This window comes from Oncorhynchus masou, unplaced genomic scaffold (assembly GCF_036934945.1).
Source record: "Oncorhynchus masou masou isolate Uvic2021 unplaced genomic scaffold, UVic_Omas_1.1 unplaced_scaffold_2013, whole genome shotgun sequence".
Classification (NCBI taxonomy): domain Eukaryota; kingdom Metazoa; phylum Chordata; class Actinopteri; order Salmoniformes; family Salmonidae; genus Oncorhynchus; species Oncorhynchus masou.
Window position 1 is genome coordinate 20,578 of NW_027008502.1, and position 65,915 is coordinate 86,492.

The window sequence follows — 65,915 nt, forward strand, 5'->3', positions numbered from 1 at the left end:
AAAGAGGAAGTTACAGGTCTGTGAGAGCCAGAAATCTTGCTTGTTTGTAGGTGACCAAATACTTATTTTCCACCCTAATTTGCAAATAAATTAATTAAAAATCCTACAATGTGATTTTCTGGATTTTTTTTCTCATTTTGTCTGTCATAGTTGAAGTGTACCTATGATGACAATTACATGCCTCTCTCATCTTTTTAAGTGGGAGAACTTGCACAGTTGGTTGCTGACTAAATACTTTTTTGCCCCACTGTATATGTTAATTATGTGTTGCTAGCACCCTGTTTATGTTCATTGTGTTGTTAGTGCCCTGTTTATGTTAGGCCTGGATTCAATCTGAGCGCTCTATATGACAATGTGGCCTTTAAATGTAATGATACTGCATCCATATAGATCACATTCAGAGTAAACGATGCAGATGACAGCTCAATTGGAAATTACCTATAAATGCCAAGCACACTATAGTGCTGTTTCGGTTGAACCCTGGCTTGAATGTGTTATGTGTACCCTGTTTATGGGTTGTTGCCTGTCGTGTTTGTGTGATGTTGTCTGTAGTGTTTATGTGATGTTGTCTGTAGTGTTTATGTGATGTTGTCTGTAGTGTTTATGTGATGTTGTCTGTAGTGTTTATGTGATGTTGTCTGTAGTGTTTATGTGATGTTGTATGTAGTGTTTATGTGATGTCTGTAGTGTTTATGTGTTGTTGTCTGTAGTGTTTATGTGATGTTGTATGTAGTGTTTATGTGATGTCTGTAGTGTTTATGTGTTGTTGTCTGTAGTGTTTATGTGATGTAAGTCGCTCTGGATAAGAGCGTCTGCTAAATGACTTAAATGTAAATGTAAATGTTGTCTGTAGTGTTTATGGGTTGTTGTCTGTAGTGTTTATGTGATGTTGTCTGTAGTGTTTATGTGATGTTGTCTGTAGTGTTTATGTGATGTTGTCTGTAGTGTTTATGTGATGTTGTCTGTAGTGTTTATGTGATGTTGTCTGTAGTGTTTATGTGATGTTGTCTGTAGTGTTTATGTAGTGTTTATGTGATGTTTCCGGTTCCGGTTGGAGCGAGCGGTCGCATCTACACTTCGGTCCGAAGGTAGTATAACTTTTCATTACATTTCGTTATAGTACAACGGTTTGATTTGTCTAATCTTAGCAATTTCTTCTTAGCCAGCTACATAGCCGTCTTTGTATCAACGACAATTGCATAATTATCGTATTTCGTCGTCCTAACGTATCTGCCCAGCAGCTAGCTAAGCAGCTAGCTAACATCCACTGTCCACTAGCACTGTAGAAACTATTACACTCAACTGAACGACTCGATTAGCGTAGTGTCAGCTAGCTACATAGTTGTCTTCGTATCCAAGATAATTGTGCAGTTTAGAGTGTGTAGACTTAGAGTGATTATCTTAATTTACCGAGGTTAGCTAGCCAGCTATTTGTCGTCCTTAACGTAGGAAATGCTGCTAGCTAGCTAGCCAACAGCTAGCCAACCTCTACCGAATTGAACTCCAACTACCCGGTCAACATTCCGCGTCGCTCCACAGGTAGTATCACATTTTCATTTCACTTCATTACAGTACAACGGTTTGATTTGTTTGATCGTAGCTAGCCAGCTACATAGCCGTCTTTGTATCTAAAACAATTGTGTAGTCTAGAGCGATTTTCTAGGTTAGCTGGCCAGCTATTGTCGTTCTTCTAACGTAGCTAGCCAGCTAGCCCCCGAATAGCAGCACTGTAGTAACTATTACAGTACAACGGTTTGTTTTGTTTGATCGTAGCTAGCTAGCTACATAGCCGTCTTTGTATCTAAGACAATTGTGTAGCCTAGAGCGATTTTCTAGGTTAGCCAGCCAGCTATTGTCGTTCTTTTAAAGTAACGGAACGGAATCAACCTTGCTAGCTAGCCAGCTAGCCCCCGAATAGCAGCACTGTAGAAACTATTACACTCGACGGAACGACTTGATTAGTGTAGTGTCAACATCGCAGCCACTACCAGCTAGCCTACTCCAGCAGTACTGTATCATTTCAATCATTTTAGTCAATAAGATTCTTGCTACGTAAGCTTAACTTTGTGAACATTCGAGACGTGTAGTCCACTTGTCATTCCAATCTCCTTTGCATTAGCGTAGCCTCTTCTGTACCCTGTTAACTATGTGTCTATCTATCCCTGTTCTCTCCTCTCTGCACAGACCATACAAACGCTCCACACCGCGTGGCCGCGGCCACCCTAATCTGGTGGTCCCAGCGCGCACGACCCACGTGGAGTTCCTGGTCTCCGGTAGCCTCTGGAACTGCCGATCTGCGGCCAACAAGGCAGAGTTCATCTCAGCCTATGCCTCCCTCCAGTCCCTCGACTTCCTGGCACTGACGGAAACATGGATCACCACAGATAACACTGCTACTCCTACTGCTCTCTCTTCGTCCGCCCCACGTGTTCTCGCACACCCCGAGAGCTTCTGGTCAGCGGGGTGGTGGCACCGGGATCCTCATCTCTCCCAAGTGGTCATTCTCTCTCTCTCCCCTTACCCATCTATCTATCGCCTCCTTTGAATTCCATGCTGTCACAGTTACCAGCCCTTTCAAGCTTAACATTCTTATCATTTATCGCCCTCCAGGTTCCTCGGAGAGTTCATCAATGAGCTTGATGCCTTGATAAGCTCCTTTCCTGAGGACGGCTCACCTCTCACAGTCCTGGGCGACTTTAACCTCCCCACGTCTACCTTTGACTCATTCCTCTCTGCCTCCTTCTTTCCACTCCTCTCCTCTTTTGACCTCACCCTCTCACCTTCCCCCTACTCACAAGGCAGGCAATACGCTCGACCTCATCTTTACTAGATGCTGTTCTTCCACTAACCTCACTGCAACTCCCCTCCAAGTCTCCGACCACTACCTTGTATCCTTTTCCCTCTCGCTCTCATCCAACACTTCCCACACTGCCCCTACTCGGATGGTATCGCGCCGTCCCAACCTTCGCTCTCTCTCCCCCGCTACTCTTTCCTCTTCCATCCTATCATCTCTTCCCTCTGCTCATACCTTCTCCAACCTTTCTCCTGACTCTGCCTCCTCAACCCTCCTCTCTTCCCTTTCTGCATCCTTTGACTCTCTATGTCCCCTATCCTCCAGGCCGGCTCGGTCCTCCCCTCCCGCTCCATGGCTCGATGACTCATTGCGAGCTCACAGAACAGAGCTCCGGGCAGCCGAGCGGAAATGGAGGAAAACTCGCCTCCCTGCGGACCTGGCATCCTTTCACTCCCTCCTCTCTACATTTTCCTCCTCTGTCTCTGCTGCTAAAGCCACTTTCTACCACTCTAAATTCCAAGCATCTGCCTCTAACCCTAGGAAGCTCTTTGCCACCTTCTCCTCCCTCCTGAATCCTCCTCCCCCTCCCCCTCCTCCCTCTCTGCAGATGACTTCGTCAACCATTTTGAAAAGAAGGTCGACGACATCCGATCCTCGTTTGCTAAGTCAAACGACACCGCTGGTTCTGCTCACACTGCCCTACCCTGTGCTCTGACCTCTTTCTCCCCTCTCTCTCCAGATGAAATCTCGCTTCTTGTGACGGCCGGCCGCCCAACAACCTGCCCGCTCGACCCTATCCCCTCCTCTCTCCTCCAGACCATTTCCGGGGACCTTCTCCTTACCTCACCTCGCTCATCAACTCATCCCTGACCGCTGGCTACGTCCCTTCCGTCTTCAAGAGAGCGAGAGTTGCACCCCTTCTGAAAAAACCTACACTCGATCCCTCCGATGTCAACAACTACAGACCAGTATCCCTTCTTTCTTTTCTCTCCAAAACTCTTGAACGTGCCGTCCTTGGCCAGCTCTCCCGATATCTCTCTCAGAATGACCTTCTTGATCCAAATCAGTCAGGTTTCAAGACTAGTCATTCAACTGAGACTGCTCTTCTCTGCATCACGGAGGCGCTCCACACTGCTAAAGCTAACTCTCTCTCCTCTGCTCTCATCCTTCTAGACCTATCGGCTGCCTTCGATACTGTGAACCATCAGATCCTCCTCTCCACCCTCTCCGAGTTGGGCATCTCCGGCGCGGCCCACGCTTGGATTGCGTCCTACCTGACAGGTCGCTCCTACCAGGTGGCGTGGCGAGAATCTGTCTCCTCGCCACGCGCTCTCACCACTGGTGTCCCCCAGGGCTCTGTTCTAGGCCCTCTCCTATTCTCGCTATACACCAAGTCACTTGGCTCTGTCATAACTTCACATGGTCTCTCCTATCATTGCTATGCAGACGACACACAATTAATCTTCTCCTTTCCCCCTTCTGATGACCAGGTGGCGAATCGCATCTCTGCATGTCTGGCAGACATATCAGTGTGGATGACGGATCACCACCTCAAGCTGAACCTCGGCAAGACGGAGCTGCTCTTCCTCCCGGGGAAGGACTGCCCGTTCCATGATCTCGCCATCACGGTTGACAACTCCATTGTGTCCTCCTCCCAGAGCGCTAAGAACCTTGGCGTGATCCTGGACAACACCCTGTCGTTCTCAACCAACATCATGGCGGTGGCCCGTTCCTGTAGGCTCATGCTCTACAACATCCGCAGAGTACGACCCTGCCTCACACAGGAAGCGGCGCAGGTCCTAATCCAGGCACTTGTCATCTCCCGTCTGGATTACTGCAACTCGCTGTTGGCTGGGCTCCCTGCCTGTGCCATTAAACCCCTACAACTCATCCAGAACGCCGCAGCCCGTCTGGTGTTCAACCTTCCCAAGTTCTCTCACGTCACCCCGCTCCTCCGCTCTCTCCACTGGCTTCCAGTTGAAGCTCGCATCCGCTACAAGACCATGGTGCTTGCCTACGGAGCTGTGAGGGAACGGCACCGCAGTACCTCCAGGCTCTGATCAGGCCCTACACCCAAGCAAGGGCACTGCGTTCATCCACCTCTGGCCTGCTCGCCTCCCTACCATTGAGGAAGTACAGTTCCCGCTCAGCCCAGTCAAAACTGTTCGCTGCTCTGGCCCCCAATGGTGGAACAAACTCCCTCACGACGCCAGGACAGCGGAGTCAATCACCACCTTTCTGTAGTGTTTATGTGTTGTTGTCTGTAGTGGTGACTGAGAGGAGAATGACCTCTGAGCCTCCCCCCAAGACATTTTTGGGGCTGACTCTCAGGCTTCCAACCGCGTCGCCGTGCTGCCTCTTCATACCATCGCCTCTCCATTTTCTTCGCCTCCAGTTCTTTCTTGGGACGCCGATATTCTCCAGGCTGAACCCAGGGTCCTTTACCATCCAGTTCGTCCTCCCATGTCCATACCTTCTCTCGCTGCACCTTGGGGCGGCTACACTCCCCTGGTTTAGCCCAGGGTCCTCTCCCGTCCAGTTCGTCCTCCCATGTCCATACCTTCTCTCGCTGCACCTTGGGGCGGCTACACTCCCCTGGTTTAGCCCAGGGTCCTCTCCCATCCAGGATTTCCTCCCATGTCCATACCTTCTCTCGCTGCACCTTGGGGCGGCTACACTCCCCTGGTTTAGCCCAGGGTCCTCTCCCGTCGAGGATTTCCTCCCATGTCCATACCTTCTCTCGCTGCACCTTGGGGCGGCTACACTCCCCTGGTTTAGCCCAGGGTCCTCTCCCGTCCAGTTCGTCCTCCCATGTCCATACCTTCTCTCGCTGCACCTTGGGGCGGCTACACTCCCCTGGTTTAGCCCAGGGTCCTCTCCCGTCCAGTTCGTCCTCCCATGTCCATACCTTCTCTCGCTGCACCTTGGGGCGGCTACACTCCCCTGGTTTAGCCCAGGGTCCTCTCCCGTCCAGTTCATCCTCCCATGTCCATACCTTCTCTCGCTGCACCTTGGGGCGGCTACACTCCCCTGGTTTAGCCCAGGGTCCTCTCCCGTCCAGGATTTCCTCCCATGTCCATACCTTCTCTCGCTGCACCTTGGGGCGGCTACACTCCCCTGGTTTAGCCCAGGGTCCTCTCCCGTCCAGGATTTCCTCCCATGTCCATACCTTCTCTCGCTGCACCTTGGGGCGGCTACACTCCCTGGTTTAGCCCAGGGTCCTCTCCCGTCCAGGATTTCCTCCCATGTCCATACCTTCTCTCGCTGCACCTTGGGGCGGCTACACTCCCCTGGTTTAGCCCAGGGTCCTCTCCCGTCCAGGATTTCCTCCCATGTCCATACCTTCTCTCGCTGCACCTTGGGGCGGCTACACTCCCCTGGTTTAGCCCAGGGTCCTCTCCCGTCCAGTTCATCCTCCCATGTCCATACCTTCTCTCGCTGCACCTTGGGGCGGCTACACTCCCCTGGTTTAGCCCAGGGTCCTCTCCCCGTCCAGTTCGTCCTCCCATGTCCATACCTTCTCTTGCTGCACCTTGGGGCGGCTACACTCCCCTGGTTTAGCCCAGGGTCCTCTCCCGTCCAGTTCGTCCTCCCATGTCCATACCTTCTCTCGCTGCACCTTGGGGCGGCTACACTCCCCTGGTTTAGCCCAGGGTCCTCTCCCGTCCAGTTCGTCCTCCCATGTCCATACCTTCTCTCGCTGCACCTTGGGGCGGCTACACTCCCCTGGTTTAGCCCAGGGTCCTCTCCCGTCCAGGATTTCCTCCCATGTCCATACCTTCTCTCGCTGCACCTTGGGGCGGCTACACTCCCCTGGTTTAGCCCAGGGTCCTCTCCCGTCCAGGATTTCCTCCCATGTCCATACCTTCTCTCGCTGCACCTTGGGGTGGTACACTCCCCTGGTTTAGCCCAGGGTCCTCTCCCGTCCAGTTCATCCTCCCATGTCCATACCTTCTCTCGCTGCACCTTGGGGCGGCTACACTCCCCTGGTTTAGCCCAGGGTCCTCTCCCGTCCAGTTCATCCTCCCATGTCCATACCTTCTCTCGCTGCACCTTGGGGCGGCTACACTCCCCTGGTTTAGCCCAGGGTCCTCTCCCGTCCAGTTCATCCTCCCATGTCCATTCCTTCTCTCGCTGCACCTTGGGGCGGCTACACTCCCCTGGTTTAGCCCAGGGTCCTCTCCCGTCGAGGATTTCCTCCCATGTCCATACCTTCTCTCGCTGCACCTTGGGGCGGCTACACTCCCCTGGTTTAGCCCAGGTTCCTCTCCCGTCCAGTTCATCCTCCCATGTCCATACCTTCTCTCGCTGCACCTTGGGGCGGCTACACTCCCCTGGTTTAGCCCAGGGTCCTCTCCCGTCCAGGATTTCCTCCCAAGTCCAGAAGGTTTTGTCAACCTGCTCCTGCTGTGGCTGTTGCCTGTTACCAAGCCGCTTGGTCCTGTTCTGTTGGGTGATTCTGTAACGGCTTTCCTCTGTTGAAGGAGGAGTGGACCAAAATGCAGCGTGGTGGTTACTCATATTTATTAATGGAAAATGACTCGACATGAAAATACTGAAATGTACAAAAAACAACAGACGGAAACGTGAAAAAACTATACAGTCTGCCTGTTGAAAATAAACACAGAGACAGGAACAATCACCCACGAAACACTCAAAGGATATGGCTGCCTAAATATGGTTCCCAGTCAGAGACAACGATAATCACCTGACTCTGATTGAGAACCGCCTCAGGCAGCCATAGACTACGCGAGACATCCCACAAAACCCCAAGACAAAAACACACCACAATAACCCATGTCACACCCTGGCCTGACCGAATAAATGAAGAATAAACATAATATATTTCGACCAGGGCGTGACAGTAAAACAGAGGATGACATTCTTCAGCATTGTTATTGCTCATTCAACGTATCAAGCGGGTTAAGAGTAGCCTCCTCATACCCCCACCCAGGCCTGGTCCGCTCTTCTATATCTCATCTCATCACTGTGACCGTACTGGGTTAGTGTGCATGTGTACGGTGTGTTAGTGTGTGTTCAAGGGCCTGGCACAGTGCTGAGACTCAGATCTTAAGCCCAGAGCAGGAAGGGCCCTGATGTTCATCTCCACGGCAACAAACCACTCTGGAAACTTTCCCACATGACCACACACACACACATACCCTCTGCTCTGCAACAGATCTCCTCTCAGATGTTAATCACCAATCCTGCACTGCTATGACCAAAAGGGAATCGAACCAAGGACATCTGCAAACCTCAAGACCATGTAAGCCCACTAAGCTAAAGCCTAGGCATGCAACAGCACAACTTTGCTTTGGAAATCAACATTGTTGTTGGCAAGACAACAACACTATTGGCAAGGCAACAATGACTTATTGGCAACCCTAAGCAGAAACAGCCTGGCCTGCAACACCAGATCTTAACAAATCTCCATCCACATTTTTAATTTCTATTTCTGAAACAATGCTGTCTTACATGTTTAACTGTAGATATGTAGCTCACTCAGTGCCAGAGGAAAACAGGACATTGTTTGGCAGAGGTGTAAATAGTGCTTGATGTTAGCTAGTGGTTTGTGATGTTAGCAGGGGTGTATGGAGGCAAATAGCCTGTTCTTCTGCTGTGGGATATGTTGAAGAAGGAACACTAGTATAAATATAGGCATTAGTGTCCCAGTTAAGATTTCACTCATGAAATTCTAATTAAATAAAAGCTTTGCTAAATCAATACAGTTGAACATGAACAGTATGTTGATGTCTGACTCCTCTAGTGAGTTCAGTGATCGCTGCATCTTGTACTCACTAACTGGATTAGAGAGTCACTGGTCTAATCCGCTGTCTTCTGAGAATCATGAAAAACAAGGGTCTCTCTCAGAATCAGAATTCTGTGCAGTAATATTTTATTTCAACTATACATGCCGTGTTAAAAAAATTCAACAAGAAGTCCTGAAACAAAAGACGATCATTTTGTACACATTCACAGTTCCAACTTTACAACATATCTACAAACACTCTGAACAAACATCAGGAGGGCTTACTGTCCAATCAGAACAGTATTAGAAAGGTAATGTCAACGAGGCTGGTTCATCTGCACACACAGAGCATAGATAGACAGGAGGGTAGGAAGGCTTTAGACTGACACTGCAACACAAAGACCCAGGTCAATATGGCAATGCACAAGACAGCTGAGCACAGCCTGTCTGGACGAATGGAACAGGGGTGTGTGTGTGTGTGTGTGTGTGTGTGTGTGTGTGTGTGTGTGTGTGTGTGTGTGTGTGTGTGTGTGTGTGTGTGTCTGAGCCCAAACGCTGGTTAGCAGAGGACGACTGATAGACAACAGACTTTAATTAATACCATTATCTTTTGGAACCCGAAGCCACATTTTGTTTCAAAACAGGCAGACAAATTAATTCCCCAAATAAAGTGAATGTACCCAAATCAAGAACCTCATTGTCAATGTGAGATCTGACCCACATCCTGTTGTTATACATGTCCCGGTCACATGACCACTGCTCACTCGAATGGAACAGTTCATTAAGACATTAGATACACATCTTTGATCTATAATAATTACCCGGAGGTGTTTACCTTAATACTGGGTTGGATGGTATATTGAGTACTGTATTGACTGTTTACTGTATATTGGCTGTATAGTGCCATGTTGAGCTGAGTGTTTTGAAGCAAAGCGTTTAGAGAAAAGACAAGAGTCAGTCTACATCCCCATGCCATAATAGTACATTCACTGCATGGAACCTCAGCTTGGTCTATCAGCAGCCTTCTTCTTCATGAGGTCATATACGGATACTGTAATCCCAGCATGCTTTGCTTCAGCCGGCATTCTGTAATGGAATGTTGGTGACTAAACCGACTCTTAGTTCTAAAATCAAAATAACTGCAGTTTGGTAGATAAATACAAATTGAAATGCAGAACACAAATTTCACTCTGAATTCAAATAATCAGAGTTGCTTAGGTTATATTGTAACAATAATGACATTCAGGACCAAATCACATTTTTCCCTCAATATTTCTGTATATCGATCATTCGTTGAATAAGGCACACGATGCACAGATTGGGGTTAACTGGCCTAAAAATATGTATACTCATATATTTAGAATATGTACAGTATCTTGTCATTACCAGCATGACTCGGTAGGACACATTGGTAGATGTTGGTGTGATTGTACACTTGTCACTCACTGGGAAACTGCAAACACAACACTGCCTCTGGAACCAAAATGGCAACCAGAGAACCGAAGATCTAAGATCAGTTACCCTGGAAATGGTTAAGATTAGGTTTGAGAGAGGGTAAGCTGATCCTGCATCTGTACCTTGGGGCAACTACCACACAGAGAGCAGTGTGTGAACTCCCAACGGAGCACAGAGACGAACACTAGTGATGGACATGCAGTTGGCAGGTGAGACAGACAGACATGTTACAGGACGCCATTTCAACCTGACAGAACTAAACCCATTGGTGTTGCATAAAATGTTTACGTCTTTCATTTCTGAATAAAATAAAGAAAACCAAAACAACACCAGCCTGTTGAAGTGGGTTGGATGAAATGTTTCTAAATACCACTCTGCTACATTGAAAGACTGGAGGAAAGGTCTCTGCATCGCCCGTTTGTATCTGTGTGTCTGTGTGAGACATGAGAAGAGTGGTATGTGTTGATAGAGGACTCTGATGTCACTGAAGCCTGCATTGAATTGCATGGTCTGTACGCACACACACACACACACACACACACACACACACACACACACACACACACACACACACACACACACACACACACACACACACACGTCACATGACAACGGCAGCTGTAGGGTACAGACGCATAAGAGGACTAAATACACTCAACATACATTACTCATCATAAACCAATAGCAGCAAACGTGTTTACTAGGTATCCCAGTGAGTTACAGAGGGTCCCTGTTAGGGTACGTAGGCAGCCAGGCCTTTCACCTCCCCAAGCAAAGTGTGTGTGTATGTGTTTGCTGTACATTGGGTTTTACCCTCCAGCTGACACACAGTGGTGTTCTCTCTGTTGCCTTCCTTCCTCCTCAGTCTTTATAGTTGAGTTAAACACCTCTAAAGGGACACTATGTTTAGTGTGTCTCCTCACTGCTCTCCCCCATCAGTCAGACAGGTAAGATACAAACAGTTCTATTGTATTCCTCCCCCTTGTTCAGTTCAGTCCAGTTCACATTCATGGGAAGACAGAGGGTGTCCCCCAAATAGCACCCTTATTCCCTATATAGTGCACTAGGTACAACCAGGCCTATGTGCCGTGGTCAGAAGTAGTTGCCAACAAAGGGGAATAGGGTGCCATTTGTGACACAAAAAGACAGTGCTTAGTGACAGTGAGACATCAGACCCATTCTTCAAGTAGTTCTCGGAGTTAGACCTCGTACCGTCCACAGTCGGGATCATAGGGCCAGGCTACACACTGGGGGCCACGCTAGTCCCCTACAGGACCCCTACTCCCATCTACCCCCACCCTGCCTTATGTCCTGGGGCTGGGCTGGGGTTAGTGAGTCAGGGCCAGGGGTCAGGGTTAGAGGAGACTGACCAGTGTGTTGTGAGATGGAGAGAAACATGGAGCCACAAGACAGGACACAGACCTCCACGTCACATCTGGTGTGATTTTCTCTTTTTCGAGTGAAGGAATGGATCATTCCACGGGGAACACACCCTGACACACACATGGTCCTACTCTCTCCCTAAGCCTTCTCACAACCAGTCTGGCTCCAGAGCACACTCAGTAGTGCCCCTGCCCCGTCCCAGTTAGTACACTTGGTAGTACACTCCATAGTGTCTATAGTGTCCTAGTAGCTGTACTTGTTGACCACCCTCATCTGAGGAGTCTGTGGGGTGAAGGCGTTGGGTTTAGGGGGGACGTCAGGCTTTAGGGACGGGGTCCGTTTAAGCCCCTGGCGGGGGAGCGAGCCGTGCCCACTGTAGCTGCTCTGGCGGGACAGAGAGGGGGGGTGGGGGTGTTGATGGGGGGAGTGAAGCCCCCTCTGGGAGTCCAGTCTGGAGGGAGGGGTGGGGGGCATGTACCCCCTCTGTTCATACTGTGTTGGTGGGACAACGACACCCCCATACTGACCCCGTTGGGAGAGGTGGCGGTGAGGGAGTGTCTGTGAGAAGAGATCCTGTGATGAGAGCCGTACCTCCTCTCCAGGGTGCCGCTCATGCTTCCTCCCATACCCAGGCTGCCTGTGGGGGAGCTAGGGGTGGAGGGCAGTGGGACGTCAACCCTCTTGGTGGGGCTGTGCCTGGGCAGAGAGGAGGAGGAGGAGGGGGAGTAAAGAGAGGCCTCTCGGCTGGGGACCTTGGGGGGAACCTCAGTGATGTCCCCTAGAGGCTCCAGCATCAGGTGTTGTCTGCTGGGTCGGGGCGCTGAGCCGGCCCCCTCTTGGAGGATAGCTTTGGAGCTAGCGTTAGCCGTGTTAGCATCGTTCAGGTGCTTCAGCAGGTCGTTCAGTGTGTTCCTGGCATCCAGCGACCTCTTCTGCTCCTTCCTGCTTCCTTTAGAATGAGGGGGCGTGGCCTGCAGGTGTTCCATGTTCTCTGGCTTCCTGTCCAGGGTCCGCGGCGGCGTGACGTCATCTGTCGGGTTTCCATGGTAACCACTGCGGTATTCATGCGTGGCGTTGGGAAGGACGACGGCGCTGGGGATGTGGGAGTGTCCCAGCGCAGGGTGGGCGTGTGGCTGGGGGTGAGGAGGGGGGGAACTGGGGTGGAACTGGGGACTCTTGGCAATGGAGGAGGAGGTAGAGTTGGAGTTCTTCCTGGATCCGTTGATCTTCCCGTGGTGATTGGCTCGCTCCCATTGGTTCCTGATTGGCTGCAGGCCTTTCTGCTGCAGCACAGGGGTAGACTCGGGGGTGGGCAGGGCGGCCAGCTCTGGGGGCTGACAGCCGTCCCGGAGAATCATGGTCTTGGTGTCTCCGTTAGGCGTCAGGTCCTTACCACTGCTCAGTAAGTTGGTGTACAGCTTGGGACAGTCCAGACTTGGCTGGTACTCCTGGAGACAAGACAGGACAGAAGAGAGGGCTTTGTTCATTTGGTTCCTCCAGCCAACACATACTGTACATACTGTACATACATACATACATACATACATACATACATACATACATACATACATACATACATACATACATACATACATACATACATACATACATACATACATACAGTGCCTTCAGAAAGTATCCAGACCCCTTGGCTTTTTCAACATTTTGTTACATTACAGCCTTATTATAAAATTGATTAAATAAAAATAAATCCTCAGCAAACTACACACAATAACCCCAAAAATGCCTGCAGCATTGACTCTGACAGAGCTCTCGAGTTCCTCTGTGGAGATGGGAGAACCTTCCAGAAGGACAGCCATCTCTGTAGCACTCCACCAATCAGGCCTTTATGGTAGAGTTGCCAGATAGAAGCCACTGCTCAGTAAAAGGCACATGACAGCCCACTTGGAGGCACTGTAAATGTGAATTACAGGGGAGCCGGGGGGGGGGGGCTCAGCTCCCCTGAATGAAACAAAAGTCCAACTTTGGGGGTGGGGGGGAGAGATCTAAATAATGCTAATTTAACCATTCTCCTATTTGTTTAAAAGCAGTGGTAAATATGAAAATAAAAGTTTACAAATTAATCGAACACCCTCACCTTTCTGTCATGGTTTAAACCATTTATTTCTATGTGGCTATTTCTACCGTCTCCCTGTCCACAGCACTGTCCACTCACTAGTGCTGAATTTCAGCCTCAGCTGAGCTCCTTTAAACACAGATTTTTCTTTGCACTTGCTCACTTTCGCCATTTGTTTGCCAAGTCCCCTTGATAAAAATAGCCTTTAATTCCAGTGCATTAGGTTTATCTGTTCATTCATAATTGTTTGCTTTTGTCAGTCAGCTGTTTAGAGCGCTCATTGCTTTGTTTCTCAGGCAGGCGCGGGTATCGCTGTTCTCTGTGCCGTCCGCAACCAGAACCATTTATTTAGCTTTATTATTTTCAATCAATATCAGTTTTCTTGCCTAGATCAGCTGATGATCGTCTCCAATATCACTAGACAACCAGCCTACAGCTAAATAGCAATGCGCAACCATTCCATCCAACATTAATGACAGTACGCCTATAGTAGACTCTTCAGAAGACTTCGATTTGGCAATGGCATAGGCCTACATTATTTTGGATAATGACATTTTACATAGGCATGGTTACACTTAGTGCTTTTTCCGAGATCTCCAAGATCCAGGAATAGTACAGGGTTTAAGTTCAATGTTGTGTATTATATTGAATGTAGGCTACCTGTTCTGTTTATGTTCATGTGTGTAATTGCTTCAGTTGAGAGCGTAGGCTACTGGCAGTGTAGAGGCCTAGTGGAGGGTAAAGGCAACAAAATGCAGTTGACCCTCCTTTTCTGAAAAATGACTTGAAAGTATCGGGAGCGTAACTTTTTCACCGCAACCGGCAATCAGAGTTCACCCACCATTTATTTACTACTACATCACTGGCTACCCCACAGTGGAGTTGTCAATACCCATAAAACCTAGCGGTCAAACATGGAAATGGTTCCAATCGTTTTTCCATCATTCATTTTTCTCATAGGAAATGTTAGAAACACGTAACATAAGGGCTGTGTTTCGTGGAGGCTTACCCAGGCGTGACGTTTTAATAACCATGTAAATCTCTCTCGTACAAGGTGACTTTTATCAATATAGTCAGCTCTATTTACTTTTCGGTTTGAAAATGCTAATTAGCAACAACGTCGACATCATGCAAGACTACAAATCCCTGCAAGTTTCTGCACGTCGTCTCTAGCTGACACCTTTGCTAACAGGTATTGTGTCAAGTTAAAACTTGCACAAGACAGTTTACAGAATTGCTACATTTAGCTAACAGATAGTTAATCCAGAGATTCTTACCTTTGCCTCTATTCGGCAGTCTTGTCCAGATCATCATTGTATTTGTAGTTTTTTTATGATAGCCACATTAGCGTTTAATTTTTAGGGGATAAACACAGGTGACTATATTGATAAAAGTCACCTTGTCCTAGAGATTTACACGGTTATTAAAATGTCACGCCAAAGTAAACCTACACGAAACACAGCCCTTATTTTATGTGTTTCTAAAATCCTCTATGGGAAAAATGTATGGTGGAAAAAGGATTGGAGGGTATTATGACTCATACTGTGGTACTCTATAGGCCTACACACTGCAGCCTAGTCTAGTAAATTGACCATGTGTTTTAGGGTAACCACCCATTTCCCCCAGGACAGTTTCAGACACATTTCAGTTGTCCCGCCTTTTCAAGGAACAAAACATTTACATTTGTCAGCAAGAAGCATCAATTAATTTGGCCTAATCAATGGTATTCGCCGAATGTCAGTAGGCACACTTTTTGGTGTTATGTAAACAGATCTACGTCCAGTGATCAGAGTACATGCAGATGTCTATGTCCAGTGATCAGAGTACATGCAGATGTCTATTTCCAGTGATCAGAGTACATGCAGATGTCTATGTCCAGTGATCAGAGTACATGCAGATGTCTATTTCCAGTGATCAGAGTACATGCAGATGTCTATTTCCAGTGATCAGAGTACATGCAGATGTCTATTTCCAGTGATCAGAGTACATGCAGATGTCTATTTCCAGTCATCAGAGTACATGCAGATGTCTATTTCCAGTGATCAGAGTACATGCAGATGTCTATTTCCAGTGATCAGAGTACATGCAGATGTCTATTTCCAGTGATCAGAGTACATGCAGATGTCTATTTCCAGTCATCAGAGGACATGCAGATGTCTATTTCCAGTCATCAGAGTACATGCATTGCACTGTTTGGATTATTTTGGACTGGACGAACATGCACAGGTAGCCTACATTTGGAAGTGATTTGTTTGACAATCAGATGACAGCATCATGTCTGGTTGTGTTCATGCCACATTAAAAGGTCATACATTTTTACCGTTAAATTACTTCTTTATTATTATTATTAGCCCCCCACCCCCCAAAATAAATTGTGGATGCCGCACCCTGAATGTCACGGTATAATTCGCACTCTGGTTCTATCTATCTACATAAGATGCAACGACAATGTCAGTCTAAACACTCGGTTACTGAATAATGTGTTGAATCGTAAATTGCACTCTGTATTCAGGGCTCCAGGTTACCTTGACAGGACTGTCGAAGAGCCCGTTGAGCTTAGCGAAGGATCCGGTGGAGTCGCTGCAGGAGGGGGCTGACTCTGCATCTTTGTGGGCGTGCCGGGGCTTGTGGCGGAGGAAGGAGTCTCTGTAGCAGAACACCACCAGGCCGGCCACTAGCGCCCCCAGGAGGAAGGCAGCCAACACACAGCTGATCAGGATATTCATGTGGACCATCTGATTGGCTTCTCCCGCCTGGATCTCCCACACACCTGAAGTCACACACCCCATTGGTTAACGAACACCCTGACACATACAATCCCAACCAATCACAGTTTTACACTACACCTCTATATCAGGTGTGTTTGTAGACACTCAGTCATGCATGGTTTCTCTGCTTTTCCCCTTAAAGGTATTCTGTCCGCTATCCAACAGGATTTTATCCTTGCCAAAACCATTCAGATTGTCTACCACTCTCGTCATTCTTAATTGTAAATACATGGTGAAAATGGTTAGGATCCCACAACCACTCCGGTGATGTAAGCCAATCTAGAAGAAGTAGTATTATGTTAGTTTGAAGAGGAAGAATTGAAGTGTTGCTTTTTCCCTACCAAGTGTCAAACATTTGTCCAGATAGAAATAGGGTTAGTGCATTCCTAACCAGGACAGAGAAAGACTTGTTCTCACAAAATCAGAAAGACAATGAACCATTGACTCCCCAGCGTTGTCAAAGGGAAGAGGATTGTAGTTTGTTCTCTACATGGTGAGGCTGTTCTGTTTCTAGACTGCAGCTTGGTTAGTAACCACAGACATGGACGAGTTAAACATTCACAGAGCAGGAGAGAGACAGAGAGAGGTCCTGGAGCCGGAGGGGTTAATGGACAGGCCTGGGACGTGCTCTAACGCTCCTAGGGTTAAAAAACCTAACTCCCAGGGTTAATCCTTTACACCCGGGAACAGGGTTAACCCTTCAACTGTAACAGCCAGGGTTATAGGGTCTACTGGCAGAGAGAGAAATCAGGGCAAAATAAAGAGTCTGAAGAAAGAATATAGAAGTGCAGAAGGTTTGAAGATAAGATTTGAAAGAATTGTTTAAAAAGGGGAGAAAATACATTTTCACCATGTAGAAAATCATTATAGTCATGACAATAAATCAATGAATAAATCAAAATACAGGAAGTTGGATGAAATATAAATCATAACAAAACCTGAAAAATGTAATCTGCTATATCAATTGATGGTAATCCCAAATACCTGCCCCTGAGAGAGAGTGTGTGTGTGTGTGTGTGTGTACAGTACCAGTCAAAAATGTACACACCTACTCATTCAAGGGTTTTTCTTGTAGAATAATAGTGAAGACATCAAAACTATGAAATATCACATATGAAATCATGTAGTAACCAAAAAAGTATTAAACAAATCAAAATATATGTTATATTTGAGATTCTTCAAAGTAGCCACCCTTTGCCTTAATGACAGCTTTGCACACCCTTGGCATTCTCTCAACCAGCTTTATGAGGTAGTCACCTGCAATGCATTTCAATTAACAGGTGTGCCTTGTTAAAAGTTCATTTGTGGAATTTCTTTCCTCAATGCATTTGAGCCAATCAGTTGTGTTGTGACAAGGGAGAGGTGGTATACAGAAGACCAAGTCCAAGACCAAGTCCATATTATGGCAAGAACAGCTCAAATAAGCAAAGAGAAATGACAGTCCATCATTACTTTAAGACATGAAGGTCAGTCAATACAGAAAATTTCAACAAGTTTCTTCAAATGCAGTCGCAAAAACCATCAAGCGTTATGATGAAACTGTCTCTCATGATGACCAGCACAGAACAGGAAGAACCAGAGTTACCTCTGCTGCAGATGATAAGTTCATTAGAGTTACCAGACTCAGAAATTGCAGCCCAAATAAATGCTTCACAGAGTTCAAATAAAAGACACATCTCAACATCAACTGTTCAGAGGAGACTGTGAATCAGGCCTTCAGGGTCAAATAGCTGCAAAGAAACCCCTACAAAAGGACACCAATAATAATAAGAGACTTGCTTGGGCCAAGAAACAAGAGCAATGGACATTAGACCGGTGGGATTCTGTCCTTTGGTCTGATGAGTCTAAATTTGAGATTTTTGTTTCCAACCACCGTGTCTTTGTGAGGCACAGAGTAGGTGAACGGATGATCTCCGCGTGTGTGGTTCCCACCGTGGGTGTGTGATGGGGCTTTGCTGGTGACACGGACTGTGATTTACTTATTTAAGGCTACCACAGTATTCTGCTGCGATATGCCATCCCATCTGGATTGCGCTTATTGGGACTATCATTTGTTATTCAACAGATCAATGACCCAAAACACACCTCCATGTTGTGTAAGTCTATTTGACTAAGGGGAGTGATGGAGTGCTGCATCAGATGACCTGCCCTCCACAATCACCTGACCTCAACCCAATTGAGATGGTTTGGGATGAGTTGGACCACAGAGTGATGGAAAAGCAACCAACAAGTTCCTCATGAAGCTGGTCTAGAGAAAGCCAAGAGTGTGCAAAGCTGCAATCAAGGCAAAGGCTACTTCAAAGAATCTCAAATATAACATGTATTTTGATTTGTTTAACACCTTTTTGGCTACTACATGATGCCATATGTTATTTCATAGTTTTGTTGTCTCCACTATTATTCTACAATGTAGAAAATAGTAAAAAATAAAGAAAAACCCTTGAATGAGTAGGTGTGTCTGGACGTTTGACTGGTACTGTGTGTGTTTGTCTGCTGTAGCAGCTATGGGACCGTCAGGGCTCCATACAGTGTGGTGGCAGCAGTTCTCTCTCTCCCTGCTAGGCCTTACCCTCTAGGCCCCCTGGGAGTGACTCTAGTGAATGGGAGGTGGCCGGGTCATCCTGCTGCACAAACCCTGAGCCATACAGGTCTGGAAAACCAGCCCCAGGCCCCAACCCAGGCCCTTCCCCAGGACCAAGCCCAGGATGGGGGCTCAGGGTGGGGGTGAGTACTGGGGGTACTGGGGGGTGTATGGGCCCACTGGGCTGGTCTGTGAATGACGTAGATGACAACTCCATGTCTGTGGTGACAAACAAACTGTTAACACGGTGTGTAGACATGAGGCCAGCAGGCTGTTAGCTTACATCCTGGTTAGTAGGCATGGATGGGTATGTGTACGCACATGTGGGTTACTTTACATAATAATCGGTTTAATGTTTTATGATAATGCTGTTTGAAAAAATAATACATTTTCTGATTCAAGAGCTATTTTATTTATCATTACCAGTCATAGAAATACAGTTGTAAGATTCATTTTGTTGAGACAGGATACAGTTTGAAAGGGGAAAAGGGTGAGAGTTGTCTGAGGAAGGTCTTTGGTACACAGCAGCGATGATTTCATAGCAGTGATGACATCAGAGGAGGGAGGGGCGCTGAGTGAGCATGCAGGAAGTGCGTGAGGAAGGTGAAGTGAGGAAATGAGTCCGTGTGGAGATGGAGATTTCTGACGAGACCCGGTGATGTTTGTTGAGATGATGAAGAAGATAAAAAGGTGTTGAAGAAGAGGAGGTTTGTTAAATAAGATGAAGAGTGAGCAGCGTTGAAGGAAGGATGGAAGGAGAGAGGGGTTCGGAGTTCAAGGAAAGAAAGAAACCAGTGGAATAAAAGATCCAACTAACCAGAGGTCGGGTCACCAAATGATTTGTAATCTGTCGCTGATGTAGTGGCCAAAAACACTAAAACAATTAAAGGAACAAGAAATCAGTATAAAGGAACCCAAAAGTAAAGTCCCAAAACAAAAAAAGGCCCCGATAACTAAGAGTGTAGTTATTTCTAATCAAATGATAAAAAGCTGGTGTCTGAGTAGAGGCCTATTGCTCCAAGTCTTGTCTGTCTCTAGAGGAGAGACAGCTATGCATGGCCTCTATCCCCTGTTCTAGTTCTATGGTTCGGCCTGGTGTGTCTCCTATAGCAACACTGTCTTAGTACTGCTACTGGTAGAGCACGTCTATGTTTCTCTCCTCCAAGTAGGCAGCATTAGTTACAGGTGGCCTGGCTGTGTACAGTATGTGGATCTACGGTAGATGTGTATGTTAATACTGAACATAGAACCATGTAGGGAGGGTTACTGATTGGCGTGTTGGTATGGTGTGGTTACTGGTGTTACTGGTAGTGTGTTACTGGTTGGTTGTGCAGACTGATGGTGTGTGATAGCAAGAGAGAGTGAGAAAGAGATGGGTTGGTATGAATGGGAGGGGCTCACCATGGCAGTCTCCCAGCTGAACAGTGTTCCCAAACTCTACGTCCTGCTCATAACCAGACCTGAAAGAGAGAGGCAGAGGGGAGAAGATTAGAGCCGAGAACCAAACCTCTCTAACCAACATTTCCTTCCTTTATTCAAGTTTTTCCTGAACTCTGTAGTATGTACCCTAGCTTAGTACTGTGGTAGTATTGTAATATTTAATACTCACGGGGCTCTAAATTGACATTTTTCATTGGTAGCACTGGTCCTCCCGCCTTTAAAAAGGTTCAGAGCCAGAAAATCTATTTTTTTTAATGGATTGAGATGTAGTCTATATGAAGTCTAGCTGCTCTACAGCCCATGTTGTGCCCTAAAAACTCATATGGAACCCTGTAAATACATGTGTTTACTATAAAAACCTAAAATGTTGATACAGATACCTGTCATTGAAATGAAAAGTAATTTTGGGGAATATACGGTTTCTACATTATGTAAAAGCACTATTTTCCTATTGAGATGCATTACATCGAAAATTGTTCACTGTCTCTTTAAGAGCATTTGTGATGATGTCATGCAGGACATCTCTCATTCAAATCAAATACAATTTTATTGGTCACGTACGCATACTTAGCAGATGTTATTGCGGGTGTAGTCGAAATGCTTGTGCCATTCATTGTTCCATTCATTCATTGATCATTGATCTCCTGAAGAAGCTATTCCCTTTCCTTTCTTTCTGTGCCTCCAAATGTTTGGATATACTGCTAAAGTTACCAGGTCATTTGCTAGGTAGCTAATGAGCTAACAAACATGACTGAACAAGGTGTGAAACAAATGTGTCCCGCCAATAGTTTTAGAAAGGCCCGTGACATGGTTTATGAATGTAAAATGTGTCCTGCCAATAGTTTTAGAAAGACCCGTGACATGGTTTATGAATGTAAAATGTGTCCCGCCAATAGTTTTAGAAAGGCCCGTGACATGGTTTATGAATGTAAAATGTGTCCCTCCAATAGTTTTAGAAAGGCCCGTGACATGGTTTATGAATGTAAAATGTGTCCCGCCAATAGTTTTAGAAAGAATGTATGGTTTATGAAAGGCCCGTGACATGGTTTAAAATGTGTCCCTCCAACAGTTTTAGAAATACATGTTTATGAATGTAAAATGAAAGTTTTTATGAATGTAAAATGTGTCCCGTGACATGGTTTATGAATGTAAAATGTGTCCCGCCAATAGTTTTAGAAAGGGCCGTGACATGGTTTATGAATGTAAAATGTGTCCCGCCAATAGTTTTAGAAAGGGCCGTGACATGGTTTATGAATGTAAAATGTGTCCCGCCAATAGTTTTAGAAAGGGCCCATGGTTTATGAATGTAAAATGTGTCCCTCCAATAGTTTTAGAAAGGGCCGTGAATAGTTTTAGAACATGGTTTATGAATGTAAAATGTGTCCCGTGACATGGTTTATGAATGTAAAATGTGTCCCTCCAATAGTTTTAGAAAGGCCCGTGACATGGTTTATGAATGTAAAATGTGTCCTCCATGTGTCCCTAGTTTTAGAAAGGCAATGTTTTAAAAAGTGTCCCTCCAATAGTGACATGGTTTATGAATGTAAAATGTGTCCCTCCAATAGGTTTTGAGAAAGGCCCCAAATAGTTTTACATGGTTTATGAATGTAAAATGTGTCCCTCCAATGTGTCATCCTGCCAATAGTTTTAGAAGTTTTAGAATAGGGTACTCGAACTGGCATGGTTTATGAATGTAAAATGTCCATGCCAATAGTTAGAAAGACCCGTGACATGGTTTATGAATGTAAAATGTGTCCTGCCAATAGTTTTAGAAAGGCCCGTGACATGGTTTATGAATGTAAAATGTGTCCCGCCAATAGTTTTAGAAAGACCCGTGACATGGTTTATGAATGTTTTAGAAAGGCCCGTGACATGGTTTATGAATGTAAAATGTGTCCTAGTTTTAGAAAGACCCGTGATCCCTGGCCGGAAGAGATAAATGTTGCTCCAGTAATATGAGTCAGATCTTTTAAAATGTTTGGGCTAAAAACAAGCAGTTTCCACTGGAATTATGGTGCAATCATGGTGCTAATGAATCTGCGCTCGGGAAACAACGTTACAACGAAGCCTTATCATTACAAACATTATTATTAAAAATAAAGAAAAACAAATATTGGATTTTTTGTGGTTGCACTGGTGCTCCCAAATTGAAAACTCCAGGTCGCACAGCAAAATATTTTGTTGCATATGAGATCAAATTGATCACACTTTAGGGTCCTGAGTATTCATACTATTTAGCATTGTAATACTTGGTACTCACAGAACTCCAGGCAGGATCCTCTCACAGGCTCCATGAGGCATCCAGCCACAGTAGGGGTCCCTGGACGCTATACAAGACCTAGGGGAAAAACACAACACAGGGTTAACATATATCTGTAAATATACAGTTCACCATACAGGGTTAAATAGGCAGCACCAGTTAACCTCTGTCTGGCTGTATATTAACCAGTGTGCTACAGGTACTCAGTGTTTATGACATGTAGATAGAGAAAAAACATCAATAAACACACAAACCTGTGACCAGGTACAGCAGAAAGTATCCTTGGAGTGGAGTGTGTGCATGTTTCTGAATGTGCGTGTGTGTGTGTGTCTGTATGTGTCTGTGTCTGACTCACTTGTGGCAGTTAGTGTGTCGCTCACAGCGGCTGAGAGGCATGCGAACCACACAGCTAGAGAAAGCTACATACACACTGTGTGTGTCTCTGTCAACATGGAGCGACAAAATATGCCTGTCATCCTCACTGTTAGACAGACACCTGGGAGACAGAGAGAAGAAAAGAGGGGGAAGAGATAGGTTGGGAGAGGAGAGGGAGTAGGGGAGAGAGAGAGAAAGGGAGGGTGGTGGAGGGGGAGACAGAGAGGAGAGTCAGAAATCAGATTACAGGTTACTTGATCGGTTGTTTATCAGAAAGGCCTGTCTACGGTTTCACTCTCCAGATGTAATCACAGTGGCACTGTTTAGCCCTGATACCCTTACTGACAGGAGAGAACGAGAGACTGAGAGGAAGACAGAGGAGAGAGAGAGAGAGAGAGAGAGAGAGAGAGAGAGAGAGAGAGAGAGAGAGAGAGAGAAAGAGAGAGAGAGGAGAGAGAGAGAGAGAGAGAGAGAGAGAGAGAGAGAGAGAGAGAGAGAGACAGGGAAAGACAGGAGAGAGAGACTGAAAGGAAGAAAGAGGAGAGCGAGAGACTGAGAGGAAGACAGTGGAGAGAGAGAGAGACAGGAGAGAACGAGAGACTGAGAGGAAGACAGAGGAGAGAGAGAGAGAGAGCGAGAGAGAGCGAGAGAGAGAGAGAGAGCGAGAGAGAGAGACAGGGAAAGACAGGAGAGAGAGAGAAACAGGGAAAGACAGGAGAGAGAGACTGAAAGGAAGAAAGACTGAGAGAGAGGAGAGAGAGAGAGAGAGAGAGAGAGAGAGAGAGAGAGAGAAAGACAGAGAGAGAGAGGGAAAGAGAGAGAGACTGAGAGGAAGACAGGAGAGAGAGAGCAAGAGAGAAGAAAGAGGATAGCGAGAGAGACAGAGAGAGAGAGACAGGAGAGACAGGAGAGAGAGACTGAGGAAGGAAAGACAGGGTGAGAGACACACTGAAAGGAAGACAGAGTGAGAGATGAGACCAAAAAAGAGAAGACAGTGAGAGACAGAGACTAAGAGAGAGACACAAAGAGAGAAGAGAGAGAAGAAGAAAGAGTAGGAGTGTTCCGTACTTGGCTCTGTTGAGAGACTCCTCCAAGAGGATGAGGGACAGAGGAAGAGCGAGAGACCAATGACAGAAGAAGAACCAGAGTTGTCCAGAGCTGTCAGCCTGTAGAGACAGACAGACAGAAAGGAGGACAGAGACTTCAGAGGAATTAGACAGATTTAAAGGCCATGAGGATCTAGAGCATTTTGATTTTGTTTTTTGTTGATTGTTACCTGAGTCTTGGTGAGACAGTCCATGAGGGGGAGACTGAGACTCTGGGTCTTATGGAAGAGGTGAGAGTGAGACACACAGCGTGAAAGAGAAAAACACAGAGTGAGAGATGAGACCAAAAAAGAGAACGTACAGTGAGAGACAGAGACTAAGAGAGAGACACAAAGAGAGTAAGAGAGAGAGACAGTGTGTGTAGAGACGTGACCATAGTGAGTGTATCCGTACTTGGCTCTGTTGAACAGGTCAATCTCCTCCAATACTGTAGGTATATGCTGTCAGGTTTAGGGACAGGGCTTGGGTCAGGGTTAAGTCTTGGCTAGAACCTTGGGCTTGGGTCAGGGTTAGAGACACCACGCCATACTGTAGGTATAGCCTGGGCTGAACCAATGAACAGCACCTGGGCTTGTGTCAGTTACCATGTGGACATTAGCCATACTGTAGGTATAGTCCACCAGGGTTAGCCAGGGCTGTCAGCCTGTACCTAGAGAGACAAGGACAAGACAGGAGGACAGTCAGACTTCAGTAGGAATTATCAAGACAGTATTTAAAGGCCATCCGGGCTTGGGTCAGGGTCTACAAATGACATTTTGATTTGGGCTTTTTGTTGATTGTTACCTGGGAATTTAGAGGTTACAAGCAACTCTTGCAATGTGTGGTATAGTTGTCTGTGTGTGCTTACCTGGGCTTGGGTCAGGGTTACCTGACATACTGTAGGTATAGCGTGTCTTGGTGAACCAGGGCTCATCTCCTGGGTTAGGGTCACGGAGGAGTCCATGACCTGGGTGAGACTTGATGAGGTATAGTACCTGGGTCTCATCAGGGAACTCTATAGAGGTCTTATAGGACTACCTGGCCTGGGTCAGGGTTAGAGACCCGCACAGCAGCCTGGCCTGGAGTCATAGGGGTACCTGAGAGGGGTCACTGTAGGTATAACCTGGGTCACACATGTTAGCCCAGCTACCATACCCTGGGTAGGGTAATAATGTTGACTATTGAATTGAACTAAGGTAGAGGGGTTAGGGTATGAGAGAGGAGCAGATGCCTGTCAGGACAACAAAGAGGTACGTACCTGGGCTGGGTCAGGGTTAGTATCACTGTAAACATAAAGTCATAACAGGGATTAGAATGTTACATTATTTACCTGGGCCATAATGAGCAGCTCTGTGGACTTACCTGGGTGGGGTCAGGGTTAGAGCTGACATACTGTAGGTATAGTACCTGGGCTTGGGTAAATATGCATACGCGGGTTAGAGACTAAATATCAGATTTAGAATTATTTACATACTGTGCCTGGGCTTAGGTCAGGGTAATACCTGTGTGTGTATAGTACCTGGGTTGTGTGTGTGTGTGTACCTGTGTGTTAGACTGTGTGTGTAGTGTGTCAGTACATGACATACTGTGGTGGTCATAGACCATGTCTCTCTTGTTAAAGAGGGTTTATCTCAGGGTTATGACATGTACCTGGGCTTGGGTCAAAACTCATGCTGTAGGTTATACCTGTGGGTCACAATACAGTACCTGCCAGGGTTAGAGACTGCATCAGGTAAACCTGAAGGATGGGTAGGTATGTACCTGGTTGTTACTGTGGTAGACCTGGGCTTGGGTCAGGGTACACATACTGAGGTACATACCTGGGCTTGGGTCAGGGGTGACATACTGGGTTAGTAGGGCTGACATACACTACTGAGACATACTGGGCTTGGGTCAGGGTTAGAGACTGACATACACTAAAGGTACAGGTACATACCTGGGTTTGGGTAATAGGTTTGGGTAAAGGTACAGGTACATACCTGGGTTTGGGTAGGTACATACCTGGGGGAAAGGTTTTGGGTAAAGGTACAGGTACATACCTGGGTTTGGGGAAAGGTACAGGTACATACCTGGGTTTGGGTAAAGGTACAGGTACATACCTGGGTTTGGTTACATACCTGGGTTGGGGTATAAGGTACAGGTACATACCTAGGTTTGGGTAAAGGTACAGGTACATACCTAGGTTTGGGTAAAGGTACAGGTACATACCTGGGTTTGGGTAAAGGTACAGGTACATACCTGGGTTAGGGAAAGGTACAGGTACATACCTGGGTTTGGGTAAAGGTACAGGTACATACCTGGGTTAGGGTAAAGGTACAGGTACATACCTGGGTTAGGGAAAGGTACAGGTACATACCTTTGGGTAAAGGTACAGGTACATACCTGGGTTTGGGTAAAGGTACAGGTAAAGGTACAGGTATATACCTGGGCTTGGGTCAGGTTTGACATACCTGGGTAAACCTGGTACAGGTACATACATACTGGGTTTTGGGTAAAGGTACAGGTACATACCTGGGTTTTGGGTAAAGGTACAGGTACATACCTGGGTTTGGGTAAAGGTACAGGTACATACCTGGGTTTGGGAAAGGTAAATACCTGGTTACAGGTACATACCTGGGTTTGGGTAAAGGTACAGGTACATACCTGGGTTTGGGTAAAGGTACAGGTACATACCTGGGTTTGGGTAAAGGTACAGGTACATACCTGGGTTAGGGAAAGGTACAGGTACATACCTGGGTTTGGGTAAAGGTACAGGTACATACCTGGGTTTGGGTAAAGGTACAGGTACACACCTGGGTTAGGTAAAGGTACAGGTACATACCTGGGTTTGGGCAGTCTCTCCTCTGGGAAGGCGGTCCAGACAGAGTCAGGTGTTTTCTGTTCTTTAAATCGTCCTCTGAACACCTTCTCTATGTCATCCATGGAGAACGCACACACTGCAGACCCTGGGATACTGAAGAGAGAGGAACACAACCACACACTGTTACACAACTACTATTAACTATAGCTACTAATATACACACTGTAGGCCCTAGGATACTGAGGAGAGAGGAACACAACCACACACTGTTACAAAACTACTATTAACTAGATATGGAGAAAACACACACAACAAGAGATTCACAATAACAACACATCTGTTACACCAATATTAGAAAGAGTGTAGCCCAAATGGCACCCTATTCCCGTATAGTGAACCACTTTGACCAGATCCCTATGGTCCCTAGTCAAAAGTAGTGCACTATACAGGGAATAGGGTGCCATTTGGGATGCAGCCTCAGCGTGTCCATCCTTACCTGTTCATCTGTGTAGTGAAGACTCCCACCACAGAAGGAACTCCGTTGATGTTGATGATGTCAGTGATGGACTGTAGAACATCGAAGTAGAAGAACGATTCTCCAGGAACAGAACAGTTGAGTCTGGCCTTGACGAAGGACGTCCAGTGTTTCTCCAACACACGCTGAGACCCGCCTACGTCGTTCTTACAGATACGAGCCACTCTGGAGTAGACGGCCTGGAAAGGAAAGGGGGAGCAGGGGGAGAGAGAGACTCTGCAATCAGCATTACTAAAACACTTCCGCCCTCTGAATAAGACATCTGCCTCATCCTGTGGCCTCACAGTGTGACGCACACTGACGCATACACAAGCACACGCGCGGGCGCACACACATGCTTATCCAGGACCCTGTGTCAGAGAGGACATTTGTTTGAAGCTCCGATTGAACAAACACCTCACACTCACACCTCTTAGCCCTAAACCTGATTCACACACACCTCTTCACTCAGTCTGATTAACCTTGGACTAGGACAGAGCTGGGCTATAGGACTGGACTATATGATAGGGACTGGGCTATAGGGCTGGGCTATAGGACGGTGCTATTTGATAGGTACTGGGCTATAGGACTGGGCTATAGGACTGGGCTATAGGACGGTTCTATATGATAGGGGCTGGACTGTAGGACGGTGCTATATGATAGGTACAGGGCTATAGGACTGGGCTATAGGACGGTGCTATATGATAGGGACTGGGCTATATGATAGGGACTGGGCTATATGACAGGGACTGGGCTATAGGATGGTGCTATAAGATGGGGCTATATGATAGGGAGTGGGCTATAGGACTGGAATTGGGCTATAGTATGGGGCTACATGATAGGGTCTGGGCTATAGGACGGGGACTGGGCTATAGGATGGGGCTATATGATAGGGACTGGGCTATATGATAGGGACTGGGCTATATGACGGGGACTGGGCTATAGGACGGGGCTATATGATAGGGACTGGGCTAGATCTCTGGGTGTTGGGCTGTAGGGGACTAGGGCTAGGGCTCTGGGTGTTGGAGTGTTGGGGACTAGGTCTAGAGCTCTGGGTGTTGGAGTGTGGGGGACTAGGGCTAGAGCTCTGGGTGTTGGACTGTGGGGGACTAGAGCTAGAGCTCTGGGTGTTGGAGTGTGGGGGACTAGGGCTAGAGCCCTGGGTGTTGGAGTGTGGGGGACTAGGGCTAGAGCTCTGGGTATTGGAGTGTGGGGGACTAGGGCTAGAGCTCTGGGTGTTGGACTGTGGGGGACTAGAGCTAGAGCTCTGGGAGTTGGACTAGGGCTAGAGCTCTGGGTGTTGGACTGTGGGGGACTATAGCTAGAGCTCTGGGTGTTGGAGTGTGGGGGACTAGGGCTAGAGCTATTGTGGTTTAAATGAAGCGTGTGAAGCAGTCAGCAGAAACAGCTTAAATAATTGACCAGTGCAAAGCTCCATCTGCCCAGGTGTTATCCCAGACCCATCAGCATCGACACACACACACAGGAACACACACAAACACACATCCCAGCATTAGTAGCGCTAAAATATTTATCATCCCACGGTTTCAGCCTGGCCGCCCATTCTCTGAATGATGCATCATGGGTAAATATGAGGCCTGTGGTGGCTAAAGCAACTAACAACTGCAGAAAACATCCATTACCACCAAGGGTGTGTGTGTGTGTGTGTGTGTGTGTGTGTGTGTGTGTGTGTGTGTGTGTGTGTGTGTGTGTGTGTGTGTGTGTGTGTGTGTGTGTGTGTGAATCCTCTCCATGGTTAAAGGGTTTACATGTAAAGTAGTTTGACCTACAGTTCAGTCACTACCAAACTACACCTTACACATTCTGCTGTACTCTGCACTTTTCTACAACACTGTCTGTTGTCTGGTAATATAGTGTTTTCTATTTATAATACATCAATATTTATAATACACAATGTTGTCTAGTAAACTGTGTGTGTGTGTGTGTGTGTGTGTGTGTGTGTGTGTGTGTGTGTGTGTGTGTGTGTGTGTGTGTGTGTGTGTGTGTGTGTGTGTGTGTGTGTGTGTGTGTGTGTGTGTGTGTGTGTGTGTGTGTGTTACCTTGCCCAAGTTGTTGTGTTCTGCTGCGATCTCTCTGTAGAAGAAGTAGACATAGTTCCCATAATCCACTGCATGCAGGAAATGGGGCTCTGGAAGAGAGAGGGGACAGTGGTTTGTGTTGTCTCTTTTTTTCTCTCCCTCTACTTCTACCTGTCTATACATAACTACCCCTGTCTATACATAACTACCCCTGCCTATACATAACTACCTCTGTCTACACATAACTACCTCTGTCCTCCCTTCAACTCTGTCTCTCTCTGTTCTCCTCCCCTCTCCCTCCTTCCCCACTTCTCTCTCTCTCTCTGCATCCATCCTGAATATTTCAGTGTTCCTGTAACAGCTGCATGTAAAAGAGTTGACCTAGATAGTGTGACAGAGCAGAGCTACAGGACGTCTTCGCAGGACAGGGACATGGACAGAGTCTGTGGTCAACACACACTGCTATGTTTACCTTTCAGCCATTTGGAGTCGTATTTGATAGTCCTGAGGGCCGAGCCGTCACCCATACTACGGTAGATCACTGCGTCGCTCGCCAGGAAGTCAGCAACCGTTGCCGAGTACAGCTTCCCGTCTGAAACAACACACACACACACGCACAGGTCAGACAAACACATTCCATTCTGTCAGACTGGACATGTGGATCTAACACCCTAGTTCAAACTGTTTGTTTACAGACTGACTTATGAACCCTAGTTGCTATGGCCACAGTGTGTGTGTGTGTGTGTGTGTGTTATACCAGCGAACAGAGCGACGTTGGTCTGCTTGGCGTCAAACGGGCATCGTGCCAGTCCGCTGATTTCCTCCCCATCAAACTCCAGGTTATCCAGCTACACACAGACACACATGCACTCCGTTAACAAAGACGCGGACGGCATAGTAAACAATAGGTGCTTATGGAGGCAGAGCGGGAGGGAGAGAGAATGTTTCTCACACACCCTGCTGTTGTCTTACCCTGTAGTACCGGCACATGGGGTTGAAGCCGTTTGTTCCACAGATGAACACCAGGTCATCATTTCTGGGAACCAGAACCTTGATGTAGTTATGACACTCATCCTGGAGGGAGAGAGAGAGAGAGAGAGAGAGGAGATCATATTATAAACCGTTTAGGCAGTAGCTATAAAGGCAGCTATAGCCAGTAGCTATAATGGCAGCTATAGCCAGTAGCTATAATGGCAGCTATAGCCAGTAGCTATAATGGCAGCTATAGCCAGTAGCTATAATGGCAGCTGTAGCCAGTAGCTATAATGGCAGCTGTAGCCAGTAGCTATAATGGCAGCTGTAGCCAGTAGCTATAATGGCAGCTGTAGCCAGTAGCTATAATGGCAGCTGTAGCCAGTAGCTATAATGGCAGCTGTAGCCAGTAGCTATAATGGCAGCTGTAGCCAGTAGCTATAATGGCAGCTGTAGCCAGTAGCTATAATGGCAGCTATAGCCAGTAGCTATAATGGCAGCTATAGCCAGTAGCTATAATGATAAGACATTATGAGGTGAGAGGTCAAGCCGAGAGTAGAGAGTCTATAGTAGTCAGTAGAAAGCCAGTGTGTAGTAATTATAGAAACATAGTATATTAGTAAGTATAGTAAAGTCTTACTCTGTGTTTCCCCTTCATGGCACAGTTCTTTCTGTCTGCCTCGCCTGACCTCCATGTTAACTTCTGTAAACATCAACACACATATTGAGGCACATACATTCAGGCAAGCACAAACATACACAATTCAGCATTTGGGATTTCCCACACTGGACAACTTTTTACAGCTGTTGATAAGTCATTGATAACAATCTGCAAAAACAATGTCATGTCATTACATGAAGATGTAATGGGGGATCATAGCTATATTCAATCAAAGTTTACTTAAAAACCTGTTTAACCTTTTATCATGCTTGGCGTCTTGATGGATTTGTCCAAAATCGTGTTACATAAAAAGTTACTTTTCTGTCCTTGCATTTATGGCAGCGCAAGTTGTCGTTATATCATATACTGTATTAAGCAGTAATCAGTTCAATTAGACATTGAACTTTAACCCTGTAAGAATCCTGGATATAGCTGTTGGACAGTCTCAGAAATGCAGTGTAACCATTTCTTGTCTCCTTATGTTCCAGGGTGAAAACTGTTTTTATGGGCACACAAATCCAAAATAATGTATGTGATTGCAAAAGTTCTAACCGAAAGAGTCAGCGTACCTTGATACTTAAAACCTAAATTGATCATTTATTTATTTCACCTTTATTTAACCAGGTTGGCAAGTTGAGAACAAGTTCTCATTTACAACTGTGACCTGGCCAAGATAAAGCAAAGCAGTTCGACACATACACCGACACAGAGTTACACATGGAGTAAAACAAACACAGTCACTAATACAGTAGAAACAAGTCTATATACGATGTGAGCAAATGAGGTGAGATAAGGGGGGTAAAGGCAAAAAATGGTGGCAAAGTAAATACAATATAGCAAGTAAAACACTGGAATGGTAGATTTGCAGTGGAAGAATGTGCAAAGTAGAAATAAAAATAATGGGGTGCAAAGGAGCAAAATAAATAAATAAATAAAATAAATACAGTAGGGAAAGAGGTAGTTGTTTGGGCTAAATTATAGGTGGGCTATGTACAGGTGCAGTATCTGTGAGTTGCTCTGAAAGTTGGTGCTTAACTCTTGGTGCTTGGGGGCAGTATTTTCATTTTTGGAAAGAAAAAGTTCCCGTTTTAAAAGGGATATTTTGTCAGGAAAAGATGCTAGAATATGCATATAATTGACAGCTTTCAATAGAAAACACTCTAACGTTTGAGGATGGATTCTAAACAACGTTTGTCATGTTTCTGTCGATATTATGGCGCTAATGTGGAATATTTTTCGGCGTTGTGGTGACCGCAATTTCCGGGTGATTTCTCAGCCAAATGTGAAGAACAAACTGAGCTCTTTCACCTACAAAAATAATATTTTGGGAAAAATGAACTTTGGCTATCTACCTGGGAGTCTCGTGAGTGAAAACATCCGAAGTTCATCAAAGGTAAACTATTTAATTTGATTGCTTTTCTGATTTCAGAAAAGATCATCTGGTCCGGGAAGGAATTTTCTGAACGAACAGTTGTTGTGAAAGCGCATGCAATGCAACAACAGCCCGAGTGCTGGAAAAAAATCCTATTTTGGTGTCTCATTCGTTACACCGGTGAAGACAGTTGTTGCTGGATCCACGTTGGATCTAATATTCCTTGTGAATTGATGCGGATCATCTGTTGTTTCCTACTTGATTTACAGCAGGGTCTCGTTAGATTAAACAGAGAAAACTACTATGTAATGAGTTCATGTTTTCATGTGTTTTTGTACCTCCGATTGGGCATGGAGCAGCTGTGCGCAACACCAATGCTATTCCTATGAATTATTCTGGATATAATGCCAACAAATTACACAGCCTAGTGGGCTTATTGACATTATGATCTGGTAATGAAATAACGTGACAAAGATTTTTTATTTTATTGTGACAAAGACATTTTTTTTCTCCATGTTATACCTGCAATTTTAAACAATACAAGAGGCTTGAAGTAGCCTACTTGAAATTAAATTTGGAGCTCAGAAATTCAAGAACTGGAATAGGCCTACCTTGAAAACCTGGTGCTTGAAAATTATTTTTAATTCTTGTAGCCCATTTATAAGTTCTCCTGCTCCCTTATAATTATCTGTGATTTCATTTTTGATCCGTTTTTGTGAGAGATGTGGCCACAGTTTCCCACCACTTCAATGGAATTCAATTGAAGGGTGTTGCAGTACTCAGTAAAACCACGTGCAGTTATTATGGGGACATCTGTTGGCTTCCCATACAAAGTCTTCCATTAAAAAGGAACCTGTTTTTGGTCACTTTCTCATTATTAAACCAGGGATGGTGAGATTAATGTACCATTATTAATGGCTTTATTATGCATCCCTGGTCAACCACATAGGCTATCGAAACAACACCATGTATGCATCCAATCTATTTCATCTATGAAAAAACATTTCATTTTAGTTTCAAACCACTTTGAAATGTTGATCCCAATGTCACACATTGGCCCCATTATTTATAGAAAGAACCATTTCCACTCTCATTTATAGCCTGTTAATTATGTGATTGATGAGGTAGTTTTTTCTACAGACGACTTGTGTGTAACTCAGTGAGTAACTTGTGGTTAGACAGACAGACAAACTCAAAGACAGGCAGACTTACCCTGTAGGGAATGATCTCATTCCTGTAGGATTCTCGGAGACTCACTAGATACACCTGGTCTCTGCCAGCGATGAACAGTGTATCCTGTATCTTGGTCATCAGCTGGAAGTCCAGTCTGTGCTGTGACTCGTTCCCCGACGGACGACCTCGGAACACTGGGTACTGCCGCGAGACTGAAACACACATACACACGTTAGTTAGAGATCACGCACATGTAAGCTTTCAGAGTGCTACACACACACACTGGCTCTGAGGGCCACACACTATCAATCAGGTTATTGATTAAGCGTAAACATGTTGTGTGTTACAGCTTTATAGAAATGTCTCAGTAGTGTAATTCAGGCTGCTGATACAGCACGGTGGTCGCCTCAGGAATAGTAAACGAACAGAATTTTGTTGGTCCCCACAAGGTCAAATGCCATTTCTAGGGAATAGGGTTAGGGTTAGTAGTTAGGGTTTAGTTTAGGTTCAAGTTACAGTTAGGGTTAGGGTTAAGGTTTAGGGTTAGTAGTTTGGGTTTAGTTTAGGTTCAGGTTACAGTTAGGGTTAGTAGCCAGGGTTTAGTTTAGGTTCAGGTTACAGCTAGGGTTAAGGTTTAGGGTTAGTAGCTAGGGTTTAGTTTAGGTTCATTTAGGGTTAAGGTTTAGGGTTAGTAGTTAGGGTTTAGGTTCAGGTTACATTTAGGGTTAAGGTTTAGGGTTAGTAGTTAGGGTTTAGTTTAGGTGCCGGTTACAGTTAGGGTTAAGGTTTAGGGTTAGTAGCTAGGGTTTAGTTTAGGTTCAGGTTACAGTTAGGGTTAAGGTTTAGGGTTAGTAGCTAGGGTTTAGTTTAGGTTCAGGTTACAGTTAGGGTTAAGGTAAGGGTTAGTTTTTGGAAAATAGGTTTTTGAATGGGACTGAATTGTGCGTCCCCCCAAGGTTAGTTATACAAGACTGAGTGAGAGTGAGAGAGAGAGTTATGGTATGCCAGGTCAGCAGTATTCCCTGTGTACATCACAGAGGAAGGGAATCTAGTTAATGCCTGAGCTGACGATGGACAGGATTGATTTTAGACAGGGCATACTATGTCTGATCAGTCAGCACATTACATTACCATGAGGACCTTACAGTACACCATCAATACACTATTCACTGATACACATTACATTACCATGAAGACCTTACAGTACACCATCAATACACTATTCACTGAGGACCTTACACCATCAATACACTATTCACTGATACACCATCAATACACTATTCACTGATACACATTACATTACCATGAAGACCTTATACACCATCAATACACTATTCACTGATACACATTACATTACCATGAAGACCTTACAGTACACCATCAATACACTATTCACTGATACACATTACATTACCATGAGGACCTTACAGTACACCATCAATACACTATTCACTGATACACATTACATTACCATGAAGACCTTACAGTACACCATCAATACACTATTCACTGATACACATTACATTACCATGAAGACCTTACAGTACACCATCAATACACTATTCACTGATACACATTACATTACCATGAACACATTACATTACCATGACCTTACAGTACACCATCAATACACTATTCACTGATACACATTACATTACCATGAAGACACCATCAATACACTATTCACTGATACACCATCAATACACTATTCACTGATACACATTACATTACCATGAAGACCTTACAGTACACCATCAATACACTATTCACTGATACACATTACATTACCATGAAGACCTTACAGTACACCATCAATACACTATTCACTGATACATGCAGGACAATGGGACACATAATTCATGACAACAGGGTGCAGCATAAAAGCTGATTGGAAATTAAATTGTACTGAGACATGATGCTGCTGTCTTGTGAGTGAGACTAACCTGAGTGTGTGTGTACGTGCAGCGTGTGTGTACTCACAGTGTGCATCGACAGCGTCCAGGGGTATACTGTCCTCTGGGAAGCTGGCAGACATGGTGTGTGTGGCTGTAGCTAGCAGTATGCTGAGCAGAAGGCCTGCTCTCCAAACCATGACTGTTGCTGCTTTTGGTCTGAGACCACTCCTTCGCCTGGTTCTCACCCAACAAGATGTTACCTGGAAACACAGAGACGATCAGTCATGAAATACAGATACACACATGGTCAGGAAAGTCCAGAACTAACAGATTTCAGTATTGACACCAAATACCTGTATATTCTAAATCGCCAAAGAAATTATATTTTCCTCTGTCATTTTCTGTAATCGCTCTCTATATCTCTCTCTCACACACACACACACACACACACACACACACACACACACACACACACACACACACACACACACACACACACACACACACACACACACACACACACACACACACACACACACACACACCATTCTCTCTCTCTCTCTGAAGCCCTTTTACCAGGGACTATTGTACCCAGGTCTATTGTAGATCACATGATTGAATGTTTAGTGGTTTCAAGTTGAGATCATTTATGACATGAGCAGTATCTCGGACGACCTGATCAGCTAGTGTGTGTGTGTGTGTGTGTGTGTGTGTGTGTGTGTGTGTGTGTGTGTGTGTGTGAGAGCAGCCCTTTAGAGACGACGTGTGTGCATATTAATGAACGTCCAGTCAAATATTTATAAGACAAACAAATTATTCATGTGGACAGTCTGAACGGATATACACAATTTACCACTAGACACACACACACACACACACACACACACACACACACACACACACACACACACACACACACACACACACACACACACACACACACACACACACACACACACACACACACACACACACACACACACACACACACACACACACACACACACAGGGATGGATTAGCCAGCAGCACACTGAGACACACACACACAAACGTGTGCACACAAGCAGAGTATCCCAGAGTACCACTGATGAGCACATCATCTCTTTGTGCACACGCACGCACACACAGCCACACACACACAAACCAGTATTGACACGTTTTCAATTAGCCCAAGGTCCACCTGCTTCAGAGCAGAGCTAACTGGCAGCAGCCGGTGTGTCTGTCTGGGCAGCCCATTAGTATCTGATTGATCCAGTCAGGATGTATGCCTCACTAGGCTCGTATACATGTTCACCTATATGAACTATTATACTAACTACAACAGCCTCTATAGGTTAACACACCACAGCAGTTTACCTATGGAGCATTATATTATATCTCTACATCTAAGAAATATTAGATGTCATCGTTAGAGCAGCACAGATGACCAATGAGGATGAGGATGTCTGCGGGGGTCGGATGGAACAATCAACACACTGCAGACTAAATCTACTCTCCCTGTCTAATACTGTTAGCTGGCTGAATACACACAGCCTTAGATCTATGGTATCTATGTGGCCTGAGGAGAGTTATATCACTGTGGTGATGACAGAGAGAGACAGAGAGAGACAGAGAGAGACAGAGAGAGTCAAACCAAGCTGTATGACTGGCAGTGATGCATCACCAGCCACGATGGGGGTACACATGCACTACTGCACAACCAGCCCAGTGCCAGCTGGCAGAGCAGATCTGCTCTTCTCTTCAATTAGTGGTTTTAGTGGAGAAATTAGAGTTCTGAAAATCAGAGCAGAAAGATCTCTGATGATCTAACACACATTGATGAGGCTGGCTACAGGATATCCCATGCACAAATGATTCACTGATCCATACCAAAAAATTCATATAATCTATATAGAACGATTCATAGATCTATAACGAATGATTCACTGATCTGCAACTGTCAGCAATTTCATCCATTACCCTAATCAGTGAAGAAAAGGAATTGATATAGTGGAGAAAGAGAGACAAGTAGAGACAACTACATGGGGACATGCTGCTTTAGCTATTTAAAGGGGTAATGTGAGATATTGGCAATTAAGACCTTTTTCTACTTACCCAGAGTCAGATGAGCTCATGGGTACAATCTGTCTCTGCATGCAGTTTGAAGGAAGATGAAGGTACCGTTCCTTCAGAAACTATCCACACCCCTTGACTTTTTCCAAATGTTGTTGTGTTACAAAGTGGGATTAAAATGGATTTAATTATTATTATTTTTTTCAATGATCTACACAAAATACTCTGATGACAAAATGGAATATATATATATATATATATACATATGGAAAATAAACCACTAAGTAAGTATTCAACCCCCTCAGTCAATACATGTTAGAATCACATGTGGCAGTGATTACAGGTGTGAGTCTTCCTGGGTAAATCTCTAAGATCTTTGCTTACCTGGATTGTACAATATTTGCCCATTATTCTTTAAAAAAATTATCATGTCGGTTCTTGATCATTGCTAGACAGATATTTGCAAGTTTTGCCATGGATTTTCAAGCCGATTTAAGTCAAAACTGCAACTAGGTCACTTAGCAACATTCAATGTCATCTTGGTAAGCAACTCCAGGGTATATTTGGCCTTGTGATTTAGGTCATTGCCCTGCTAAAAGGTGAATTTGTCTCCCTGTGTCTGTGGGAAAACATACTGAATCAAGTTTTCCTATATGGTTTTGCCAGTGCTTAGCTCTATTCCATCTCTTTTTATCCTAAAAAAACTCCCTAGTCATTGCCGATGACAAGCATACCCATAACATGATGCAGCCACCACCATGTTTAAAAATATGAAGAGTGGTACTTAGTGATGTGCTGGATTTGCTCCAAACATAACACTTTGTATTCAGGACAAAACGTTTATTTCTTTGCCAATTTTCTTTGCAGTATTATTTTAAGTGCCGTCCTTACTGCCTATTCTGTACAGGCTTCCTTCTTTTCACTCTATAATTTATGTTAGTATTGTGGAGTAACTACAATGTTGTTGATCCATCCTCCGTTGTCTGATTCTACAGACATTTTAAACACTGTAACTGTTTTAAAGTCACCATTGGCCTCATGGTGAAATCCCTACGCAGTTTTCTTCCCTGGTCTTTGTGGTTGAATCTGTGCTTGAAAATCACTGCTCGACTGAGGGACCTTACATATAATTGTATGCAGGTGCGCATCTTTCATTGGAGACGGGGGGAACATGTCCCCTCCACATTTTGAAATTGCATTTTTGTCCGTCCCCCCCGTTTTATCATTGGAATGTGGTCCAACAACGAGGCACCGTGTGTGTGCTCCAGGGCCATGTGGTCAGGTAGGTTGTTTGGAGTGTTTATCTGACTGGATACAATTTTTTTTTTTTAAACACAAGTTATGTCCCCCCACTTCTAAAACCAAAGGTGCGCCCCTGATTGTATGTGTGGGGTACAGAGATGGGGTAGTCATTTAAACGCTATTATTGCACACAGAGTGAGTCCATGCAACTTATTATGTGACTTGTTGAGCACATTTTTACTCAAACTTATTTAGCCTTGCCTTAACAAAAGAGTTGAATACTTATTGACATTTCAGCTGTTCAGGTTGAATTCATTTGTAAACATTTCTAAAATCATAACTGCACTTTGACATTATGGGGTATTTATTGTGTGGAGATCAGTGACACCAAATCTCAAATGAACACATTTTAAATTCAGGCTGTAACACAACAAAATGTGGAAAAGGTCTAGCGCTGTGAATACTTTCTGAATGGACTGTAGTTTCACCAGTCGTTGCTAACTAGCATGAGCACAATGCCTGGAAGTCTACCAGAACAGCTAGCATGCTAGCTTAATTGCCAAAATCTGGCAATATCCCCACTGCTGTTGTTACTCTCCCTACAATCCAGACCTTCAAATCAATTCCAAAAAGTTGTCCAAGAGAAAATGTCTTGTTTTCCAAATGGTTCTCGAGACAACAACTGACAATTAAATCTCTAAGAAGAAAACAATGAATACAGATACAATCAATAAAGTATAAACCCTGGGAAAATGATATGAACATTACTATACTGCCTCAGGGCTGCCTCAAGATACAACAAGGCTCCTTTCACTGGTTAATCATTTATTTACAGGTAAATCATTCATCTCCCTTGTTAAGGATTATTTTTATTTATTTTTCCTTTTTTTCTTCTTTCTAACGCTCTCTTTTTCTCCCTTCCTTCATTCCCTATCCTTTCTCTTTTTCTCCCTTCCTTCATTCCCTATCCTTTCTCTTTTTCTCCCTTCCTTCATTCCCTATCTCTTTTTCTCCCTTCCTTCCTTCCCTATCCTTTCTCTTTTTCTCCCTTCCTCCTTCCTTCCCTATCCTTTCTCTTTTTCTCCCTTCCTTCCTTCATTCCCTATCCTTTCTTTTTTCTCCCTTCCTTCATTCCCTATCCTTTCTCTTTTCTCCCTTCCTTCATTCCCTATCTCTTTTTCTCCCTTCCTTCATTCCCTATCTCTTTTTCTCCCTTCCTTCCTTCCCTATCCTTTCTCTTTTTCTCCCTTCCTTCCTTCATTCCCTATCCTTTCTCATTTTCTCCCTTCCTTCATTCCCTATCCTTTCTCTTTTTCTCCCTTCCTTCATTCCCTATCCTTTCTCTTTTTCTCCCTTCCTTCATTCCCTATCCTTTCTCATTTTCTCCCTTCCTTCATTCCCTATCTCTTTTTCTCCCTTCATTCCCTATCCTTTCTCTTTTTCTTCCTTCATTCCCTATCCTTTCTCTTTTTCTCCCTTCCTTCATTCCCTATCCTTTCTCTTTTTCTCCCTTCCTTCATTCCCTATCCTTTCTCTTTTTCTCCCTTCCTTCCCTTCCCTATCTCTTTTCATTCCCTATTTTCTCCTCCTTCCTTCATTCCCTATCTCTCTCTTTTTCTCCCTTCCTTCATTCCCTATCTCTCTCTTTTTCTCCCTTCCTTCATTCCCTATCCTTTCTCTTTTTCTCCCTTCCTTCCTTCCCTATCCTTTCTCTTTTTCTCCCTTCCTTCATTCCCTATCCTTTCTCTTTTTCTCCCTTCCTTCATTCCCTATCCTTTCTCTTTTTCTCCCTTCCTTCATTCCCTATCCTTTCTCTTTTTCTCCCTTCCTTCATTCCCTATCTCTCTCTTTTTCTCCCTTCCTTCATTCCCTATCTCTCTCTTTTTCTCCCTTCCTCCATTCCCTATCCTTCTCTTTTTCTCCCTTCCTTCATTCCTTCCTTCATTCCTTCCTTCCTTCCTTCCTTCCCCCTATCCTTTCTCTTTTTCTCCCTTCCTTCCCTATCCTTTCTTTTTCTCCCTTCCTTCATTCCCCATCCTTTCTCTTTTTCTCCCTTCCTTCATTCCCTCCTCTCTCTTTTTCTCCCTTCATTCTCTATCCTTTCTCCTTTTCTCCCTTCCTTCATTCCCTATCCTCTCTCTTTTCTCCTTCCTTCATTCCCTATCCTTTCTCTTTTCTCCCTTCCTTCATTCCCTATCCTTTCTCTTTTTCTCCCTTCCTTCATTCCCTATCCTTTCTCTTTTTCTCCCTTCCTTCATTCCCTATCCTTTCTCTTTTTCTCCCTTCCTTCATTCCCTATCCTTCTCTTTTTCTTTTTCCCCTTCCTTCATTCCCTATCCTTTCTTTTTCTCTTTTTCTCCCTTCCTTCCTTCCTTCCTTCATTCCCTATCCTTTCTCTTTTTCTCCCTTCCTTCATTCCCTATCCTTTCTCTTTTTCTCCCTTCCTTCATTCCCTATCCTTTCTCTTTTTCTCCCTTCCTTCATTCCCTATCCTCTCTCTCTCTTCCTTTTTTTTCTTTATTCCATATTCTCTTCCTTCATTCCCTATCCTTTCTCTTTTTCTCCCTTCCTTCATTCCCTATCCTCTCTCTTTTTCTCCCTTTATTCCATATCCTCCTTTTCTCCCTTCCTTCATTCCCTATCCTTTCTCTTTTTCTCCCTTCCTTCATTCCCTATCCTTTCTCTTTTTTCTCCCTTCCTTCATTCCCTATCCTTTCTCTTTTTCTCCCTTCCTTCATCCTTTCCCTTCCTTCATTCCCTATCCTCTATCCTTTCTTTTTTCTCCCTTCCTTCCTTCATTCCCTATCCTTTCTCTTTTCTCCCTTCCTTCCTCTTCCCTTCATTCCCCCTATCCTTTCTCTTTTTCTCCCTTCCTTCATTCCCTATCCTTTCTCTTTTTCTCCCCTTCCTTCCCTATCCTCCCTATCCTTTCTCCTTTCTTCTTTTTCCCTTCCTTCATTCCCTATCCTTTCTCTTTTTTCTCCCTTTCCTTCATTCCCTATCCTTTTTCTCCCTTCCTTCCTTCTTTTTTTCTCCCTTCTATCCTTTCTTTTTTCTCCCTTCCTTCATTCCCTATCCTTTCTCATTTTCTCCTTCCTTCATTCCCTATCCTTTCTCATTTTCTCCCTTCCTTCATTCCCTATCCTTTCTCTTTTTCTTTCCTTCCCTATCCTTTCCTTTTTCTTCCTTCTCTTTTCCCTTCCTTCATTCCCTATCCTTCTTTTTCTCCCTTCCTTCCTTCCCTATCCTTTCTCTTTTTCTCCCTTCCTTCATTCCCTATCCTTTCTCTTTTTCTCCCTTCCTTCATTCCCTATCCTTTTCTCTTTTTCTCCCTTCCTTCATTCCCTATCTCTCTCTTTTTCTCCCTTCCTCCATTCCCTATCCTTCTCTTTTTCTCCCTTCCTTCATTCCTTCCTTCCTTCCTCCCCTATCCTTTCTTTTTTTTCCTTCCCTTCCTTCCTTCCCTATCCTTCATCTCCTCCTTTTCCTTCCTTCCTTCCTTCATTCCCTATCCTCCCTTCATTCCTTCATTCCTTCATTCCCTCCTTTCTCTTTTTCTCCCTTCCTTCATTCCCTTCCTTTCATTCCCTATCCTTTCTCTTTTTCTTTTTCTTCCCTTCCTTCTCTTTTTCTCCCTTCCTTCATTCCCTATCCTTTCTCTTTTTCCCTATCTCCCTTCCTTCATTCCCTATCCTTCTCTTTTTCTCCCTTCCTTCATTCCCTATCCTTTCCTTTTTCTCCCTTCCTTCATTCCCTATCCTCTCTCTTTTTCTCCCTTCCTTCATTCCCTATCCTTTCTCTTTTTCTCCTCCTTCCTTCATTCCCTATCCTTTCTCTATCCCTTCCTTCTTCCCTATCCTTTCTCTTTTTCTCCCTTCCTTCCTTCATTCCCTATCCTTTCTCTTTTTCTCCCTTCCTTCATTCCCTATCCTTTCTCTTTTTCTCCCTTCCTTCATTCCCTATCTTTCTCTTTTTCTCCCTTCCTTCATTCCCTATCCTTTCTCTTTTTCTCCCTTCCTTCATTCCCTATCCTTTCTCTTTTTCTCCCTTCCTTCATTCCCTATCCTTTCTCTTTTTCTCCCTTCCTTCATTCCCTATCCTTTCTCTCTTTTTCTCCCTTCCTTCATTCCCTATCCTTTCTCTTTTTCTCCCTTCCTTCATTCCTTCATTCCTCCCTTTTTCCATCCTTTCTCTTTTCTTCCTTCATTCCCTATCCTTTCTCTTTTCATTCCCTCCTCTCTCTTTTTCCTTCATTCCCTATCCTTTCTCTTTTTCTCCCTTCCTTCATTCCCTATCCTTCCTCCTTTTCTCTTTTTCCCTATCTCCCTCCTTCCTTCATTCCCTATTCTTCATTCCCTATCCTTTCTTTTTCTCCCTTCCTTCATTCCCTATTTTCCTCCATCCCTCCTTCATTCCCTATCCTCTCTCTTTTTCTCCCTTCCTTCATTCCCTATCCTTTCTCTTTTTTTCTCCCTTCCTTCATTCCCTATCCTTTCTCTTTTCTCCCTTCCTTCATTCCCTATCCTTCTCATTTTCCCTTCCTTCATTCCCTATCCTTTCTCTTTTTCTCCCTTCCTTCATTCCCTATCCTCTCTCTTTTTCTCCTTCCTTCATTCCCTATCCTTTCTCTTTTTCTCCCTTCCTTCATTCCCTATCCTCTATCTTTTTCTCCCTTTATTCCCTATCCTTTCTCTTTTTCTCTCCTTCATTCCCTATCCTTCTCTTTTTCCCTTCCTTCTTCCCTTCCTTTCTCTTTTTCCTATTCCTTCCTCTCCCTTTTTTTTTCTCCCTTCCTTCATTTTCCTTTCTCTCCTCCCTTCCTTCATTCCCTATCCTTTCTCTTTTTCTTTCCTTCTTCCCTTCCTTCATTCCCTATCCTTTTCTCATTTTTTTCTTCCCTTCCTTCATTCCCTATCCTCTCTTTTTCTCCCTTCCTTCATTCCCTATCCTTTCTCATTTTCTCCCTTCCTTCATTCCCTATCCTTTCTCCTTTTTTCCCTATCCTCCCTTCCTTCATTCCCTATCCTCTCTCTTTTTCTCCCTTCCTTCATTCCCTATCCTTTCTCTTTTTCTCCCTTCCTTCATTCCCTATCCTTTCTCATTTTCTCCCTTCCTTCATTCCCTATCCTCTCTCTTTTTCTCCCTTCCTTCATTCCCTATCCTCTCTCTTTTTCTCCCTTCCTTCATTCCCTATCCTTTCTCTTTTTCTCCCTTCCTTCATTCCCTATCCTTTCTCTTTTCTTTTCTTTCAAGACTCTCTCTCTCTCTCTGTTATTGTGGAACACTTGGGCTGTAACTTCCCATGATGCCTAGCGGTGGAGCAGCAGTTGTTCCTGAGCAGCTCTAATGTAAAACAGAACAGAGAGGGAGAGGAAGAGGAGACATGGAGGGGTCAGTCTGCTACAATTACCCTCAATCTGAGGCCAACCTAGCATGTTCCCTATTCACTATCCTATTCCTACCCTGCCGAATGTTTGTGTGTGTGTGTGTGTGTGTGTGTGGGGGGGGGGGCTGAGACGCAGGAATAGAGCTAGTCACGCAACTCAGTCCTGTTCAGCCTTCCCCCTCCTTCTCTCTCCTCTCTCTGTCTGTTATTACAGGCTTTTCAGTATCCTACAATCACTCTCCCACTGCTGATGTTATTGGCTCAGACTCACTCTGTTTAAACACCAAGAGGAGGGTGTGTGCGTAAGTACAGTGTGTGTATGTGTGTGTGTGGCGGGGGTTGTTGGCTGGTTGTTTATTATTGGCAGGATCTGCACCAAGTTGCCCTATGAAGCTTGTTCTAGTTGCAGTATTTCAATCACAGAACCTGACCAACACCTACATTGTGGTAAAGTTGTAAGTAGCACAAGGTTATTAACAGAGAACTTACAGACTGGGAGCAGCAATCAGTGTGGATAGGACTTCCTCTCTCTGCATATATATATATATCAATATCTGTCAAAGGTTTAAACAACACCACTCATTCAAGAGTTTTTCTTTACTTTTACTATTTTCTACATTGTATAATAATAGTGAAGACATCAGAACTATGAAATATCACATGTGGCATCATGTAGTAACCAAATAATTGTTAAACAAAAATAAATATATTTTATATTTGAGATTCTTCAAAGTAGACACTCTTTGCCTTGATGACAACTTTGCACACTCTTGGCATTCTGCCAACCAGACTCAAGAGGTATGGCATGCATTTCAATTAACAGGTGTGCCTTGTTCAAAGTGAATTTGTGGAATTTATTTTCTTGTTAATGTGTTTGAGCCGATCAGTTGTGTTGGGACAAGATAGGGGTGGTATACAGAAGATAGCCCTATTTGGTAAGTCCATATTATGGCAAGAACAACTTAAATAAGCAAAGAGAAATTACATTACTTTAAGACATGAAGGTCAGTCAATCCGGAAAATGTCAAGAACTTTGAACGTTTCTTCAGGTGCAGTTGCAAAAACTGGCTCTCATGAGGACCGCCACAGGAAAGGAAGAACCAGAGTTACTCTGCTGCAGATGATAAGTTCATTAGTTACCAACCTCAGAAATTGCAGCCCAAATAAATGCTTCACAGAGTTTAAGTAACAGACATGTCAACATCAACTGTTCAGAGGAAACTGCATGAATCAGGCTTTCGTGGTCAAATTGCTGCAAAGAAACCACTACTAAAGGACACCAATAAGAAGAAGAGACTTGCTTGGGCCAAGAAGCACAAGCAATGGACATTAGACCAGTGGAAACCAGTGGTCTGATGAGTCCAAATTTGAGATTTTTGGTTCCAACCACCGTCCAACCACCGTGGATGATCTCCGCATGTGTGGTTCCCACCGTGAAGCATGGGGAGGAGGTGTGATGATGTGGGGGTGCTTTGGTTGTGACACTGTCTGTGATTTATTTAGAATTCAAGACACACAACCAGCATGGTTACCACAGAATTCTGCAGTGATATGCCATCCCATCTGGTTTGCTCTTAGTGGGACTATCATTTGTTTTTCAACAGGACAATGACCCAACACACTTCCAGGCTATTTGGGCTATTTGACCAAGAGGGAGAGTGATGGAGTGTTGCATCAGATGACCTGCCCTCCACAATCACCCAACCTCAACCCAATTGAGATAGTTTGGGATGAGTTGGACAGCAAAGTGAAGGAAACAAGTGCTCATCATATATGTGAACTCCTTCAAGACTGTTGGAAAAGCATTCCAGGTGAAGTTGGTTGAGGGAATGTCAAGAGTGTGCAAATCTTTCCTCAGGCCAAAGGGTGGCTACTTTGTTAAATATATATTTGAATTGGTTTAACACTTTTTTGGTTACTACATGATTCCATATGTGTTATTTCATAGTTTTGATGTCTTCACTATTATTCTACAATGTAGAAAATAGTAAAAATAAAGATAAACCGTTGAATGAGTAGGTGTGTCCAAACTGTTGACTGGTACTGTATATTTAGTCCAGCTTCTGTGATTGTTGGACATACTGTATGTATAGTTATTTCTCTCTCTCTCGTTTTCTCTGTCCATGTCCATCCATCTTTCTATTCTCTCTCTCTCTCTCCCTACCTTCCTTCACTCATTCTATTCTCTCACTCCCTCCCCTCCTGCTGTTCCCATTCTGCCTGTAGAAACAACACCAGAGCAGTCTCTTCTCCTGCAGGTCAGTACAACTGGGGCTGTGGAGGAATTGGCCCAATCAAGTGTGGTACACAATAAGACTGCAGTAATGTAACCCCCATGACCCCACCCTGTGTGTTGTTGTAAATACCCCTCCATCAGTATGACCAGGGTGATTAGAACACCACTGAACAATAGATGCTGCTCCAGGGACAACCCAGCCCAGCCCTATGTTACACACACACACACACACACACACACACACACACACACACACACACACACACACACACACACACACACACACACACACACACACACACACACACACACACACACACACACACACACACACACACACACACACACACCCACACACACACATGTTTTACTATACTTGTGGGGATCAAACAATTTATTCCCATTAAAAATCCTATTTTCCCTAACCTTTAAACCCTTAACCCTAATCCCAAACCCTATTTCTAATCCTAAACCTAATTGTACCCCTAAACATAACCCCTAAGCCTAAAATATATTTTTTCCTTGTGGAGACCATCGAATTGTCCCCACTTGTCCAAATTTGAATTGTTTTAGTATCCTTGTGAGGGCTTCTGGTCTCCACAAGTATAGTAAAACCAAAAACACACAGCCATACACACAATGTAGAGGAAATCAGATAACCTCAGTACAAACTGTAGTATTACTTCTACTGGACTTCACTGAAAAGAATTACATTTTAATAGTTGCATTCCCTGTGTGTGTGCAAGTGTCTGCCTGACTACACGCATGTGTGTGTGTATGCTTGCCTACGTGCGTGCATGTGTGTGTGCAGCCATGCCAAATTGGATGTACTAAATAACTTTGTTGTCCTCATCAGGACTTTGGGAAAGTAATCAGTTTGTGACCGAGCAGCCAGGCGATTAGCAGACCTCCATCAGAGCAGACTAGAGAAACCATTACTGTTCCCTCTCCTTCTCTTCAATAACAACATGAGCCAGTCATCTCAGTATTTACTGAGGATTACATCTGAAGAGCCTGACTTGTTGCTACAGAGAGAGTTGGCAGAGAAAGAAGGCTGTGCCACCTCACACCATCCCTCCCTCCTCTCTACTTCCCTCCTTTCCTCCCTCTTTCTTTCCTTTCGTGTGTAGAGGGGTATAAGAGGAGAAAGACAGTTCTCTCTCCTTGTCTCCTTTACTCTCTCTTTCCATATACCTTGGTGAGAGGGGGATTGTAAGAGGAGAAAGGCTCCATGGTAGTTCAGCTGTAGTGAAGCACAAAGGCCAGAGCTGCAGGTGTGACAGGAACAATAGAGGCTTTGGGCTGGGCTGTACAATGGAGCTACCGCCCCTAACACTGTCCAACTCTCTGGGGGTTAGGCTAAGAAGTAGTGGCCCTTCACTGTCCAACTCTCTGGGGGTTAGGGTTAGTAGTAGTGACCCTTCACAGTCCAACTCTCTGGGGTTAGTAGTCGTGGCCCTTCACTGTCCAACTCTGGGGGTTAGGCTTAGTAGTAGTGGCCCTTCACTGTCCAACTCTCTGGGGGTTAGTAGTCGTGGCCCTTCACTGTCCAACTCTCTGGGGGTTAGTAGTCGTGGCCCTTCACTGTCCAACTCTCTGGTGGTTAGTAGTAGTGGCCCTTCACTGTCCAACTCTCTGGTGGTTAGTAGTAGTGGCCCTTCACTGTCCAACTCTCTGGGGGGTTAGGGTTAGTAGTAGTGACCCTTCACTGTCCAACTCTCTGGTGGTTAGTAGTAGTGGCCCTTCACTGTCACAACTCTCTGGTGGTTAGGGTTAGTAGTAGTGGCCCTTCACTGTCCAACTCTCTGGTGGTTAGTAGTAGTGGCCCTTCACTGTCACAACTCTCTGGTGGTTAGGGTTAGTAGTAGTGGCCCTTCACTGTCCAACTCTCTGGGGGTTAGTAGTAGTGGCCCTTCACTGTCCCAACTCTCTGGTGGTTAGGGTTAGTAGTAGTGGCCCTTCACTGTTCAACTCTCTGGCGGTTAGGATTAGTAGTAGTTGCCCTTCACTGTCCAACTCTCCGGGGGTTAGTAGTAGTGGCCCTTCACTGTCCCAACTCTCTGGTGGTTAGGATTAGTAGTAGTTGCCCTTCACTGTCCAACTCTCCGGGGGTTAGTAGTAGTGGCCCTTCACTGTCCCAACTCTCTGGTGGTTAGGGTTAGTAGTAGTGGAGTTAACAAATCTGATTAAAGGAGTTAAAGTTGGTTAATTTCATATTCAGCACAATATTACTTTGTAGGGAAACACCAGAGTGGGTTTGGTACTGGCAAGACCAGAGTGGGTTTGGTACTGGCAACACTAGAGTGGGTTTGTAACTGGCAACACTAGAGTGGGTTTGGTACTGGCAACACTAGAGTGGGTATGAGTCTGGCAACACCAGAGTGGGTATGAGTCTGGCAACACCAGAGTGGGTATGAGTCTGGCAACACCAGAGTAGGTTTGTAACTGGCAACACTAGAGTGGGTTTGGTACTGGCAACACCAGAGTGGGTATGAGTCTGGCAACACTAGAGTGGATATGAGTCTGGCAACACCAGAGTGGGTTTGTAACTGGCAGCACCAGAGTGGGTTTGGTACTGGCAACACTAGAGTGGGTATGAGTCTGGCAACACCAGAGTGGGTATGAGTCTGGCAACACCAGAGTGGGTTTGTAACTGGCAACACTAGAGTGGGTTTGGTACTGGCAACACCAGAGTGGGTATGAGTCTGGCAACACTAGAGTGGATATGAGTCTGGCAACACCAGAGTGGGTTTGTAACTGGCAACACCAGAGTGGGTTTGGTACTGGCAACACTAGAGTGGGTATGAGTCTGGCAACACCAGAGTGGGTATGAGTCTGGCAACACCAGAGTGGGTATGAGTCTGGCAACACCAGAGTGGGTATGAGTCTGGCAACACCAGAGTGGGTATGAGTCTGGCAACACCAGAGTGGGTATGAGTCTGGCAACACCAGAGTGGGTTTGGTACTGGCAACACCAGAGTGGGTTTAGTACTGGCAACACCAGGGTGGGTTTGGTACTGGCATCACCAGGGTGGGTTTGGTACTGGCATCACCAGGGTGGGTTTGGTACAGGCAACACCAGAGTGGGTTTGGTACAGGCAACACCAGAGTGAGTTTGGTACTGGCAACACCAGAGTGGGTTTGGTACCAGCATGGGCTATATACTGAATATATGTGTTTACTGTAAATCACTTCATGTCAGTCAACTGTTCAAGTTGCTGCTATATGCAAATTCAGCACCAACATATTCCTGAATATATTGCTATATTGATGGGTTTGAGCCTGGACACCCGGTAGACCTGCTACTATTGCCCAGGGTGAATGGGGAATCATTTTACTGGATTACATTTGCCCTTAAAACAAGGGTTTACAATTATATAAAACTTTCCATATCATTTCAGTCACAAAAACAATCTAGTTCTTGTGATATGTCACATAAAAATCAGAATGGCATCAACTATTTGCTAATTTTACCTAAATAATGTGTCTAACTAAACGAGGCATGGCCCTCCTAAACATAACATACAGCGTGTGAATATTAACTTGAATAACTTATCTTCCCGACACAGTCCTTCCACGGCTGTCATTCAATTAGCTGACTCTATTGCGCCGATTCATTCATTCTCCGACGTTAACCCCTACACTACCGCACCCCAACTCCCCCTAACCTTAACCCATTCATCCTATCACTGGATGAGAACACAGATGTTCAGGGATCCAGAGCTGCGGGACAATCTGGCTATTTACCCTAGCGGACAGGGCAGGCCAGGGAGAGTGCGTGGGGGGAGCTTTCTAGTGCCGGTGGACCCAAGCCACATCCCGGATCCACAACACCTATTGTCCCGGCTGGGAGGGAACGCATTCAACATTGATCTGTGCTAACCTTTATACTCCACATGAAATGCGAAAGACAACAAAGACGTGAGGGAGAGCAGAGGAGTGACACACCAGTAATGGGGAGAGGAGAGAATTGATTGTTCCACTAATGCATGGATGCAGGGATGGGCTCAGAGGCGGGCGCATTCGCTAAAAGGTCCCTACCACGGCGGACGGAACGAAGGCTGATTAGTTCACAGGAAACACTGATTTATTTAGACTAATCAACAATCCCTATTTACCAACATGTTTAGACGTGTATCTGCCTAAAATACAATCTAACAACAAATGAAATTAACCATTGGATAACACGTATAGATAGTCGCCTACCTATCCAACCTAACGCCAATAACGAATAAAATATCTCGTTTCACAATCACAATGAAGGTGCAATTTCGCTGGTCATGTTCTGTTGATCAGTACCAAAAGTCCACTGTGTGAGAATGTGAAAGTTCACATCTTATTCCCATTGCTTACATGCCTATACACCGCCACGACCCCCAACACAATGTGAGAAACGCTTTCCTCACCTGCGCTTTAAATCAACAATCAGGGCTCATCCATCTTATCTGCGCCACAGTATTAGAACAATAGTGAACTATTTTATTCTCTGTAAATATAATGATGTGTATTTGCTCATCTATCCATGAGAGGACAACAAACTAATTACGCTATTACTTTATTCACTCCAACAATAAAGTGCTGTTATCTGAAATCTATTGTGAATTCTGTACCAATCTCTATCGGACGAAAACTACAGTCAAACAAATGTAGTCTAGATAATTAACAGAAAGTCCAATGCCCAATTAGAAGAAGAAAATATATTTTAACAAACCTATTTGACGCACTTTTCAAACGGTTTATTATGAGCACTAATAACCTACCTTCTGGTTCCAAAATGATTCATGAAAGCGTATTGCAGATCTCCTTCCAATCCCAATGAAGGCTATATTCCCTATAACGTTCATCCATTATAATAATTCCATTTGGTGGAGTTATAAACGTATATAATTCCTTATTCCCAGTGCCATATGGTCTCCACACTTCTCTTTTCCAGTCGCGGACCGCGGACATTAATTCAGAGTCGCGGACTTCTTCGCTCTCTGCGTCCTTGGGCCCGGCTCAATGCTTACTGATCTTCAAAGCTCAACCGTGATCAAATAGCGCTACAGTCCCCTCGTACGTTCATTCCCCACCCCCTTTACTATTAACTTTTAAACCAGAGGGAAAACGTCAATAAGAGACGTGCGCTTTCCGTTCAGCCCTGAGCGCACACATAGAACAAATCGGGCAAAAGAGATACAAGCAGAACGATAATGTTTCATAAACTATGATTATATAGGCTGCAACCCATGCGAATAAATCCCATGTATAAATAGCCCGGTCGACAACTATTTCTGTAGTATTCACCACTTGTGCAGGGCAGCCCTACAAGCCGACTCAGTTTGCAACAAATACAACCTTTCCCCTTCAGTTTGCAAGGACACTTTCGCTGCTCGTTGCTGATTTAAAGAATAAACTCACCTCATCTGGTATATATTTTTTAAATCCTTTTTAGTTTCTATACAATCACAAAATCACGAATAGTCCAACTGGTTGCTGTTAGCTTGCAGTGGGCAGCCAGAAAAACAATCTAATGCACGGCAAATGGTGTAACTCGATCCATACTGAGTCAATCCATCACACAGCGCTCTGCCTGTCTTCCAATAGGCCGAGCTCTCGCTTCAGTCCCTCCCACATCTCTCTCCCTCTCTGCGTCTCTCTCTCCAGGGCTGTGGGTTTTGGAGACTCTCCCTCCCCGACCGCTTTCTTTCCTACGAGAGAGAAAAGAAAGAGAAGAGAGAGGCCCCCACCTTCCCACATGACCCTGCCTTGCCCCCCTCTCCTTTCTCCCATCCCCCACAGCCAGTAAGTGAAGCCCTTGGTAAATATTTTCAGCAGAATTGTTTTTGGAGGGGAAAGGGGGACTTGCTGAGAAAGGAACTATCTTTAAACCATTTAACTCCAGTCTGCTATACTGGACTACAGCTAGCCTAATGCTATGACCTTTCTACAACAACGTGCAGTAGTTGAATGCAATAGACCAAATGCATGGTTATGTATGAAACTCAGACATAGTTATTCATGTACTTTACCCATGTAAAGTAGGGTAGCCTAGTGGTTAGTGTTGGACTAGTAACCGAAAGGTTGCAAGTTCAAATCACCGAGCTGACAAGGTACAAATCTGTCGTTCTGCCCCTGAACAGGCAGTTAACCCACTGTTCCTAGGCCGTCATTGAAAATAAGAATTTGTTCTGAACTGAATTTCCTGGTAAAAAATAAATAAAAAATGTGTAACATTTCTGCCATTCCCCAAATGGATCCCACAGTAAATATGTGCATCACCTAACGATGCTGATGGATTTAAACATTTGTCTTTAACACACCAGTAAGTAATGCCCTGATCTAACAACAATGCACACACACACACATGCAGATGCACTGAACTGAACAATTGGTATGGCCTATGGTAATAAATTCTTACAATTTGTTCCATTAACCCAGTTTGTCAGTGAGAATCACATCAGAGGGATAACAAAGGGCTAGCTAGGCGGAGATGAGGGGCGAGGAGGGTTGTGGATGGGGAGAGGAGGGGAGAGATACAGACAGAAAGATGCACTGGAAGTAGACACAAATACAGTTACAATCTATCAGGAAAGGAAATCTCCCACAAGCCCTTACATTACTCAGACCCCCGGACTCACTCACTCACTCCTATAACATGCTTCAGTCACTCCTATAACATTCTTAAGTCACTCCTATAACATGCTTTAGTCACTCATATAACATGCTTCAGTCACTCCTATAACATGCTTCAGTCACTCCTATAACGTGCTTCAGTCACTCCTATAACATGCTTCAGTCACTCCTATAACATGCTTCAGTCACTCCTATAACGTGCTTCAGTCACTCCTATAACATGCTTCAGTCACTCCTATAACATGCTTCAGTCACTCCTATAACTTGCTTCAGTCACTCCTATAACATGCTTCAGTCACTCCTATAACATGCTTCAGTCACTCCTATAACATGCTTCAGTCACTCCTATAACGTGCTTCAGTCACTCCTATAACGAGAGAGAGAGAGAGAGAGAGAGAGAGAGAGAGAGAGAGAGAGAGGGGGAGCGCTGGGGAGTGAAAGTCCTTCTTGACCGTGTCAAGTCATTCTAGGGCAACTTACCCAAACAGTGGCCTGTCCATTTGCAACACATTAGTAGATTTATGTAAACCCCCTCACACATACTCTGCCCCCCCCACTTCCCCCTCACATACACTCTGCTCCCCCATCACACACACACTCTGAAACCCCACCTCCCCTCACACACACACTCTGCCCCTCCACTCCCCCCCCCCACACACACACTCTGCCTCCCCCTCACACACACTCTGCTCCCCTACCTTTCCACACACACACACTCTGCCGAACAACCTCCCCACCACTCACACACTCTGCCCCCCCCCTGTACCTCCCCCCTCACACACACTCTGCTCCCCTACCTTTCCACACACACACTCTGCCGAACGACCTCCCCACCACTCACACACTCTGCCCCCCCCACCTCCCCCTCACACACACTCTGCCCCCCCCCCATTAGTAATTGTGAAGGTGGTATTTCCATGTGAATGGTTCTCTACAGGAAGAGCCAGTTTACACTGTTGATGTGTCTGATCCCATTCTGGCTCTCTGGCCACTGATTCACTCTCTTCACTGATTCACTTTCTCTACTGATTCACTCTCTCTACTGATTCACTCTCTCTACTGTTTCACTCTCTCTACTGATTCACTCTCTCCACTGTTTCACTCTGTCTGCTGATTCACTTTCTCTACTGATTCACTTTCTCTACTGATTCACTCTCTCTACTGATTCACTTTCTCTACTGATTCACTTTCTCTACTGATTCACTCTCTCTACTGTTTCACTCTCTTCACTGTTTCACTCTCTCCACTGATTCACTCTCTCCACTGATTCACTCTCTCCACTGATTCACTCTCTTCTCTGTTACTCTGTCCGCTGATTCACTCTCTCCACTGATTCACTCTCTCCACTGATTCACTCTCTCCACTGATTCACTCTCTCTACTGATTCACTCTCTCCACTGTTTCACTCTGTCTACTGATTCACTCTCTCCACTGTTTCACTCAGTCACTCACTCTCCCCTGTCTGTCTCCAGTGGTGTAAAGTACACAAGTAAAAATACTTTAAAGTACTAAGTAGTTTTTTTTAGTATCTCTACTTTACTGTTTATATATTTGACAACTTTTACTTTTACTTCACTACATTCCTAAAGAAAAGTATATACTTTTTACTCCATACATTTTCCCTGGCACCCAAAAATACTCGTTACATTCTGTATGCTTAGCAGGACAGAAAGGTTAAATTCACACACTTATTCACACACACACAAGAGAACATCCCTGGTCATCCCTACAGCCTCTGATCTGGGGGACTCATTAAACACAAATGCTGTGTTTGTAAATGATGTCAGAGTGTTGGAGTGTGCCCTGTCGATATGTACATTTTAAAAAACTAGAAAATTGTGTCATCTGGTTTGCTTAATAAAAGGCCATTTTAATTATTCATACTTTTACTTTTAATACTAAGTATATTTGACCAACAGTATTTACGTTCGATACTTAAGTGTATTTAAAACCAAATGCTTTTAGACTTTTACTCAAGTAGTATTTTACTGGGGGACTTTCACTTTTACTTGAGTCATTTTCTATTAAGGTATCTTTACTTTTACTCAAGTATGACTGTTGGGTACTTTATCCACCATTGTCTGTATCTCTACCAGTCCTCTGTCTGTATCTCTACCAGTACCCTGTCTGTATCTCTACCAGTACCCTGTCTGTATCTCTACCAGTCCCCTGTCTGTATCTCTACCAGTCCTCTGTCTGTATCTCTACCAGTCCCCTGTCTGTATCTCTACCAGTCCCCTGTCTGTATCTCTACCAGTCCCCTGTCTGTATCTCTACCAGTCCCCTGTCTGTATCTCTACCAGTCCTCTGTCTGTATCTCTACCAGTACCCTGTCTGTATCTCTACCAGTCCCCTGTCTGTATCTCTACCAGTCCCCTGTCTGTATCTCTACCAGTCCCCTGTCCGTATCTCTACCAGTACCCTGTCTGTATCTCTACCAGTACATTGTCTGTATCTCTACCAGTACCCTGTCTGTATCTCTACCAGTACCTTGTCTGTATCTCTACCAGTCACCTGTCTGTATCTCTACCAGTACCCTGTCTGTATCTCTACCAGTACCCTGTCTGTATCTCTACCAGTCACCTGCCTGTATCTCTACCAGTACCCTGTCTGTATCTCTACCAGTCCCCAGTCTGTATCTCAGCCAGTCAGTCCCCTGTCTGTATCTCTACCAGTCCCCAGTCTGTATCTCAGCCAGTCAGTCCCCTGTCTGTATCTCTACCAGTCCCCAGTCTGTATCTCAACCAGTCAGTCCCCTGTCTGTATCTCTACAGTTCCCTGTCTGTATCTCTACCAGTCCCCTGTCTGTATCTCTACCAGTCCCCTGTCTGTATCTCTACCAGTCCCCTGTCTGTATCTCTACCAGTCCCCTGTCTGTATCTCTACCAGTCCCCTGTCTGTATCTCTACCAGTCCCCTGTCTGTATCTCACCAGTCAGTCCCTGTCTGTATCTCTAGTTCCCTGTCTCTACCAGTCCCCTGTCTGTATCTCTACCAGTACCCCTGTCTGTATCTCTACCAGTCCCCTGTCTGTATCTCTACCAGTCCCCTGTCTGTATCTCTACCAGTCTCCCTGTCTGTATCTCTACCAGTCCCCTGTCTGTATCTCTACCAGTCCCTGTCTGTATCTCTACCAGTACCCTGTCTGTATCTCTACCAGTCCCCTGTCTGTATCTCTACCAGTATCTCTCTACCAGTCCCCTGTCTGTATCTCTACCAGTCCCCTGTCTGTATCTCTACCAGTACCCTGTCTGTATCTCTACCAGTCCCCTGTCTGTATCTCTACCAGTCCCCTGTCTGTATCTCTACCAGTACCCTGTCTGTATCTCTACCAGTCCCCTGTCTGTATCTCTACCAGTCCCCTGTCTGTATCTCTACCAGTCCCCTGTCTGTATCTCTACCAGTCCCCTGTCTGTATCTCTACCAGTCCCCTGTCTGTATCTCTACCAGTCTCTGTATCCTACTAGTCCCCTGTCTGTATCTACCAGTCCCCTGTCTGTATCTCTACCAGTCCCTGTCTGTCTCCCAGTGTCTGTATCTCTACCAGTCCCCTGTCCCTGTCTGTATCTGTATCTACCAGTCAGTCCCTGTCTGTATCTCTACCAGTCCCCTGTCTGTATCTCTACCAGTCTCCTGTCTGTATCTCTACCAGTCCCCTGTCTGTATCTACCAGTCTCCTGTCTGTGTCTACCAGTCCCCTGTCTGTATCTCTACCAGTCAGTCCCCTGTCTGTATCTCTACCAGTCAGTCCCCTGTCTGTATCTCTACCAGTTCCCTGTCTGTATCTACCAGTCCCCTGTCTGTATCTCTACCAGTCCCCTGTCTGTATCTACCAGTCCCCTGTATGTATCTCCACCAGTCAGTCTCCTGTCTGTATCTCCACTAGTCAGTCTCCTGTCTGTCTCTACCAGTCAGTCCCCTGTCTGTATCTACCAGTCCCCTGTCTGTATCTACCAGTCAGTCTCCTGTCTCCACCAGTCATCTCATGTCTGTATCTACCAGTCCCCTTGTCTGTATCTCCACCAGTCAGTCTCCTGTCTGTATCTACCAGTCCCCTGTCTGTATCTACCAGTCCCCTGTCTGTATCTATACCAGTCCCCTGTCTGTATCTACCAGTCCCCTGTCTGTATCTCTACCAGTCCCCTGTCTGTATCTCTACCATTACCCTGTCTGTATCTCTACCAGTCCCCAGTCTGTATCTCAGCCAGTCAGTCCCCTGTCTGTATCTCTACCAGTCCCCTGTCTGTATCTACCAGTCCCCTGTCCCCTGTCTGTATCTCTACCAGTACCCTGTCTGTATCTCTACCAGTACCCTGTCTGTGTCTCTACCAGTACCCTGTCTGTATCTCTACCAGTCCCCTTTCTGTATCTCTACCAGTCCCCTGTCTGTATCTCTACCAGTCCCCTGTCTGTATCTACCAGTCCCTGTCTGTATCTCTACCAGTACCCTGTCTGTATCTCTACCAGTCCCTGTCTGTATCTCTACCAGTCCCCCCTGTCTGTATCTCTACCAGTCCCCTGTCTGTATCTCTACCCAGTCCCCTGTCTGTATCTCTACCAGTCCCCTGTCTGTATCTCTACCAGTCCCCTGTCTGTATCTCTACCAGTCCCCTGTCTGTATCTCTACCAGTCCCCTGTCTGTACCTCTACCAGTCCCCTGTCTGTACCCAGTCCCCTGTCTGTATCTCTACCAGTCCCCTGTCTGTATCTCTACCAGTCAGTCCCTGTCTGTATCTCTACCAGTCCCCTGTCTGTATCTCTACCAGTCAGTCCCCTGTCTGTATCTCTACCAGTCCCCTGTCTGTATCTCTACCAGTCCCTGTCTGTATCTCCAGTACCTGTCTACCAGTCCCCTGTCTGTATCTCTACCAGTCCCCTGTCTGTATCTCTACCAGTCCCCTGTCTGTATCTCTACCAGTCCCCTGTCTGTATCTCTACCAGTACCCTGTCTGTATCTCTACCCTGTCTGTATCTCTACCAGTCCCCAGTCCCTACCAGTGTCTGTATCTCTACCAGTCCCCTGTCTGTATCTCTACCTGTCCCCTGTCTGTATCTCTACCAGTACCCTGTCTGTATCTCTACCAGTCCCCTGTCTGTATCTCTACCAGTACCCTGTCTGTATCTCTACCAGTACCCTGTCTGTATCTCTACCAGTCCCCTGTCTGTATCTCTACCAGTCCCCTGTCTGTATCTCTACCAGTCTCCTGTCTGTATCTACCAGTCCCCTGTCTGTATCTACCAGTCCCCTGTCTGTATCTCTACCAGTTCCCTGTCTGTATCTACCAGTCCCTTGTCTGTATCTCTACCAGTCCCCTGTCTGTATCTCTACCTGTCTCCTGTCTGTATCTCCTTACCTGTACCCTGTCTGTATCTCTACCAGTCCCCTGTCTGTATCTCTACCAGTCCCCTGTCTGTATCTCTACCAGTCCCTGTATCTCTACCAGTCCCCTGTCTGTATCTCTACCAGTCCCCTGTCTGTATCTCTACCAGTACCCTGTCTGTATCTCTACCAGTCCCCTGTCTGTATCTCTACCAGTCCCCTGTCTGTATCTCTACCAGTCCCCTGTCTGTATCTCTACCAGTCCCCCGTCTGTATCTCTACCAGTACCCTGTCTGTGCCTCTACCAGTACCCTGTCTGTATCTCTACCAGTCCCCTGTCTGTATCTCTACCAGTCCCCTGTCTGTATCTCTACCAGTACCCTGTCTGTGTCTCTACCAGTCCCCTGTCTGTATCTCTACCTGTCCCCTGTCTGTATCTCTACCAGTACTCCTGTCTGTATCTCTGCCAGTACCCCTGTCTGTATCTCTACCAGTCCCCTGTCTGTATCTCTACCAGTCCCCTGTCTGTATCTCTACCAGTCCCCCTGTCCCCCTGTCTGTATCTCTACCAGTATCCTGTCTGTATCTCTACCAGTCCCCTGTCTGTATCTACCAGTCCCCTCCCCTTGTCTGTATCTCTACCAGTCCCCTGTCTGTATCTCTACCAGTCCCCTGTCTGTATCTCTACCAGTCCCCTGTCTGTATCTACCAGTCCCCTGTCTGTATCTCTACCAGTCCCCTGTCTGTATCTCTACCAGTCCCCTGTCTGTATCTCCACCAGTCAGTCCCTGTCTGTATCTCTACCAGTCCCCTGTCTGTATCTCTACCAGTCCCCTGTCTGTATCTCTACCAGTACCCTGTCTGTGTCTCTACCAGTCCCCTGTCTGTATCTCTACCTGTCCCCTCCCTGTCTGTATCTCTACCAGTACTGTATCTACCAGTGTCTGTATCTCTACCAGTACCCTGTCTGTATCTCTACCAGTACCCTGTCTGTATCTCTACCAGTCCCCTGTCTGTATCTCTACCAGTCCCCTGTCTGTATCTCTACCAGTCCCCTGTCTGTATCTACCAGTCCCCTGTACCAGTCTGTCTGTATCTCTACCAGTCCCTGTCTGTATCTACCAGTCCCCTGTCTGTATCTCTACCAGTCCCCTGTCTGTATCTCTACCAGTCCCCTGTCTGTATCTCTACCAGTCCCCTGTCTGTATCTCCACCAGTCAGTCTCCTGTCTGTATCTCCACCAGTCAGTCTCCTGTCTGTCTCTACCAGTCCCCTGTCTGTAGTCCCCTGTCTGTATCTACCAGTCCCCTGTCTGTATCTCTACCAGTCCCCTGTCTGTATCTACCAGTCCCCTGTCTGTATCTCTACCAGTACCCTGTCTGTATCTCTACCAGTCCCCTGTCTGTATCTCTACCAGTCCCTGTCTGTATCTCTACCAGTCCCCTGTCTGTATCTCTACCAGTCCCCTGTCTGTATCTCTACCAGTCCCCTGTCTGTATCTCTACCAGTCCCCTGTCTGTATCTCTACCAGTCCCCTGTCTGTATCTCTACCAGTCCCCTGTCTGTATCTCTACCAGTCCCCTGTCTGTGTCTCTACCAGTACCAGTACCCTGTCTGTATCTCTACCAGTCCCCTGTCTGTACCTCTACCAGTCCCCTGTCTGTACCTCTACCAGTACCCTGTCTGTATCTCTACCAGTACCCTGTCTGTATCTCTACCAGTCCCCTGTCTGTAGCTCTACCAGTCCCCTGTCCCCTGTCCCCTGTCTGTCTCTACCAGTCCCCTGTCTGTATCTCTACCAGTCCCCTGTCTCTATCTCTGTATCCAGTCCCCTGTCTGTGTCTCTACCAGTCCCCTGTCTGTATCTCTACCAGTCCCCTGTCTGTATCTCTACCAGTCCCCTGTCTGTATCTCTACCAGTATCCTGTCTGTATCTCTACCAGTCCCCTGTCTGTATCTCTACCAGTCCCCTGTCTGTATCTCTACCAGTACCCTGTCTGTATCTCTACCAGTCCCCTGTCTGTATCTCTACCAGTCCCCTGTCTGTATCTCTACCAGTCCCCTGTCTGTATCTCTACCAGTCCCTGTCTGTATCTCTACCAGTCCCCTGTCTGTATCTCTACCAGTCCCCTGTCTGTATCTCTACCAGTCCCCTGTCTGTATCTCTACCAGTATCCTGTCTGTATCTCTACCAGTCCCCTGTCTGTATCTCTACCAGTCCCCTGTCTGTATCTCTACCAGTCCCCTGTCTGTATCTACCAGTCCCCTGTCTGTATCTCTACCATTCCCCTGTCTGTATCTCTACCAGTCCCCTGTCTGTATCTCTACCAGTCCCCTGTCTGTATCTCTACCAGTCCCCTGTCTGTATCTCTATCAGTCCCCTGTCTGTATCTCTACCAGTCCCCTGTCTGTATCTGTCTGTATCTCTACCAGTCCCCTGTCTGTATCTCTACCAGTCCCCTGTCTGTATGTCTACCAGTCCCTGTCTGTGTCTCTACCAGTCCCCTGTCTGTATCTCTACCTGTCCCCTGTCTGTATCTCTACCAGTACTCTGTCTGTATCTCTGCCAGTACTCTGTCTGTATCTCTGCCAGTACCATGTCTGTATCTCTACCAGTCCCCTGTCTGTATCTCTACCAGTATCCTGTCTGTATCTCTACCAGTCCCCTGTCTGTATCTACCAGTCCCCTGTCTGTCTGTATCTCTACCAGTCCCCTGTCTGTATCTACCAGTCCCCTGTCTGTATCTCTACCAGTCCCCTGTCTGTATCTCTACCTGTCCCCTGTCTGTATCTATCAGTCCCCTGTCTGTATCTCCACCAGTCAGTCTCCTGTCTGTATCTCCAGTCAGTCCCCTGTCTGTCAGTCTCCCTGTCTGTCTCTACCAGTCAGTCCCCTGTCTGTATCTACCAGTCCCCTGTCTGTATCTCTACCAGTCCCCTGTCTGTATCTACCAGTCCCCTGTCTGTATCTCTACCAGTACCCTGTCTGTATCTCTACCAGTCCCCTGTCTGTATCTCTACCAGTACCCTGTCTGTATCTCTACCAGTCCCCTGTCTGTATCTCTACCAGTCCCCTGTCTGTATCTCTACCAGTCCCCTGTCTGTATCTCTCTACCAGTCCCCTGTCTGTATCTCTACCAGTCCCCTGTCTGTATCTCTACCAGTCCCCTGTCTGTATCTCTACCAGTCCCCTGTCTGTGTCTCTACCAGTACCCTGTCTGTATCTCTACCAGTCCCCTGTCTGTATCTCTACCAGTCCCCTGTCTGTACTCTACCAGTACCCTGTCTGTATCTCTACCAGTCCCCTGTCTGTATCTCTACCCTGTCTGTAGCTCTACCAGTCCCCAGTCCCCTGTCTGTGTCTCTACCAGTCCCCTGTCTGTATCTCTACCAGTCCCCTGTCTGTATCTCTGCCAGTCCCTGTCTGTGTCTCTACCAGTCCCCTGTCTGTATCTCTACCAGTCCCCTGTCTGTATCTCTACCAGTCCCCTGTCTGTATCTCTACCAGTCCCTGTCTGTATCTCTACCAGTTCCCTGTCTGTATCTACCAGTCCCCTGTCTGTATCTCTACCAGTCCCCTGTCTGTATCTCTACCAGTCCCCTGTCTGTATCTACCAGTCCCCTGTCTGTATCTCTACCAGTCCCCTGTCTGTATCTACCAGTCCCCTGTCTGTATCTCCACCAGTCAGTCCCCTGTCTGTATCTCTACCAGTTCCCTGTCTGTATCTACCAGTCCCCTGTCTGTATCTCTACCAGTCAGTCTCCTGTCTGTATCTACCAGTCCCCTGTCTGTATCTCTACCAGTCCCCTGTCTGTATCTACCAGTCCCCTGTCTGTATCTCTACCAGTCAGTCCCCTGTCTGTATCTCTACCAGTCCCCTGTCTGTATCTACCAGTCCCCTGTCTGTATCTCCACCAGTCAGTCCCCTGTCTGTATCTACCAGTCCCCTGTCTGTATCTAGTCCCTGTCTGTATCTTCCAGTCAGTCTCCTGTCTGTATCTCCCAGTTCCAGTCAGTCTCCTGTCTGTATCTCTACCAGTCCATCTACCAGTCAGTCTCTCTGTCTGTCTCTACCAGTCAGTCTCCTGTCTGTCTCTACCAGTCCCCTGTCTGTATCTACCAGTCCCCTGTCTGTATCTCTACCTGTCCCCTGTCTGTATCTCCACCAGTCAGTCTCCTGTCTGTATCTCCACCAGTCAGTCTCCTGTCTGTCTCTACCAGTCAGTCTCCTGTCTGTCTCTACCAGTCAGTCTCCTGTCTGTCTCCATCAGTCAGTCTCCTGTCTGTCTCCACCAGTCAGTCTCCTGTCTGTCTCTACCAGTCAGTCTCCCGTCTGTCTCTACCAGTCAGTCTCCTGGCTGTCTCTACCAGTCAGTCTCCCGTCTGTCTCTACCATTCATTCTCCCATCTGTCCCTACTAGTCAGTCTCCTGTCTGTCTCTACCAGTCAGTCTCCTGTCTGTCTCTACCAGTCAGTCTCCTGTCTGTCTCCACCAGTCAGTTTCCTGTCTGTCTCTACCAGTCAGTCTCCTGTCTGTCTCTACCAGTCAGTCTCCTGTCTGTCTCCACCAGTCAGTTTCCTGTCTGTCTCCACCAGTCAGTCTCCTGTCTGTCTAGTAAACTGTCTGCTCCCCAGAATGCTGGTCAGATGGCTGTGTCAGCATGGAGGAAGGAGAGGCATCTGTTCTCATTGTGAGGATGGATGTAGAGATGGATCAATGTATCCAATGTTGGCGGAATGGAGAGATTGATGTATTGACGGTGCTCGATGGACAGGAGTAGGTTGTGTGGGAATGGATGGATTGAGGGTGGGGGAGGATGGACAGATGACAGAAGGAGAAATTGGTGCTTCCAAGCCCTTGTGTGTCCGAGAGGAGGGAGAGGGTGGTGGGGTGACCATCGGGGTGCAGGGGCCTGAGACTTAGGGGGTATGGGACCTGTGTCCTCAGGGGTGTGTGGGATGACCTTAGGGGGTCAGAGGGCCACACCCCCTAAGTCTCAGGCCCAGCCCCTGCACACCCCCGACAGGGCTGGGCCAGAGGGCCACACCCCCTAAGTCTCAGGCCCAGCTCCTGAACACCCCCGACAGGGCTGGGCTGGGCCAGGGGCCAGAGGGCCACCATTGCAACAAGATGTATAGACAGAAATGCCTCCAGATGTCCTTGGGCTCATTCCTGTGGGGCTGGAAGTAGAAGCTGGGGTAGAAAGATGGGGCTCTGAGGTAGGGGCTGGAGGCAGGGCTGGGGCTGAGCTGTGTCTTGATGCTATGGTTGGGGTATAGGGCTGCTGGGGTATATGGCTGGGGCTAGGCCTTGATACTGAGGCCTGAGGTAGAGGCTGAGAATGAGTTGGTTAGCTGGTAGCTAGTTGTACAAGGCTGACTAGCTGAGTCAGTTGTACAAGATACAGAAATTATATTAGCTGAATTAATCCATTCCAAATATTACGTGTTGACCAGGGTTCCCTTAAAGACAAGGTTACAGTGAGGTTAATTCTTCCAGCCACAGGGTGAGGCTGTGTACCTGTCTGAGCTGTGGTCCTCTGTCTGACTCCTGAGTCACTGTCTGAACCAGCTGTATCTTACCCGACAACACAGGTAGAGGCTGTGTACCTGTCTGAGCTGTGGTCTCTGTCTGACTCCTGAGTCACTGTCTGAACCAGCTGTATCTTACCCGACAACACAGGTAGAGGCTGTGTACCTGTCTGAGCTGTGGTCTCTGTCTGACTCCTGAGTCACTGTCTGAACCAGCTGTATCTTACCCGACAACACAGGTAGAGGCTGTGTACCTGTCTGAGCTGTGGTCTCTGTCTGACTCCTGAGTCACTGTCTGAACCAGCTGTATCTTACCCGACAACACAGGTAGAGGCTGTGTACCTGTCTGAGCTGTGGTCTCTGTCTGACTCCTGAGTCACTGTCTGAACCAGCTGTATCTTACCCGACAACACCGGTAGAGGCACATTAAATGTTGCAGAACACTCAAATGATATCCCAAAAATGTGAGAGGAACTAAGTTGACAGAATAGCAGATGGAAGGTGTAGGTTTGGCAGTTGAGATATGACATGGGAAATATGGACATTTACCAAGCAGATGCTTTTATCCAAAACGATAACAGCACCAACTAACTGAGCTACAGAACCACATCTGTATTTTTACCTGATTGTGTATTTTATATCACCATGAGTGGTCTATCAGATGGCTCTCTATGGGAGGCTGGATGTCACTGTCCTGATCTCTGGCTGATTTAGAGGCCATATCTGGCACTCTGCCTGCCTGGTCACCCTTTGTCACTCAGGTTGTGTCCCAAATGGCACCGTTTACAGTGCACTGCGTTTGACCAGGGCCCATGCACATTTGGGACACAACCCAGTGTTTAGTGCTCCTGAGACCCCCTATCCCTCCACCTTCATGCTCAACCAGTCATTTTGTACCAAAGTCATAATTTCCTTCACCTTATTTGTCTACACAACTACGACACACCCTGTGAGCTGAGGTTAAATGAAATGCTACCTACAGTATGTTGTGGATTTTCCCTACTGGTCGTGGTGGTTGGAAACAGGCAGGATGTGATAATGTCACTACGTGGGTTAGAGTTTAGAGAGCGAAGGAAATTTCAACAGGCTTTAAAGGTATTTCAACTTGGCTTTGCTTTTTTCTGTCAGCATTTGTGAGTGTCTGTGTGGGTAGGTTGTCTGTGATGTTACAGTGCCTGTACCCTGATCCTGGGCCAGATCCAGTTTGGATTGATTTGAAAGGTTTGAGTTTGACATCAGAACCTGTTTATTTCTGTTAAGCGTTTGACATTTCAACCTATTCTGCCTAAGTATTGCTATCATCATCACAACCATGCTTTTGTTAATAAAAGCAGTACTTTGTCTGGTAGAGTCCTGCTTGCCTAAAGAATCAGACTGTGATACCAGCTTTCTGCTAACACAGTCTGAATTAAAGCACTGCAAAAACCAGGAAGGTTTCCTTACAAGCCAGAATGTTGAATAAAATGACATTTGAACTTGCAGTTGGTCCTTATTCAGGTGGAAACGTGAGAAAAACATGACAATAAAACCGACTCCTCAAAACACTGGTACTGCCTTTGAGCTCACCGGGCGCACGCATCAAACACCTGCCTGACTTGAAATACATACACATAACAAAGGGATTCGTTTACAGCAGGTATTCATTAAAGGTGCAACAAAATGCAAAATTCTGTTAGTTTGCGTCACACGCATATACTTCTGTCTTGTGCGAGTGCCTTCCCACTGGGCACACTGGTTGAATCAACGTTGGTTCCACTTCACTTCACTGAAATGACGTTGAACCAACCTGGAATCAACATTGAATTGACATCTGTGCCCAGTGGGTTAGGTGAGTAACAAACAAATCGTGATAGCCACACACAGAGACACGCGTTTTCAAGTTACGCTAACAACACTTTACAGTGGATGTTTTGTCTCGTATATCCAGCTGAATAAGTAGGAAATCAGTAGAGTAAGTTCAAATGTTTTAGTGCATATGTTATAGCCGAGTGAAGAAGGACATTCCACACTCGGATTTGAAAGGGGCATAAAGGTTGACCTTTATTGTCATGAGTCTTGTTCTGGAGGCAGAACTGAGCCATTTCCCCTTAGATAGGCAAGCTGCAAAGTTAAAATTGGCTGGGTTTATATAGTATATT

General features: G+C 45.8%; 1 protein-coding gene across 1 annotated transcript; it reads right to left on the bottom strand.

Moving 5' to 3' along the window:
* Positions 1 to 8,667: 8,667 nt before the first annotated feature.
* LOC135532766 (semaphorin-6D-like) lies at positions 8,668 to 51,674 on the bottom strand. Its single transcript, XM_064960203.1, is given in 20 exon segments — positions 8,668 to 11,839; positions 11,842 to 12,829; positions 15,984 to 16,228; positions 19,625 to 19,681; positions 20,209 to 20,267; positions 22,508 to 22,585; positions 22,863 to 23,003; positions 24,382 to 24,415; positions 24,836 to 25,028; positions 25,031 to 25,046; positions 26,789 to 26,920; positions 27,264 to 27,481; positions 29,342 to 29,430; positions 29,793 to 29,912; positions 30,078 to 30,168; positions 30,293 to 30,394; positions 30,933 to 30,995; positions 33,538 to 33,710; positions 35,479 to 35,653; positions 51,071 to 51,674. Coding segments are annotated over 20 exon segments (3,273 nt in total). The 5' UTR covers positions 51,155 to 51,674; the 3' UTR covers positions 8,668 to 11,624.
* Positions 51,675 to 65,915: the final 14,241 nt, after the last annotated feature.